Source organism: Athalia rosae, chromosome 1 (genome assembly GCF_917208135.1).
Source record: "Athalia rosae chromosome 1, iyAthRosa1.1, whole genome shotgun sequence".
Lineage (NCBI taxonomy): Eukaryota > Metazoa > Arthropoda > Insecta > Hymenoptera > Athaliidae > Athalia > Athalia rosae.
The window spans coordinates 26,021,410-26,072,782 of record NC_064026.1 but is presented as its reverse complement, the minus strand read 5'-3'; the positions used below and the strand labels follow the sequence as shown (position 1 = coordinate 26,072,782).

General features: G+C 43.9%; 2 protein-coding genes across 8 annotated transcripts; one reads left to right on the top strand and one right to left on the bottom strand.

Annotated features, from left to right (window-relative positions):
- Positions 1–339: 339 nt before the first annotated feature.
- On the bottom strand, positions 340–50,358 carry LOC105685275 (protein groucho-like). 6 transcript variants are annotated; one of them, XM_048660176.1, is made up of 11 exons: positions 49,494–50,358; positions 34,905–35,002; positions 31,909–31,972; positions 28,353–28,397; positions 16,736–16,873; positions 12,264–12,546; positions 8,898–8,923; positions 3,166–3,309; positions 2,293–2,828; positions 1,272–2,127; positions 340–1,147 (listed from the first exon to the last, which is right to left on the bottom strand). In XM_048660176.1, the coding sequence occupies exons 1-11, from the start codon at positions 49,551–49,553 to the stop codon at positions 1,040–1,042; spliced, it is 2,358 nt and encodes a 785-aa protein (XP_048516133.1). In that variant the 5' UTR covers positions 49,554–50,358; the 3' UTR covers positions 340–1,039. The 6 variants fall into 6 exon arrangements, with proteins under 6 accessions (XP_048516133.1, XP_020707597.2, XP_012254667.2 ...); XM_020851938.2 differs by lacking the exon at positions 31,909–31,972 and adding an exon at positions 31,056–31,119 and having other exon boundaries at positions 1,272–2,151; positions 49,494–50,356; XM_012399244.3 differs by having other exon boundaries at positions 1,272–2,151; positions 49,494–50,355.
- On the top strand, positions 6,026–8,693 carry LOC105685277. 2 transcript variants are annotated; one of them, XM_012399248.3, is made up of 4 exons: positions 6,026–6,291; positions 6,546–6,782; positions 8,007–8,154; positions 8,295–8,693. In XM_012399248.3, the coding sequence occupies exons 1-4, from the start codon at positions 6,155–6,157 to the stop codon at positions 8,367–8,369; spliced, it is 597 nt and encodes a 198-aa protein (XP_012254671.2). In that variant the 5' UTR covers positions 6,026–6,154; the 3' UTR covers positions 8,370–8,693. The 2 variants fall into 2 exon arrangements, with proteins under 2 accessions (XP_012254671.2, XP_012254670.2); XM_012399247.3 differs by having other exon boundaries at positions 6,026–6,300.
- Positions 50,359–51,373: the final 1,015 nt, after the last annotated feature.

Below are 51,373 nucleotides of genomic sequence, written 5' to 3'. Positions count from 1 at the left end.
GTCCTTTCCTCGTCATTCCATTCTCCGCGTCTGTCCGCACCCATCGGTCACTTCGCTGTACACTGTTCTTTTCGACGCGATTGCACATGCGATTACAATATTGGTAGGAAAGACACGAGTTAAGACCGACAGGCGATACGGAGCGCGAAATAAAACTGCGGAGATAGACTACAGTGTCTCGATCGGAGACCTGTGGAATACTGACTGCGTACGTACGTACGATTGTATATACCTTTATCGAACAGTTTAGCTCGCCGTTAGGTCAAAGTTTGTTTACTTACCGTAGAACGACGAGTGTTGAGTCCGTCGAGAGGGTCGACAAAAGAAAATAGACTGATGTCCGATAAATTTCAGATGTCATTTATTAATAATGCATTCAACTGTGGGAAATGGGAGGTGAAATGGCAAGATATTAATAACGCGTCAAATTAATATTAATGTTATTATTACCGTTGTCGTTATTAGGGTTACTTTTTAATCGTATTATTTTTCTTAATCAATTATTATTTTTTTTTTTTGTCACTATTGTTATCATTATTGTTAATATTATTATTGTTATCGTGATTATTATCGTTATTATTTAACAGACGTATGGGGTTTATACATATACCTATAATATAATCAAATATTTACATTTCGAATTTTTCCTCAGCACGGTAGAAAAATATGATAGGATGTATGAAGTAATTTATATACAAAATGTACATATGTAACGTCAAGTTGTATCAATAATAATATGTATAATCCTTTTATATATATATATATGTATTTATAAGTGCTGTATCGTTATCATCATTCATATCATCATCATTATCATTTTTATCGTTATTGTTATTATCATTTTATCGTGGTAAATAGTGTATTTACAATAGACTCGGACATCTTGAGATCTCGTTGGAAGGATTCATCTACACTTCTAATCGTTATTATTCATCATTATCATTACTGTATGACTAACATTATTTAATAATTTTATTTTTTTCTCTCACTTCGTCGTATCCTAAGTATGTATAACGCAGAGGGTGGTGAGAACGGGTGCTCAGTATATCACTTCGTAGACGGTAGCCTTTTTGTCGCCCGATCCGGTGACGATGTATTTGTCGTCTGCGGAAATGTCGCAACTCAACACCGACGAGGATTCTTTGGACTGTAACAGACATCGAAACCGACGTCGCTCATTACATCGGTATACAAGAAGAACAAATAACGATGTCAACGACACCGGATTCGGCTGATATCGATACTTGACCGCGGTAGCGTCGTCGACTTACCTGGAAAATCGAGGCTCCGTAAGGCGTGCGCCAGGCGTTGAGAAGGTTGTCCTTCCCGGTGGAGACAAACCACTTCCCGCAGGACGCGAACCTCAGCGACAGAACGCATGACTCGTGAAGGTGAAGTTGGTACTTGTCTGGTTTGGTAGCGTGCAGGACCTCGACGTTGGAGTTCTCCATACCAACGGCGAGCCATTCACCGGCGGGACAGTAGCCCAGTGAAAATATCTGGGATGTGAAATCGTGCTGTTGCAGCTGCCGACCTTCGCGGAGGTCCCAAGATCTCACCGTGTTGTCGAGTCCTCCCGTCCAGAGTTTCGACCCGTCGGCGGATATGTCGATGCAAGAAGCACCGTCCGTGTGCCCTTGGAACTGTCGGACGAGCGTCTGGTTCTGCAGGTCCCAGACCGCGATGTTCCCGTCGCTGCAGCAGCTGAAGCAGACCTTAGAATCCGGGGATATCGCGAGGGCGTAGCAGGCCGGCGCCGAGGACGTGAGTTCCGCTTTTATTCGGGGCGTGGGACTCGCCAAGTCCCAGATACTCAGCTGACTGGCTTCTCCGCCGACGATCAACGTTCTCCCGTCCGGTAGGAGCTTCACCGATCGTATGTAATTGTCCCTCTGGAGACAGTCGAGCTGGGAAACCGGCTTCACGTTTCCGTTGCCACCCTGGCCGATGTCCCAGACTTTGACGCACCCTTTACCGCCGGTGTACACGTACTTCGTGGGGTTCGATATGGTTACCGCGCAGACAACTTCCCCGTGTGTCAGTGTATTTATTTGCCGCGCGTGCCTAGGTATGCCAGGACCTATCAAGGCATCTGGGGGAAAAGGGACCGGCTGCATCTGACCCTCGCTGGAAACGTGGAAACTGTACGCCCTAGAACAATTCCCATTCTTCTGATGAAGATTCGAACCCCCATAGTCTGATTTAACGGGGTTCTCGAGAGAGAAACCGCTCGACTCTGTACCGGTCAACACCCGATCGTCGTCGCGTGAAAGATAAAAATACAATACTCACGGCTTTCCACCAGGTACTCCCAAGGACCCCATCGGAGCTCTCATGGCCGCGTGGGGATCGTAAAGTTGTTGCGGAGGTGGTCTGGGTGCGGCGTAGCCGTTAAAACCTAGCATATCGACGTGCGGATGTTGTCCCGCGGGTGTCAAATGATGCGGCGGTGGACCCGGTGGATAATGCGGTGGATAGGCGCTCGGTACCGCCGACGGTGGTCCCTGAATCATTTTTCCGGATCCCGACGGTTTCGATGTACCGGATACCGAGGTGGGCGTCATAGGTTTGGAAATTGGCGTGGTCGTCTTCTCCCTATCGTCCATCTTCTTCGCCGACGGTGTGCTAGCGTTACTGCTGGTCCCGCTTCTCGGCGAATGAGGAGGCACTTCTTTTTTCACCTGACTGTTCATGGGTACCGACGACGAACCGAGCTTGTCGAGTCCATTTTCCCTAGGCGATGAGGTACCGTTTACCGCGGGACTCGGTGGCCCCTCGCTCGCGTCATCCACCACCAAATCCTGGTCGCTTTTCTCCCCGTCGCTCTGCTGAACGGAAATACGGAGAAACCGGATATGAGGATGCGCCAGTGCCGCGGAGACGTCGGTTATATCGTTACGTGTACAGGTATGTACATAAAGAGATCGGTATACCGTATTCATCTGGGATGAAGGAACGAATGCTATCCGTACGCGGGAATGGGCGACCACGTTAAACGCGATATCTGGGTATATAGCTGCCGATCGAACAATGAAGTCGGTCGACGGGAACGTCAACTAGGTACAATAGGTTTCCCCGAGGTGGTATAGAAACGCGATTCTGGATCGCGGTGGTGAAACAAAACGGAGTTTCGTCGCGGCGACAGAATAACGACAATATACGTACGTGGGCCATGTCTTTGTCCTGTTCCTTCTTCATTTTTTTCACATGCATCTGGTGGTCGTGGTGGTTCTGGGAGTGGTGAGAATGATGCTGATCCGGAGGACTCCTGGGGCGGCTGTACTTGTCCCCTGGCGATATGGAACTCCTCTGTAACACGAAGACGAATCGACCCCTCTGTAACGGGCATTTTCAACCGCGCGTCGAACCGCGTTATACGTATACCTATACCGACCCCAACGAATAAGAAGAGAGAGGCGGCGTTACGCCCGTAGTCCGATGGCTTTTGCCGCTGCCGCTATGCGTATCCGGAGACTTTTGATTTGTTTCGAACGACCGCGAGCCACGGGGACTCGTGCCGGCGCCGGATTTTGCGTGGGTGCAACACCGGTTTATATACATGGGTACGTACGTAGCGTATGATTTAACGCGAGTGCGGAGGTGACACAAAATATTACAACAACAACGCGTTTCAAATCTATCGTAAAAGTATTCTCGACAGTCGATTCCCTCCCGTGTACACGAATTCCACAGGATTCTACCGACTCGTCTCATCAAAATTCATTCACAAGCCGAACGCATGTGAGGTGAGTTAAAAAGTGAACGCCCATACTACCGGGTAACGTTTATAAACCGATCGAAAGTTTAATTGGTAAGCGTATGTATATATATATATATGCTATACCCGGGGGTACGAGGAACGGATATCGTATACCATACGTCCGCATACCGATGTTATCTGTATCTATCTATATTCTTGAAAATACCAACATCGGATCGATAGCGGATCGATATTGTTGCGGTTGTGTATCACAGGCGAGACTCAGCACCGATAGTCGCATGGTTACCTACTCCGGGGCGAGTGCCAATTACGATTTAATTGCTTAGCCGTAAGATTTATCGTGCGACGGCACCGCCGTGAAAAATACCAATGGTATAATACGTAAGTAAGTGTACGGGTATTGTGCCAACTTACACTCTTCCCACACGATGCGGTAGTAGAGACAGGGTAACCCTATACATCCTCTATATGCACTCGTACAGGACAAACGTACAGGTATTATATCCAACCGTGAAATGTACGCGCAAGTAAACGTTCGCTCACGTCCGCCGATCCGATGGCATCGGACACCCGAGATAATATTGACTCAGGAGTTCCGCGAACCGCGTTCAAGACGCGCGGCGATGTACCGAAGATTTCGCCGGGTTATTACAGTACTGCACGGTGCACGGTGACTTCGAGTCGTTTAATGGGAATCGGTCGTTCTACCGGCTACCGGTAATTTCCGACGTTACTTCTGTTCCTCCGCACACGTGGGGGTGTTACAAGGCTACAAAAGTCACCGCTCGTACGTTTCCCGTACGAATTTTCAACGCGTCGGTGTAACTCGACCTGTTCCTAAACGCAACCGCGTATAGAGCGTATAATTTACACGTATAATATGTATATCACCGGCGACACCGGACGTCGACGGAGTGCAAAGAATTGGAAATATGAAGATCATTTTTTTGCCTGTAATTGAAGCTATCCGCGCGCCCGCATACGACCCTATTGTACGCGTACGACGAGTCGCGGAAAAGAAGCAGCGAGGAGATTCGCGCGAGTCGGAAACCCGGTTGCCGGAATAAATAGAGTTGTAGCTCAGAGGTTATCGTGACTCACGGCGGCGGATCGGAGTGCGGAGGGTGAGAGAGCGGCCGCGGGTTCAAAGGCCATCCGACGTACGCGTTCGCGCTTTTTTCAATTAGCCGTACGACCCGACCCGAGGACGACCCGGCTCGTCCGAACCCCGAAGCGTAACCCGAGCCTCGACCATGTAACGGAGGACGATAATGGACTTCGGAATGTCTACATACCGTACGGACGTGCACACGGCCGAAACGCGTGTAGTGGTCGTGTAACGCGCACACCCAGCGCCGTACGCGTCATCCCGTAGGTGTACGTCGCTCCGTCCGATGACGGTGTGCGTGGGTGTTGATAGCGATAAAAATACGGAATACCTATGTGCACCGGCTAAAATGGGCGCTGAGAGAAGCAATGATTACAGAGTGGAGGCCTGCGCTATACCCGGGCAGAGATGGTCCCGGGATGAGTAGAGTCGAGACGGTGGAACGCGGCTTGACGAGGGCAGCGAAGATGAGGAAAGGGAGGAGAGGAGAGGGGGGGGGGGGAGGGGGCACGCAATGGACCAGAGGACAGAATGAGAAGGCGGTAGGAGGCGGGACGCGGTCTCGAGGTGATCACAGGCGAGGACGCTAACCCGTAATACCTACGTATCTGCACTCCCCATCTCTATACGTTTCTCACTACCTCATTTATACCGTTCCTCTCCTTCTATCCGAAGCCCCGAGACCCTCCGGTTTACCTCCTCGCAGTCCGCAGCCACTCTCTGTAGAAGCATCGGCTCCGGGATTTTTTTCTTTATTCTCCCCTCGCCGCTCGTCCCTCTCAAAGTCCCTCTTTTTACCGCAACCTCTATTTGTTCTCGTTCGATTATAGAGATTGGAACTGTAGGCCACGTAATGGATAGATCAGAAGACTATAGAGATTCCATACCATTTGTAACCAAGTCGTGACTGGACCAAATCGAATGAACCAACTCGATTATTTTTACCGAGACCGAACGACCGACCGATCGGACCGCCGCCGCGGCAAAAGGCCCCCTATATATGTATACCCGCTCCACGATATAAATCCACTAGTTCGGTCAAATCGCACGCAGCATCGAATCTATACGGTTAATTTGGTACGTTACAGGCGTAACTAACATAAAACTTGATATTGTACCCTCGGAGTTGCGGGGGAAAGCAGAATCTCGTATCACCGCGACGATCGGCAAATGTTAACCACGGCCGCATCGCTGCACATGGCCCCCGCAACGCGATCGACGTCAAACGCCAAGCTTCGCATAGTTTTCAAAATTCTCAATCGATCAAACGAGAAGGAAAAGTTTAAAAATCGTGATGATCGGATTCGGGAATCGAGACTCGAAGTATGGCTACCGAAGTGGATAAAGATTTCGCGTCGCAGCGGCGGCACCGGACTGCAAATTTCCGGAAACTGACGCCCGAAGCCCTTCGCAAGGAAGCCCTAGCCGCAAAATGCTGCACCGCGACGTCCACCGCACCAGCGTATGACCCGTAATTATACGTATATATTACCCAACTCGTCCGTCACGTGTTACATAAACCGAAAATTTATCAAGCCGAAAGCCTTTTCTGTGCAGAGGTGGCTCTCTTCCGTTCGTTTTTAACCCTCTGATTGATTTCGGCTCGATGACTGGCCACTATTATATATACTCCCTTCAGATTTTTTACCAGAATTACTTTCTTCCCTCTTTTATTTTTTTTTTCGTTTTTTTTTTTCTTTCCTCTAAATTATACAGCAACAAAGTGGTTCTCGGAGTTCCCAGTCACGTGATAAAATGCAAGTCAAAAAACTCCACGATGAAAACGGTCGTCCGACCCGGTACAAACGGGGGATCGGATACCGCCGGTCAAGTGAGCGTCGAATCTCCGATTCCACCTCGTGACGAAAACGTCCGTTCGATCAGGAAGATCAAACACTTGAAGAGGAGCGCGTTTTCCAACAAGTTCAAGAAAATTCTACGCAAAGTTCCGGCGTAAGTTCGAAAAACTAAAAAGGTATAAGTCCCGTATCCCGACATGATTCGAACAAGATCGATTTTTTTTTTTGGTTTTCTAATTGCACTTATGACCAGAGAGGTATGAATCTCTCGTTTTATCTTGGCGAATTAAAAAGATCTAAACGCGTACATTTTGAATAGAGCCAATCGTTCGAAGGTCACCCTGTATATACGTGCACCCTCATACTACACGTGCTTTTAATAAGCTCACACAATTATCCTGGCTTCCCGTAAGTAGGAAAAAAAAAACATACAAGGAGCTTAAAAAAAAAGGGGCTTATTATTAGACGCTGTGGGTTTGAGAGGGTTGAAACGATCTTTTTGTACGGTTTCCTCCTCCTCCGGATATTATGTCTTTACTGCACAGGTTCACATATGTAAAATGCAAATTGCAGACCGCTGCTATCTAATTTATCTAACGTACTATGTATTTATCGTCAGTGAGCTACGCGAGGTAATTTTCAAAGAAAAAAAAAAAAAAAAAAAATTCACGTCTCGTAAAACCTGATTTCACGATAATTCAACAATCCTGTTATGAAAATGATCTTTCGAAAAGGTAGATGAAAAAAAAAATCAAAACTTGAGAAATTCTTCATTTCTCAAGTTCGAGTCTCGTATCCTGCGGGAGAGACTCGATTCCCGGCGCATAAAATAAATGAAAATTTTTCAAACCCCGTATCCAATTTAAACTAACGTGATTTCCATGGGTTTTAATTCTCCTCACTTCTGAAGGTAACGCCCTTACGCAACGGCACAACGGACCGCAATCGAAAAAGTGTATCGGTTACGCCTTTTCGCTTTTTACCCCTCGATATATATTAACGCTTTGTAACGCCCTTTTGTGCCCTCTGTGGTTTTTTTTTTTTTTTTTTTTTTTCATCGACAACAATTAACGCTCTTCGAGACGTGTAATCGAGGGTGCGCGTTAACTGATATGTATATATAATACATGAAAACTGATGTTGAAAATGAGGGAAAAAAAAAAATGGAAAATTATAAAGAGAAGCGCCCCTCTATTAATAGCATACCGCAGTCTCACGATCAGCTGCCCGCGGGTATACACGAGGCTTCGGGCGCCTACGTATAACTGGGTGTACAGGGGAATACACGTGTGATAAATATTAATTCCTGTTAAATCGAAACGAATTTTCTCCCCCGATAAATAAAGAATCCGCAGTGGCGGTCGTACTGTGATTACAGGGGAATGGGAATGGGCGCTGAACCGCCGGTGGCCGTAGCGGAAAGACCTGGTAAAATCCCTGAGAAAAGAGGTGCAATATTTTCGTACGCAGCCAGGGATTTGCGATCCCAGAGGAATAACGCGATGGCCATAACGAAGAACGCCAAGGTGCGCGCCTCCGGCATTCCGCCCCTTTGTCTGCCCTCCCTCCCTCCCTCCCTCCCGCCCTCCTTAATTTTCGTTCTTTCTATTCCCTCCCTCTATTTCTCCTCTCTTTTGATTCATTATTTCTTATTTCGCGTGTTCAGCCAGAAAAGTGGTACACGGCAGCCGAGGATTACCTGTCCGCCGCTACCAACGGATCGACGCCAAACTGGAAGTAACCTTCGCACGCGGGCTAACCCCGAACTCACCTAGCGCGAAATAATTGGATTTTGCCAAATAAAGGAGACTCCGATATCGCGAAGAAAAACGAAATATTAAGTGCTTTCGAAAAACTATACCATCTACATTTTCACCCTGTTTTATTAGGGCGGTGATCGATACGATCGGAAAATAAAACCGTATAATATAGTCTAACGAAATGTAGCTACATATCGAACAAGTTTCGCGCTCCTTGAATATTGACGGTGGAATGAATTATCTACTTTGTACACCTCCGCTATACTGGCGATCGTGGGCGTTCAAGAAAACGATGTAGTACAGGGTAGTACGTACATGTGGAAACAATACGTGTATATATGTATATATTTCCCTTTTCATGCATCAGCAGCAGCAGCAGCCGTTATATCCCAACCCCGCTATAAGTATAACGCCCGCTCAAGCTATATACGTATACGTATACATATATGTACATATTTATTATTTATATAGGTTGTAATTCAAACAATTAACAAGAGCGGTTTACTCACGTGTCTCTCCTCCGCAGAACTCATTCCTGAAACAAGGATAAAAAAAATGGTACGATATTAAATCACATCGAACATCGCACGCCACGTGCTACTCTCGTTAATACGCGAACACGTACGCGCTGGTCACGCGATTGTGTGGGTGATATACATGGCTCGTTCGCGTCCGTGTTATCCTGCGTGAACCGCGGGATGAAAGGGTGGGGGACGACAATATTTTAGCGGAAATACATTTTGGAAGGCTTTAGTGGCTCGGCAGAATGTCAATAACATTGAGCATACACCCCCCAGCAATTGCATTTATGAATATTTACGTTTCGTGTATACATATATATATATACATATGTATATATGTATACGTGCATCGTAGGTACCACGGCCGACATATTTCTATACCCGGTGTACGTTATGCATACATGAAAGGTAAATAACTAAATACACTGTGAAACGCGATATTGTTTGAAAATTTTGCAAACAAAACGACTCGTTTGACGCGTATCTCGAATATAAAATAAAAGGGGTGCGCATTGGGAGTCGAAAATGATCGTCGTTGAACCGCGGGCGGGGCTAAAGGTAGAAAACCGTCATACATTTTGCAACGTGCCTACCTATACATATGTATATTCATGCGGAGGAACCTACGCGTTGCGTGGAGCGTAGTTACCTGCTATGTTTTATACACGTGTGGAATAAATTTGGTATATTTTATACCCCGCGGGTATGATCGTTCGCCAATTTATAAAATTGACAATTATAAAAATGGCGATTCGCCCGATCCAGCGAAACAGCTCGCAGGTTATCGATGGAAAAATTATTAATTTTACAGATTTTCGAACACCGACCGAGAAATACTCAGCGAATGCAAATACATACGCCGAAAATAAAACCATGATTCGATCACACATAAGTCGAACGTTCATCGGCAAAGGTAACCTGCAGTAATAATAATGATAAATAACAACGATTCATTGTACTGCATAAAAAACCGTCGAACAAAGAGATGAGAATTTGCGCTCAGTCATTCTTCCGAGAGCAAAGCCGATAGCCTCTGACTACGCGATCTGTACTCCATACCGAAGGTTGACATACCGTTCCGATTTTTCGGCTTCATTTTTCGATGGTCACGATTACTGCGGCAAAAAACGAACGAGTAAAAAAGCGGCCGGTAACTATTGGCTAAAATGAATTTTCGCGATGAGATTGAAAAAACTAGACCCGCGATGATCTTTCCGCCACATCGGGATGTGGCGAGTGTACAGGAAAACTGACTGAGGAATTTCTGTTGCACGCGAGGGACAAAAGTATCGCTGTATCTTCGGTTTTTAATTTCGCATGGAACTCGAGACTCTTCGGTAATTGCCAGCAGAAACACATCGGCAGACACCGGATCGCTCGGGATTCACTCGAATACGTATAGAGACGATTCGAATCTACGGTATCGGTGACATTCCTCGGATTCAAGCCAACGTAACCCAACGTCCTCGAATTATAGCCCGAAGTGTTCCATTCCCTTCGTTGTATAAAATAAAAGCTACGTTCATTAAGGTGGGTTGGAGGAAAATTTTTTTTTTTTTTATTCTCTTCGCATGGGGGCAGAATTTGTACCTTATAAAAAAAAAAAAATTGTTTCCACCCAATAATTTCTCGATCGATTGCATGAGTAGATGATTTTGGCTTTCAGATTTGGATTCCTGAGCTGATTATACGTGAGATTAATCTTGAAGAACCAAAAAAAAATTCGATTTTTGAGCAAAATATAAATCATTTTTTTAATCGGGTTTAAAATGCTTTTCTTACGTATTTTGACCTCAGGAATCCGAATCTGAAAGAAAAATTGATCTATCTCTAAAATTGACCGAGTTATCGTCAATTTTCATCTTTTTGGGGTCAAAAATAAAAAATTGATTTTACAGTCTATCTTGATGTATTTTGAGCTCAGGAATCCGAATCCAGGAGAAAAATTGATCTATCTGCAAAAATGACCGAGTTATCCCCATTTTTTCGCATTTTTTGGTACAAATTTGAGGATATCTCGAAGGGAAAAAATCGTAGCTCAATTTGGACGACGGATTCGTATTCCTGGGGTCAAAATACATAAGAAAAGTGCCATACGATCGATTTTAAAAAATCAAAATTTTTGGCCAAAATTTGAGATTTTTCCAAGGGGTACCCCTTACGATTTTTTCAGATTTTGGCCAAAAATTTTTGTTTTTTAAAATCGATCGTATGACACTTTTCTTATGTATTTTGACCCCAGGAACACGAATCCGTCGTCCGAATTGGGCTACGATTTTTTCCCTTCGAGATATTTCCATTTTTATGGTAAAAAATGCGAAAAAATAGGGATAACTCGGTCATTTTTGCAGATAGATCGATTTTTCTTCCAGATTCAAATTCCTGAGCTCAATTTACATTAATATAGACTAAAAAATCAATTTTTTATTTTTGACCCCAAAAAGATGAAAATTGACGATAACTCGGTCAATTTTAGAGATAGATCAATTTTTCTTTCAGATTCGGATTCCTGAGGTCAAAATACGTCAAAAAAGCATATTAAACCCATTCGAAAAAATGATTTATTTTTTGCTCAAAAATCGAATTTTTTTTTGGTCTTCAAGAGTAATCTCACGTATAATCAGCTCAGGAATTCAAATCTGAGAGCCAAAATCATCTACTCATGCAATCGATCGAGTAATCATTAGGTGGAAACAATTTTTTTTCAATCCACCCTAACGTTCATACGCTTGCAAGAATACGAGGTGTTACGTTTCGCGTTACCGCTATAAAATTCCATCCACACTTTTTCTCTTTCTCGCTTCTATCGTTCCTCTCTAAAATCTCTGTCCCCTTTTCTCGCTCTCACCCGATCTCGTTCTTCCGGCCGGTCAACCGTTCGCGTATCCCCTTACAGGATCGAAGGTCAATTCTTTCGAACGTCTCATCGAACCTGGGTGGGCATCGAATCGGTAGAAAAGCCGATGCAAACACGATAGAAAGAAAAAAAAAAAAGAAGGATAATGGGAAGTTGTTCGAACTGTATAGAATTGCATCAAAAATGGTCGGCGTTGAATCGCACGAGATTCTCTGCGCGTAAAAACGTCCGTACCGTCGAGGGTCGTACCGCGATGCTTACTTTCGCAATTTCCCTCGGGTCTACGCGTATAATAAGAACGTTTCACAATATTCAGCTGCCTCATTAGTCCGCGGGTATCCGAACCGAGCTCGACCTATACGTATTCGACGGTGTATAGTATTTCCGAAGGGTGGGGGGAGGGGGAGGGGGAAGTATAGCACGAGGAATGCACGTAACGCGATACACGCCTGCACGTAAAGTTAGGAAAAAAGTTCCGAAAACAAACGGCGACGCACCTCCGTTACTCTTGAGGTCATCCGGCTGCCCTCTGTGATGATCGGGTTTCCCGAGTATCGCTAAGGGGTGACCAGCGCTCCCCCCTGGCGCCGCTCCAGCGACCGTTGGAAGACCGAGACCCTGAAGAAGTGCCGCGGACGCGGAGGTTGGAACCGGTAGTGCCGATCCCGGTCCGAGTCCGGGAAGTCCCGGCAATCCGGGATGTGGTCCCATCGACGCTCCGGGTGGTAACTGCTGGGCGTGCATTTGCTGCATCAATCGCGGTAGGTCGGGCCTCTGTTGCTGGAATGGTCGGAACGAAAGAAAAACTATAATTAAAACAAATCTCATGAACAGCAGATTTACAGGTGCATCGAAACCAGAGGGAAAATTTTCCATCACGGCGTATGGCCAAAGTGGGATCGAATGAAAGGACGTAACCGACAAAAAAGTAGAGCCTGGCGAAGCGCCGTTTAGTTTTTTTAGTTTAAAATTTCAGTTTCGTAATCTTGAAAAATACGTCCTCGCCTAGATTATTCGAAAAAAAATTGTAGAAGCCAGAAGGGCGCGATTATTCTCGTAAACGGAAATGTATAGGCGGTTTCGCATATTCAGTTGTTATTCCTTCGTTCAGGATTCATTTCCAATTGAATTTTTTTATTTTTTTTTTGTTGATTTTTCGATTTATTCCTTTTTGTAAGCTCTTCGTTAAAAATGAACAACGCGTGTGCCAATCTATAGCTGCGCGGTGCGGTATTATATTCGACAAATTTTATAATCGATTTCGACCGTTTATATCCCGATATTTCCCTCGCAATTAATCAAAACTCGGATTGACAACACTTCCACATCTATACGTACGATCCACGCAATAGCATAGTTACCCGGAGGAGTAAAAACTAGCAAATTTTACGCTCGAACGAGCCGGATAATGCCATCGCCGAGTGATTTATTCGCCACTGACGAGTAGAGTGAGCCGCTGCCGCAGCTGTATATATGTACCGCCGTCGATGGCTATATAGTTACGCTTTTATATAGCAAACAATTTCAAAATTTATTGATACAGATTCGAATAGGTATACGAGCGCGCGGCCTATGCGTTATTTTATATCATTAGCACTCCGTCCACCGCGATAACCACCTTGCGGAATCTTTGCGCTCCGTTCTCGTTACTTTATTTTTATTTTTATGCGTATCGCGCCTGTGGTACCGCGTGTATACGCCAGACCGATAATTTAATAGACTCGATCTCTAATTAACATATTCGCAAATTCGATCCGCTGTAATTAAAATTGAAAGCTCGCGTGTATATATATTCGCGCCTACGCAAGAGAACCCCGCCGGTTACATAAAGTTACAAGAGTTTGTGCGCGCGTGACACTATACCTATGTACATATTATTTGTACATAAATTGAGCGTATCGTATATTAAATTATACGTATAAACGTGGCAACGTATAAGTTTTCATATTTGTCGTATGTAGGTATTACAAATTGTGTAAGTACCGTATTACACAAGACCGTGCTATGGAATTAACGGCCGCTGAACGTTCAGCATATAAACGCCGAGGCGTCGGCTTTTAACGCGCGTGCGAAGAAACTATATACGTATAAATTGAACGAGAAATAACAAGTAGAAGAAAAACTACTAGACTTTTGCGTATACGAGGTGTTTTTCTTTTTTCATTTCAACTGATTCTTTCGAATGAAACGGAGTGTGCGATAAAATCGATTGATTTTGGAAGGAGCTTTTGGTTACCCGGAGAGAAAAAAATCCCCCAACTTTCCCTCCAGTCACGCCCTTCGGTTTCTCAAGTTTCGCCACGGTACGGTACACTGTATATCTATAGACCCGTAAAATACGTTTAGATAGGATAATATCCCGCAGAGCGTATAACGTTTCCTCCACCTCCGGGGTCGTTGTTTAATATCGCCTTGCGTTTTGCTTGACGCGGCGACGAAGCGTAATTGCCGCTTCATTAGCCAAGTTTTATTAACGTTATCCGAGGCTCACGTCGTACGTACGTACGTACCCAACCTATATACTATACTATACGTGCGTATACGTATACGTATAACGAGAACGCCGTTGTACGCCGGCAAAAGTAAAAGCAGGAAGCCGCGAGCGAAGCGGAGCAGCGTGTGGCGGCGCCGTCGGAAGCTTCGAGGCAGGGTGAACGAGAATAGGTATATTCCGCGATCGTCGCCGTTGGATCTCCGCGGAGGCGGAGGCGGGCGGGGTGTGTTATTATACACACCACGTTCTATAGCCGGGATTCCTCTCGCTCCAGTTTCCTCTCTCAATCCGGCGATCCCTCAAACCGCCGAGGTTCGCAAACCACCACCGCGACTCCACCACTCTCTCTCTCCCACGTATCTGTTTACGGCCGTGTTATTAAACGAAATATTGATTCAACCCCTGTTCACCGAGCGATACGTATTCATCGCCGTCCGACCGCCGACCGCCTCCCCTGCACCCCCCCTTCACCCCCCTTCACCCCCCTTTTCAACCGCTACACTCTCGTCTGCGGAGAGCCGGGCATTTCCGATCGCGTCTAAATCGCGTTCGATATAGATGGTATATATCTGTACGCCGCGCGTATACTAGGTAATACGTACGTGAGCGTTATACGTGCATGTGCACCGATTGGTCATGTTAATATAATACGTTATTGCTTCGCCGGAGGTATAGGGGTGTGAGTGTGCGGTGCGAATGCATATAAGTGCGACACACGGGCCGCCAGTGTATCTAAATTAGCGGTACAAAAGAGGAGTGGCGTTGTTATTGACCTGCGAGCAATTTCCAGATGTATATTCGATAGTGACGTGTACCCCGATCGCGATGATTGGAGATGATTAGTCGTAAATGTATACCCGAAACTCGTGACGTGTAATGCGCGCCGCAGGATATATTGTCGCTTCGATTGAAAAATCTTCGAGAGAATTTGGTATATCATTTGGAAAAGAAGACTCTATACTTATGTCAAAAGTATGAAAAGTAATTTTGCAGACCCTACAAGCGACGCATTTTTCACTCGAAATCACCGGTAAGTTTTTGAAAAATTCGCCTCTTTCCTCCGCAGATGAATTTTCTTAAAGTTTTTTTTTTGGTTTAGAGAAAGTAAATTTAGTAAGTAAATGCGTGTCTAGTGTTCAAGTAGCGGCTAAGAATTTGAATATTTGATTTCAGGCGACTGGAATTATCTCGGTTTGACGAATATGCGGGAATCGATTATTTTAGAATTTTGATGGGATAAAAATCTAGGCGTTTGTAACAAATGGGTAAGTTACACCATCCACTTAATTTGATCTTTTTGAACGTCATTTGAAATTTCAGAAGGCTGACGCCATCGAAACCCGATATCTGAAATCGGGATTCGCATTTCGGTATAAACGTTGAAAAAAAGAAGTATGCATGCTAATTTATGGAAATTCGAAAGAATTTCAGAGCGATTTACACGCAAGTCGTATAAGTAACGGGGTAATTATTAAAAATCCACTGCAGATTCGACATCACCGAAATGAAAACTACCTTTTTTTTAATCCACCTTCTGATCGAACACCGATAATCCGAATAAAATCCGAATACAAAATCTGTTTATATCAGAGGAATTTCAAGATCGATTTGTGCCTTAGTTTTCTGATCTTTTCATTTTCTGTACGGTGCAAATAATTTTCCCAATTTCATGACGTAGCCGCACACGGCTCTTGACGATCTAAAAGTTGGAGGAATTCGAATCCGCGTCACCGAAGAGAAATCAGGTAATACGGAAATTTTCATTCGATCCAGGTGCTCGGACTAATCGATTCTCAATAGCAGTTTTAATTTCAATTGCGACTTTAGATTGATCGCGAGATTATTTATCTATACGTATTAGAACATAAGTACCTAACGCGCGTCACCGAATAGAAATAAAACATAAGGAGAGGAGAATATGGAAATATAATTCAGCTTCTTATCGCGCACTACGCATAGCTGACCAGATCAGAATCTGTAAAATTACACAGGGATCCCTCGACGGGTTCTCTCAACACGGAATTATTATAATAACGATGTAGCGGATATACAAGAGATGCGCACGGCGGCTGATCCGTGACCGATCGTTAAACTAGACGAGAAGCTGCGAATGATGTTTTATCATTAATCACACGATCGAAAGATATGAGAAATTCGAGGGAATGATCCATGGCGATTTTACATGCGGCGTATTATACGTGGTCATTATCGATCACGATGCGCGGCTATAATCGTAATTACGTGAAAAAATATTCCGTCGGAGCGAGTTTCGAGTTGATTTGAAAAATTAATCTGCTGCAGAGTGGCGCGTTATCGAGGCACGTGATTTTCCAAATCGAGCGCATGCAGCGGCACGGTGCTTTGGTATTATACGTATACCGCGACTGGAAACGTCGGATTACCAACTGGACCAGCTCGCTTTTTGGATATTCTTACAGTCTAGTAAATAAGACGACTGCGATTAATCTGGCTTACCCCAACGATCGCGTTCAGCTCCGTCATCGTGACCTGCTTCGCCCTTTCCACCGCTGTAGCGACCTGCTGCTGATGTTCTTGCGAGAGGAAAGGAAGAATTTGGGCGATTATCGCGTTCAATCGCTTCGCGATCTCCGTCTGAAATAAACAACGCACATAACGTTAATTTTCATGCCGTGGACAGTGAATGGAGGAAAATAATATTTCTTAAAATCGTATAGGTATAATATGTATAGAATAACAGTAGATACCGCGACCACTCGAACTTTCTCTCTCGATCGAGAACTATAATCGCGATCTCCGACACGAGGAGTGTGTCTTTTTTTTTTTTTTTTTTTTTTTTTTTTTTTCATTTTTATTCCATTATTTCGTAAGAGTTTTAGGCTCGTATCTTAATGGGAATCTGTTTATTATCTTCAAACGATTTCCCAACTACAAGAGGCGCATTATCTCGATCGTGATTATTCCCGTCGGTTCCATTATAATTTTAGATTCTCGATATAGTATTTCAAAAGTTAGTCATATATATATATATACACGTATACGGTAACGTACGAGTGTTCAAACATCCTCATTAACCGTTTGAGCGCTGCTTATGTCGTATCATGCCAAGAATGCGGAGAAGCGCTTCGCCGCGCTCAAACGGTTAAATATAATTAACCAAATTCTAACTAGCTCCGTCATTTTCGAGACCCGAATTCGGGACATCAAAGAAAGGCGTTAAACGTTCCTACATTGGTTTCCGTTGATCTTGAGGAGAACAAAAAAAAGATCTCACACGAAGATTTAATCGACCAACAATACTAACGAAACAATTACATTAAAATATCGTACGAGTATAACGATTAACCGCGAATGATCGACGATTCGTTGCGCGAATGAAACCCACCAGTCGGAGCCCGGGATCGGCAGTATAGGGATAATAATCCCCGGTATCCTCGAAGGTCGCTAAAACTGACAACCCTCGTCTCCCGATCATCGCCGGATAAATCCCCCGCGTAAACATTGAAATTAGTCGAGGGAGGGAGGACGGGACGGGACGAGTAAAATGAAGGGTTCGCGACGGTAGCGAATACGTGGGCCGAGGGGTAGGAGCCGGGATTGCATCGACCAAGGGGGAATAAATTGCACGTTTCACCGCGTAAGCACGGAGTACCCACGGTGTACCGGGTGACCCCCCTCCCCCCCCTCCCCCGAATGGTATAGACACGGAGCTGTAATTACACGCACTTTGCATATCTACTTATCTCCGCCGTGCCCGCGCTACGTTTTTATCCTCTGCTCTATCCTCCAACCCTTTTATCTCTTCTCCTCGCTCCGCTCGAAAGTCACCCCGCAGAAGGAGGGGAGCGAGGGAAGCTAGTTTATTTGAGGAGACGTCGCCAACCGTTGCGGGAGACGTTGAAAATGCATCGCGTGAGGTTAAACGTTCATTTGACACGTACGATGTATACGTATATACATATATGCATGTTTCGAAGAGAGACGCCGATGTGCTTTTGGCTCTATGGTAAAACTGATCGCGCGAATACGAAATTCGGTGATAGAACTGACGTTAGTCGTCTCATAGCGAAGGGATCGCAAAGTAGTGAATCCAAATTTGTATATTTGCATTTTATTTCCATAGATTTTTCGAAATGATTTGTCCTTTTTTACAGAGGTGTGCAGCCGTAAAAAGAAAATAGCGATACATGGAAAAACCGGCGAAAGAAGTGTAATTGAATAGATGATGGAACAAATGGATAAATGAATAAAATTGAGTAAAAATGTAAAAGGGTGAATAAAAGTTGAATCGAAAATACAGGGTGCGGGAGGAGGAGGGAGGCGATGTTATATAACATTCACGTATCCGTGTTTGCACTTTTTATAAATTTCCACATTTTAACCTATTGAAACACGTTTTCGTTTAATTGCGAGCACCGTATACAGTAACGGCCACAAGTTCGCGGACACTTTCGAACATTTCGCTGGCAAAAAAAAAAGGAAAAAAACGAACGAAGGAGCGTTTTGGAGCGAAGAAGGATGTTTTGAAAACCTTTTTTTTTTTTTTACAACGTGCCCGGAGATTTTCCGAACCAATTATTCCATTCGTCTCACTTTTGATGGATCGAGAGGAGACAGTCGCTGTACCGAATTTTTGTCGCTTGCAAAAAATTCGGAAGTGTACGCGAACTTGTAGCCGGTACTGTACGTGCACCACGCAGATGATACACATATGAACACACGTACGTATTACGTATTCAAGTCATACTACAGGCGGCGAGTTTCAGCTTCCAATTTGTGTGTATACGACGTTATGTATATACGTATGAGGTAGGCACCTATTTACTTGGAAAAATGGCGCTTCGTTAACCTCGAATATAAACGCGTAAATGTTGCTTTCCGTTTCCCCGACCTCGGCGGCCTGCCTCGTTTTCAAAACTTCTCCCTTAACGCAGAGATATACATTAACCGGTGCGTGCGTGGTTACGCCCCCTTTTTGCGAGTCCGTCCAATTTTTGCCAAAGTATTATTTTTCATTTTCTGATCTTATTCCTTTCATATATATATTCGTTCGTTCATTCATGTGCTGATGTTCTTGTTTGATTTTGTTTTTTGATCTCTGTTTTTCACCGTTTAAATTTTAATCAATTCCAAATATCATTATATTTTTTCACCTCACCGTATATCGTTGTTATTTTTTTAATTTTTTACAAACTGGGTTTTTTTTTTCTTTTTTCATTTCCTTATTATTTTTTGGATCGCCTGTTTTTGCCGTCCTGCAGCGAAATATACGCGCGCCCGCTATAATTATTCATTCTATTTTTCACGTCGGCTGCGCGGGGTTCGTGAGATTTTTAACATCGGACGGTATAATGTAGTCGCACACGTACGCGAATAATCGTACACGTGTGCAGCCGTATACAGGATGAACCTAGGTAGGTATGCACGTATCCAGTTGAAAAATAGGGTGAAAATATAGAGGGTACGCGGAGAGTTTATACCTATATGGAGGAATTGCCAGTAATTATGTCCTCGGGGCCGTCAGCACTCGGCTCGGGCGCTAATAAAAATCGGAAGTGGAATTATGAAGTGATGCAGGTCCCGCTCGTTGCACGCCATTATTCCTATACGCGTACCTACATCGGTGTGTATTTTCGCTGTTATGTTCGTTATTATTATTGCACCGACACCGCGCTAAATGGAGGACAATCGGACACGCTCAAAATTCGCGCGTATTCCATCCGTTACGTAGAGTAGACTTTTCTACCTTTTTTTTCCCCCCTTCTTTTCGTCGCAAAAGCCGAAAAACCGAACTGCTAATTGAGACTGTCACGCAGTCATTTTTATGTCAGCGCACCCATGTAACGACCACCGTCTATTATTGTTAGCGATGGTTTTTTTTTCCAGACCGCATTCGGTTATCATTGGCGTTCTTCGAGATCGATTTTTATAGTCCGAATCAATTTATGGACGTGAGTCGGCTGAGATCGGGTGCGATTTTAGAAATTTTTAATTGTTCGTGAAAATTGGATGGAAGAAAAATTTCTGACAAAAAATATGTCCAGATATTATCCTCGTCTATTACGTATTACGACTGCGGCAGCAAGGAGGGGAAAAATCCGTCGGAAAAAGAGCAAAAGGAAAAAATAGACGAGAGAATAAGGAGGAAAGCTTCTGTCAAGTTAATCGAATTCGCGCCGGTTTGCCAATACGGGAAATTGTCGGAGAAATCGCAAGGATACAGAATTACGGACTACCTGTACGTACGGGAGGGGCAAAATACACGTACAAAGATGCATCGGCAGGGTCGTACGTGTATCGAATTTGCCGGACAATTCTTGACCGAAAGTAGAACGACATCGGAAAACCATGAAATAAATTCAACGGGGTACCGTCGATAAAATAGAACGGAAATATCCCGGAACGTCTGGGAAATAAAAATACGCGAGCACGAAACCCGAGCGTATAACGCGCGGGGTGAAAAAGGATAAGCCCAGGAAAAAAAAGGGGTAAATGGAAGAGAGGCAGCTCTTTATATTATACATCGCGCATTTTTCTTTTTTTCCGTCTGTTTTTTTTTTTTTGCTTCAGTTTCAAAGGTTTTCGAGGCTCCGTCGACACGTTTGCGTTTGTCTATTTCCGACCGTCGCGTAGGCTGAATAAACTTCGTGATTTTACGGAGTGTCACCCAACGTCACCGTACAACCGTTTCGCAACTTCATGCAAAATTAGATCATATACCGCTGTACTCGGAAATATTATCAAAATCTACGCGGTATCTGGATGACGCGTATTATTAAAAAAAAAACTTCAGACGTAAGCGATTTTCGTTCACAATTGGTCGGAACTTTTAAACGTAAATGGGACAATTTTTTTTTTTTTCCAAAAATACTGCTCTAGATTACCGCTATTCATTTTTAAGACGTTTACCGTGTTACACACGTGGTTGAATCGAGTAACGGTATATTTGTTTGACTCGGTGTGACGCTGTTGGAAAAATTCAACTCGCGTAGATTGCTACTATAGGGCGAGAATACGATGTTAGGTAAGATACGCGCTGCTCATACGTTCGCCGAAGGTTGAGAATATATACAGACGCGGGTATTGACATACTCGTATACGTGCAGCTAATCAACAATCGATTCATCTAATTAGCTCCGACGACGGCGTTACCTAATTTGCAATGTCACTCCCCACGCGATAATTAGAAGCATGACTGTGCAAAGGGAGCGAGAGAGCGGGTTTAGGTGCCAAGAGGTTCCCCATCCGGGGCGCGTTGAGTAAATAGACGAAAACGCTCAAACGCACGTCTAACGAGACGAGGTGCAGAGTTCCGTAGACTATAAATACAGCTTATCGATAATTCGTGCAATTCAAACATCTCGATCTCGAGGTCGCACCTTTTTTTTGTATCCACCGGTCGATTAGCGGAGGGGAGAATAGAGAAAAAAACAAAAAAAAACAGAAGGAAATGTGTGTGCAGGGGACACGTGAGTACGCACATGTTATATATATATGTAAAGCTTGGGAAGATTTTATCGGAGCGTTACCAAAGAGAGGAGAATTGAAGCAATTTCGAAATACGCCGGGGATCTACGAGAAATCGTATAGAGATGGGCCGCGTCGAGAGTACCACTAGGGTTTTTTTATACGCGGTGGTACAGATATAGGTACCCGCACGACGTCCGTGTGTCTAACCTACCCGAGGGGCGATCGACGTCGACTACGCGAAGTTGACAAAGTTTCCGTCGTCACTCGATCCCATTCCAGACACCGTTTCGCGACGTGTATGAAAAAAAAAAAGAAAAATAACGGCGGTAGACTCGGGGGAGAAGCTCGATAAGGGAGGAAGAAGGAAAGGAAGGAAGGAAGGCAGGAAGGAAGGAAGGAAGGAAGGAAGGAGCAAACCCGAAAATGAAATCTACCGAAAAGTAAAAAGCCCCAACGTTCGGTTCGCCGCAAAGCTACGACGTAACACACATACTTAAATATATGGTACAGGAGCGCCGTGTACACGCCCCAGGGTTCGCGAAACAAGAAATAAGAGAAATAAAGAAATCCGAGGTTCGATAAAAAAAAAGAAGATTCGTTCAATCTACACCGTGTTCCGCGATCAGATCGTCATCGCAATATAAAATAAAGGAAAGTCAATTCGAAAGCGAAAAAAATAAATCACCTACTCGCGTTTTTCATTTCAAAGCACCGCGCGCGCACAACACGTACGATTTGATTTGAAATACCTAATTGAAAAAGCGTTGAATTTTCCCAGTTCGATTCTTTCTTTCTTTCTGTTTTTTTTTTTTTCTATTTCGCAAATCAAAAGAACGATTATTCGCGACGTAGGTGGGTACGTTCAGGTATACGCTGCCTGTCCACAATTAGGTATTGTACGCGTCTGATTGAAAAAAAAAATTTTTTTAAACGAATAATTTCAAAAAAAAAAAAAAAAGCTTCGGATCGTTAACTGCAAGGACTAACGAGGTATGCGTACGAATAGCTTTAAATATGAAGCGTACGTATAAAATCTACATACACCCACGGAGGTATGTATAGATATATACACCAACGTACATATGTGTAACGCTGTACACATACCACGTCCGATCATTTCGCAGCACGTGTAAACAAACCCCGTGATTCGGGCGATGGTTACATACGTTCCATATAGGTGTACGGTGCGGCCGTATACATATGGGCCATTCCACGTGAACCGGATCAGTCACCTCTCAGATATTTTTTTAATTTGGCATGTCGATTGTCCATGGGGAGTTAGATTTTTGTGCCAAAGGATTTTTGAATTAGTGCAAATTTCGATTTATTATGAACAATCGAAAAATGGAGAGGCGGTTTCTTTAAAAAATCATAACTTCGTCAAAAATGATGTAAGATTTAATTTTTTTTTTTAAATTTACGCGGATGAGGCTATAGATTTATGAAAAAAATAAATCGTGACGAAAAAGTTTATTTATCATTTGTTTATTTGACAATGAATTTTTAAATGATTTTTAAAACACTGATGGATAGCACCGAAAAATTTTAAAAAAATGCTGACATATACTTTGAACTATACTACAGCCTGTGAATTAATTTCAGAGATGCGTTCGGCTTTGTTTTCGAGTAAAAAATCATCGAAGTTGGCGGCGCGCATAAATTCGAGCTCGTCGACGCCTATGCGCGTGATGACGCGCGTCGAGCGACAGAGACCCTATCTACTCTCTACGGACGCTACTTGGTGTACGCTCGACCGCGGTATTCACGAGTCATTTTCGCGATGATAGACACCGTTAAAAAATCTGGAAAAAATTCCATAGCTTCCCCATAATACGGCAAAGCCATAGAGTGAGTTTCAGAGATGTGTTATTTCTCGTTTTCGAGATATCCGGACGCATTGGGACTCCGCGCTCGCTACTTGGTAGACACTCGGCGGCGGAATTCACGAGTCATTTTTGCGATGATCGACACCGTTTAAAAATCTGAAAAAAATTCCATAGCTTCCCCATAACACGGCAAAGCCATAGAGTAAGTTTCAGAGATGTGTTATTTCTCGTTTTCGAGATATAGGGACGCATATGGCACTCCGCGCTTGCTACTTGGACATATTAAGCCACAATAATATCTCGAAAACGAGAAATAACACATCTCTGAAACTTACTCTATGGCTTTGCCGTGTTATGGGGAAGCTATGGAATTTTTTTCAGATTTTTAAACGGTGTCGATCATCGCGAAAATGACTCGTGAATTCCGCCGCCGAGTGTCTACCAAGTAGCGAGCATGGAAAGTCCCAATGCGTCCGGATATCTCGAAAACGAGAAATAACACATCTCTGAAACTCACTCTATGGCTTTGCCGTATTATGGGGAAGCTATGGAATTTTTTTCAGATTTTTTAACGGTGTCTATCATCGCGAAAACGACTCGTGAATACCGCGGTCGAGCGTACACCAAGTAGCGTCCGTAGAGAGTAGATAGGGTCTCTGTCGCTCGACGCGCGTCATCACGCGCATAGGCGTCGACGAGCTCGAATTTATGCGCGCCGCCAACTTCGATGATTTTTTACTCGAAAACAAAGCCGAACGCATCTCTGAAATTAATTCACAGGCTGTAGTATAGTTCAAAGTATATGTCAGCATTTTTTTTAAATTTTTCGGTGCTATCCATCAGTGTTTTAAAAATCATTTAAAAATTCATTGTCAAATAAACAAATGATAAATAAACTTTTTCGGCACGATTTATTTTTTTCATAAATCTATAGCCTCATCCGCGTAAATTTAAAAAAAAAAATTAAATCTAACATCATTTTTGACGAAGTTATGATTTTTTAAAGAAACCGACTCTCAATTTTTCGATTGTTCATAATAAATCGAAATTTGCACTAATTCAAAAATCCTTTGGCACAAAAATCTAACTCCCCATGGACAATCGACATGCCAAATTAAAAAAATATCTGAGAGGTGACTGATCCGGTTCACGTGGAATGGCCCATATATGGAACGTACGTTTTCCATCCCTTCCGACAAACTCCAATCAGCTAACTACCCCTATAATTCTCTCGACGAGATGAGCTGTGTAATACGGAATCGCTGGCATATATATACGTATACATCGATCCTAGCGCTGGGACAAACAAACGTACGAATCGATTCTATACCGACGCGTTGGGAATACGCGTAATACACGTGTATACTACACAACGTAAGTTTCACGTCTTTTTCCGCTATAATAAGTCTCGCTGTATATCAGTTTTATATTTCGGGGGCATAGCTGAACACGCACGTGGTGGTCGGGTAGACTCGGTTATATCGGTGGATCCTTTTGAATGGCGGGTTCGGATTCCATCCACCGTACGCTCGCTCGCCACCCTTTACCGCTGCGGATGTGTATCGCCAATATTGACCGAAGAAGCCGTCGCCATCTCGACTCGACAAACCTTGTCTCCGCACCCCTGCGGTCCCTCCGGCTCTTCGTCCCCACAGAGCGCGTGTATAGGCACGTACTCGTACACGCCGCCCGGTATATATCTCTTCGGGGTTTCATCCGTCCTCGGGATAAGGACTATTTGACTTCGCCTCTCCAAACAGAGTCCGCACACATGTCTGCTTACCTCGTTCCCTCCCTCGCGCCCCTCCGACCCGCAAAACCGCCACCAGACGCCTCCTTATTCTCGCGCGTTGCGACACTCCTTCACGCGTATTCTCATCGACGTTCTCTAATTTTTCGCTTTGAAATATTTCCCCCTTTTTTGCATCCCTCTGCTATCGAGCATTTATTCCGTCCCGCCCGATTCCTTAGGTATCTCGAGGATGATTCGGGGAAGGAAATGGGAACGGAAAATAAACTCGTCCCCCGGACACATTCGCGCAGCTGGTGAAAAGCTGGTGTCCGACGTTTTACGACTCTGTATAGTATACAGAGAACGATTTCCCAGCTCCACGTATAACGCGCGCGCACGTTATTCAACGTTTCGCACGCGACGCCCGATATCGCGTGCACCTTATCCCTTCGACCGATCGCCGGTGCCGCTATCCTATTTGCTCGCAAATAAGTTGGGACGGAGCTACGGACTATCTGAATCTGTTTGAAATTTTTACAACTCCACGAAGAGATAATATACATGCACGCGTACGTGTATAGAAATAAATAAATACGTTTCATGTGCGAGCGCATGGATCGGTGCCAGAAATAAATTCGTCGTTCACCGTGTAGTGTAACTTTTCCGAATAGCCTATAGGTAGGGATGTGTAATACATGAAATGTGATATTATACGGAGTGAAAAAAAAAAAGAAAGAAAAACAACTAGGTACGAGCAAACAAGGGTTAGAAATTTGAAAGTCCTCAGGAAAATCCGGGGTGATGTACAATATTTTTCCCTATTCATTTTTCTATGTACTTTTTTGATTCAAAGGAAGAGGAGAGGAGAGTAGAGGAGATATGAAACGACGACGACGACGACGACGACGACGACGACGCTCGCGGAGGACTCGCGGGGGGTAAATATTTGTCCAGATATCACTTCTCCGGGTTCATCTCTTCAATGCTCTCTGCAAACAAGCCACTAGTGAGTCTCTAGTGGAGCGACACCCGACGGGGCCGGTGTATCGATCAAAATAATAATGATGATTTTCTCGTCGTTGATAACTCTAACGGCTGGAGAGAAAATATAAAATAAAAAAAAAAAGTGAGAGAAAGAAAAAATCTTCTCACAACGGGGGTACAGGTATTCGTGCGGAAGAGAGCACCGTGTGTATAACGTAAGCGTTGCTGCAGGTGCAACCGTTGCGGATTAAAAGCTTCGAGTATACAACGAACGGAAGTTTGGAAAATGGATGGAATTATTTCGTTCCCATTTTTTCTCTCTTTTTTTTTTCCCCATTGCGTCGTGTCAGACGATCAGAGCGTATATCTTTGAAAAATGTGTTCGACGGAGGTGGAAAAAAAAAGAGTTAAATTTTCTTCCACTATTTTTTTCGTTTTTGTTTTTGCCCCCCCGTAAAGCGAACTCGATGCGTACGCGATACCCGTATACATATACGCGTCGCACGATAGAAAATGGAACGCACTCGAGATTTTGCTTCGATATAAAAAAAAAATGAAATGTAGGCCCATTTTTCGAGCAGATCGTATCGACGCACGTATATTCGAGAGCGTTGGCTGTACGATCGATCGGATATCGTCGTCGCTAGATTAAAAAGGTTGCAACAGTTTAGGTGGTAACATCGCGAAGCCCCTATCGTTTTTTACTGCTCAAAACCGATGAGAATTTCTAGATATAGCATCGGTGCGATATGATCGAAATTGATCGAAATAAACGGAATTAGACGGTGCAGGGTACTCGAGCGATAATCGCTCGAATCATTCGTCGATAAATTGGAGGTAATTACTTTATTTCGTCATCGAACGATCGGCTTCATCTCTGTTTTTTAATCTATTTGATTTTTTCGATCATCATTTTCGGCAACTGCGAGCGCTATGATTTGGGAAAACGAACTCTACGCCTACCCCCGAATTCTATGCTACCTAATTGATCGCTTCGTTCCAATTTCGGAGTCTATGAAATTCTCTTTCTTCGTTCCCCCCCGTTGTATATGCCGCAGAATCAGTCGGTACACACGACGACGACCCTTTTTCCCCCGATAATCGCGCACGTCGCACACCTACCCTTAAATCCCTATAATACGTACAACGTATGCACGTACAAATTCTCTCCATGCGAGTCGAGCGCGCGTTGGTTCTTCGCACCGCAGCGGGGGACAATTTTTTTCCATCATCGAACGAAATTCGCCCTCGGCTGCCGGGACCGCCGCGCGGTCCCGTTCGCACTCATATTAGCAGCGTACAGTTACGTCATCGGAGGGGTTGGTTGCGTGGGTTGTTTGAGAATACAGTGCGCGTGTACACAAAGAGGTGCCCCGGCACCCTAGCGCTCTTTCCGGCCACTTGGTCTCGTTAGGGAGAAGCCAATCAACGACGGGGTCCCACCTCGTGTGCGGTATACACGTACACATACGTATACAGTGCAGCGGCGACGTAGAGCGAAGTGGGTGCAGGGGGGAAGACGGGGGGTGTCCCTTCGCACTCCGTAGGTATAAGTCTCGGGGGGGGGGGGGGGGGGGGGGTGGTGTGTCTGGCGCAAGGATAATTGGCGCGGGGGCGAACGAAGCATCCCTCAACGATCGATGAGAAATCGCGACTTTTGACTGCTACGTTGTACACCAAACTGCGATAGGGCGAATTATATATACGGAAGGATTATGTACACGCGTCAAATTCAGAGCCGCTCGTTCGTCCCCCCCCCCCGGTGGAAGGGTCGGATGTAATTAAAGGCTTAAATCCGCGATGGATACTCGGCTCGTTCACTCTTTCATCAATTTTCAATCGCTTTTTTCTCCCTCTCGTTTATTTTCATTTTATTTTTCCATCCGCATTTCTCGCGACACTTTCGCACATTGATTTCATTGACGTAATTCGATTGACGCGCATCGAATTTAACCCCGAAATTACCCGTTGCCGCGCCATAATTTTTCTCCAACCTTTCCAACATTTTATTTCGACCGATTGATCGATCCGCGGTAAATTCTAATATAAATAATAACGATAATGATAATAATAGGTGGATCGAATCAATGTCCGTATTTACCTGTTTGTGCATTTCGACGTTGAGCCCATAAGACATCTCGTAGTACTGAAACACAAATTGTTATTAACATCGAATTCGCTGCGGTCAGCCAAAGTCTCCGCATTCGATGCACCGCGTATGATCTACGTGTGTGTAATTAATATACAAGTATAGGTATACACACGTGTATACACGGTTCGAGCCGCATTTATAGGGTAAATATATGGTCAATACGTCGCGCTAAGTGCGCCCACGTGGATATCGCGTAGGTCGCAGTTATGTACACATATGTATACGTGTACATATGGGGGGGGGTACAATAGCGACGGAATCAGACAGGTGCACGAACGGGAGACTTGGGCTAATGTACGATAACTAAATTACTCTTAAGTTTATGCATTATATATGGGTACGTACAGTGTTGCGTCGGCATAACTCGCACAGTGTCCCCCGTACAGATATATATATATATATATCACGTAAAAGCCCATTCGTTTCAACTGTACGATGAAAAATTTAACCCGGTTCCAACGGTGCAACGAATAAATGAAGAAATAAATGAACGATCGAATCAATTCCGGTCTCGATATAATTGATAGTATAATTTTTTTCTCTTTTTTTATTTCCTTCACATCCTTCGGTCTCGGTATAAACTATACAGGACGTATGTATTGACTAATTCGAACGAGGTGAGAACACCTCGTTTTATTTGCTAAAGATCGAACAAACACCATTAATTGCACAACATTAATTTAGAACGTTGAATCGGCAGGTGTATTAATTTTTTTCATTACATATATATAAACACGTAGATTGCGTTTCGTTAGAAACGACGGAAGTGAACGGATCTCGCGTTACGAGGACGAGGGATGATCAGTAACCGGTGGAGAGTCGGAGTCAATCCGCAAATGTTGGGTACGCCGAAGGCAGCAGTTATGCCGATACAAAACCGATCGATTCCCATTCGAACTCGACGGTGATTAACGATAATAATTATTATCATTATTAATTATCGGTTGCCAACAGCATCGTGCAGGATCTACGCCCACCGCAACCCGACGCAACACCATTACACGCGTACATTATTGTATACGATACATGTATGCAAAGGTATGTGGATTCATGACCAACGATTCAACTCCGGGTTTCCGTGTATGGGTACCTATACTGTACGCGTAGGTGCGATGTGTAAATGCCGCCGGTAACAAGTAACGAACTCGACGACGCATTTAATTGTCGGAAAATCGAGCTGATATTTTTAAAGAGAAAAAAAAAAATAGAGGGAAAAACAAAAGTCTATTTTTCGATTAAAATTTTACGAGCGATGCTGGATGCACTTACGTACGTATACGTGTACGTGTACCTATGCAATATCAGTGCGCGATAGGGCGCGAGGTGATCGAACTTTCGAGGTGATACGAGCGTTAATATCGAGAGCGATATTATCTGTAACGGAATTACGTAGGGGCTAATTAGAGTCTTGCACCAGAAGAGCGGTCGGGGCAAAGACATTACACCGAGCGTAATAAATATCGAGCGGTTGAATTTATTGGTGGTTCACCCCGATGGCGTTGGCGATATGAATAAACGAGTAGTACCCGGCTACGTACGTATATATGTATGTATACGTGTATACGTGTACGACGTGATACAGAAATTTAGACGCCCGATGTGTGAGTACGTGTGTATAGGATATTTACGATAGAATACGCGCACACGCGCGCGTCTCTGTCTGGGAATCGCGCTTTGATCCAGTCGTAATTGATAATCACCGACGGAGTTGAATTTGCCATTTTCCACAATAGGATATGCCGTGACTCGCGATATAAATCATGATAACGATAATCAAGATGTAGACTATCGGACTCTCGACACATTTGATTAATTTGATTTGAGCAATATAATCAAACGTGTCCCGGGTACAACGAACACCTACGTACGTACGTTGCCCGATGCACATCTACGATATCGTAAATTTTCAAACTAACAATAAAACTATTACATTGTACCCGGTGCCCGATATACATATCGTATAAAATAGAAATACGATATCATATTTATACCGCAGTCACGAATGAAAGATAAATATCAAATATAAACCACATATTATTATCCTGCAAACATCCATAAGCCATGCGGTGTAGGTATATATGAGTATATAAATTATAAGCAAAAAAAACAAAGTAACTCAAAAACGAAAGGTATGTACATCATTTTCAACACGTCACGCGCATGCAGAGGTAATATGTGTAATATATCGAGGTACGTCCGCAGTCCTCCGTTGAGTAGAGTCCGTCCAAAACCAACGATCGATACATCGCAATGAATCCAAAATCCATAATTTTCGTATTTTCGATAAAAAAAAAAAAAAAATTAAAAAAATAAGAGAAGTGACGTGAGAATTTCCCCCTCTGATATGAAACAGGTGTGTATACCGTGATGAGAAACGAATAGAAATATTTGACAGAGATACGTTTAAACGAGAGCAACGAAATAAAGAGAAAACTCGAAATAAATTTGAGAAAAAAAAAAAAACAAAGGTTTAGAGAGTGAAATTTGAAAAACGGAAATAAATAAAATAAAAGAATAAAATTACGCTAATGTTTCCGACCCCTCGTCGCAACCACCCTCAAGTTAAACCGACCGCATCATAAAATAAGAGCAATCCCTCTCCCGAAACCCCAAACTGAGAGGTATGTAATTTATTGATTGTCAGAGTCTCACCATAACGTAGTGCCTCTGCATTTCGGTCTTCTCCTGAGCCAATTTCTCCAACTCCATTTTAATGCTGGACAGAACGAAAAAATGCGGGAAAACGTGCGTATTAGTATACACGATAGTTGAAGGGTTAAGCGTCGTGAAAAATTATCATTCGCATCACAAATATCGGGGTAGGTAGTTTGCTTAAAATTCGTCTATTCGCCTAACTCCGAGGAGGTTGATGGGGAGGGTTTCGATCCGGGGGGGGGGGGGGGGGGGGGGGGGGGGAAATAATGAAGAAAGAAAAGAACAAAAATTAAACAAAATATTCAGGTGGTGAGAAATGGAAAGGCGAATTCATCGTAGACGTGTTACCAAACCTCACATTGTATATATGTGTTAACAAACGGACATGAGGAAATGACGGTGCCAAAGCAAAGGTCGACGGCAGATACATATATATATATATATATACATACATACATTTACATATGGTACACAGTGCACACATAATGAGTAAATGGAACTGGAAGGGTGACGTTTGAAAAGCACATTTGTTGCAAACACGGGTGTACAAAGTTGAAGGAATTTTCATATCATATGCCACCCATCCATATGCGTGCGTATGTATATACAGATATATGTATATTCGTATACATGAGTGAATATACCTATACATATGTAAATTTATATTTATTTGAATAATTGCGAGCGTTAGTTGGACGATGTTAGACACATGGATAAATTGCGTGTATATATCTATGTATAATGTACGATATTATGTACACGGATGTTACATATATATGTGTAAGGTATACATAGATAGAAAAGTACGAAGCTCGCTTGCAGCTGAGATTCAAATTCTCTTTCTCCTCACCATAACGTAGTGACGTTGAATCTCGATTTTCTCCGACGCCAGCTTGTCGCATTCAAGCTTTAAGCTACATGGGGGGAAAAAAACTACGATTAATAATTGTTGCGTGATTCATGAATTACACGATCTCCTGTGACGAAAAAAAAAAAATGTTGAAAAAAGAAAAAGAAAAAGAAATCCTTTACGACGTGCCCATACCTATAATAAAAACGTACGTGACTAAGCTTCTTTTTATCTCCTCGTAATAAGTATATATCAGCTGCCTTTGCAATTAACATTCTTTACATTGGCGAAAGAAAGAGACTGAAATAAATCGGCTTTTAATATCGCCATTTTTGAAATTTATAATACTAAATTATATGTGTATGATGAAAACAACATTTATCGCAGCTAAGAATCTGTATAATTATTTATCGGATTTCATTTACGATCGGTGTAGATAAATTCATGAAATACCGAGCGTCGCGGTATACGGTGAAATTCTGAGGAGTAAAAAAAAAAACACCAAACGGATAAATGAATAAGTAAAATGAATCGTAAATCTGAAATGAAAATTATACACATTTGATCAGGTATTCGTGATCGATCGATCGTCGGGACACCTACATCCGGTCCTCTCATATCGAAGACCAGTCGGGTCCCCCCCACCTGTACCTACTCTGCGAATGCAACGAGAATTTACAATGATAATATAATGCGTAATCGTCGTCCGTTTCACGGGTCACTCCGTAAGGTGTATATCGATACAACAATGGACTGAGGTACAACACCGGTGGTAGTAGTAATGGTAGGTGGGTAGTACGAATGTGTTTACACATCGAACATTAAGAGGAGCGGAGGCCGCGACGCCGGCACCGCCCCTCCGCACCACCCGCTGTTCTAGGCACGTGTCCAATATTTTGTCTATGAATCACGACGGAGCAGGAACAAGCTTATAAACTTTCCTCTCCTACTCGCTGTGCGAGGGAGCAACGTTTCTCGTTAATGCCGTATATGTGTATATGCCGTATAATTCTATTAAATTCCACACGTACGACGTATGTATCTCATACCATTCTATTCTATTGCATTCTATTCTATTCTATTCTATTCTATTATATTATATTCTATTCTGTTCTATTCTATTCCATTCTTACACGTACGTTACATTCTGGTGTTATAGTACAAGAGTCCACGTGTCCACGAGAAACCTGTTTTACGCTCGAGTTTACGTCTCTGTATGAATCGCAACCCTAGGAGACGAGTCTACGTGTCATATTGTCATATTGTCGTCGCCCGAATTCTTTCGCGACTTCTTTTCATCGCCGTTTCGTCCCATTTCGTCACCGCCTCTCAGCATTACGCTCGAGCTCCGAATGGCGCGTAAAAGAATAAAAAAAATAAAACGAATTGAAATAAAATCGGAATAGAAAAATTAATACGTACAGTAAGATGGAAACAGAATTGAAACAAGAAATAATAAAAATTCTTCGGTTAGGAATCTAGGCAGACACAGGAGTTGTTTAATATACATTTAGATTGTCTGGTCCCAACGCCCACGTTTTTTTCTTTCATCTAACGATTAATCCGTATTATAATGTCGCCAAGAACTTATACGATATTAATAGTGCTGAAACGAAGAACAGGAAAAAAAAATCTAAACTAGAATAAAATAAAACATCGTTTCTTTGTGACCTAATCAATAAAAATCCGATGAAAAAAATTAGATAACTATAATAAATTAGAATTTTTTATCGTCTATATGTATGTTCTGCAAAATCTATGTATGGGTGTTTTACTTGTATATATATGGTTATCCTTGTTCCGATATAAAATTCAATGTAAACTTCTCTTAATCTACTCAAATTAAACAATTTATACGGTTGTATGCCCGCGTTAAAATATGTATTTGTGGCGTAGAAATTTTCAGCAAAAAACTCTAAAAATATTTAATTATCATTAAAGTGGTAGAAAAAGAGGTTATAAAGCCAAGGTTTCGTTTAAGTTTACGCGTAAATGTCACGTGACGTTTCAATTACCGTATAAAAATTTATGCGTGTACGAAAAAAATTAAAATTAAAATAAAATAATGAAATAAAAAACATAGAGAAATAAATTTTCGATGAAAAGATTTGCACTTCAGTTGAGTCTCAAAAATATATAATTCAATATACACACCGTGTCGATTCAATCCAAAATAGATGTATAAGAATTCGAAAGAGAGAAGAGAAAAAATAATTTGCCCCCTGTACACGATTACGTTTTTAATTTTAAACACCTAGTGTATATCTACGTACTATATAATATATGAGTTTGTCGTGACTTTTGCATACCCTGCGTGGTTGTTAGCACAAATATAAAATAATATAGCTAATTCACGAAACACGCGAGAATTACCCACTTTTATTCGTCCAACTCTGTTACAAGTAGTTAGAACACATTAAAAGTAAAGAACTTCCGAATAAATTACTCGAGATAAAGTGAATGAAAAAAAAAATAATAAAAAATAAAGAAAAGAGATAGAGAGGAATACGAACAAATATTGAAAATTTATGTGAAGTCGATACACGAGTAATAAAAAAACATAAATAAAAAAATTCGATAATATTACTAATAATTTCGAGTCGAGTCGTATAAGTGTACAAACATTTTTATTCCTCGGTTTTTATCTTTTTTTCTTTTTTATTAACATATTATTAATAACACACGCGGTAATATGTTACTTTCGCATATTATACACATGTAACAACGGTCGGATGTATGTACATAAATAAGTGGGCATATCGTAACGCTAATTGACTACCTACTTTAAAATGTTACGAACGTAACATATGTGTGTTACAGGCACATACATAATATTCGATATTAGGTACCGCAGATTTTGATCGTTATATATATATTGTACGATTTAATTTTCTATTGCACGCTTATTCGTTTACTGTATATTCGCACGTAATTCTGCACAGGCACACGAGAGTAATATCAAAACTTTCCTCATGGACTTTTAACGAAGGACTTACTTGTGATATTGTGCTTGAAGGAAGTTGAATTCCTCTTTTATCCTGTCGCATGATTCGCCCACTGTGAATTTGAACGGTTGACCTGGCTGCGGCGGTCCCTGAAACGACAAGAATATCATTGAAAATCATTCATAAAATTATACATGCACATACAGATCCGATGCAAAGTATTGTTGTTCCGATTATATTCATACGTGGATATACGGTATACATATATACCAACAAGGTAAGGTATGAATTTGTTATTCACGTAGGTCGCGAATAAAGTTAACATGATAATTCGGTAATGACCCATCAAAGCTGTCAGGGTTGTCGAGCGCAGGGTCGCTGAGAACGTGCAACGTTCAAATGTTAATTCAGAACCACGGATCGTACGTACGTACGTGTAACGCGAGTCGGAACGTACGTACGTACGTTACGGGTACAATACCGATGCAAAAGTTGCCCAACTTTATAAATAAACTCGACTCGGAACGGTTAAACCGCCAAATTAACCGTCGTTTCGGCTTATCGAATTATATATACGTCGGTGAATGTACAATAATACGCCGATGTCACGATAAATCAGACGTTTTAACGTACATTTTCAACGCCGTAATCAACCGCAGAAGCGAATACATTATAACTTCTAATTAGTCGGACGCAACGCGTGATATAAATTTAATTTATTCGCAGTTTATCGCCATGCGTTGATATCGGATACAGTTGCTAACTAAAATTGTGCGCCGATAGTCAAAAAAAAAAAAAAAAAAAACTAATTCGACTCGCACCGTGTTCTCTACTTTCCTACGTTCTTTCACTCCGTCTCCCTCAGAGAATATCTCCTGGATGGAAAAAAAATCGTGGGAGATTCGAAATAAGCCGTATACGGAGATTGCACACGTGTGCGCAGGACACGTGTAGCGTAATTACACCTCCGAAGACGCAGCGAAGGGTGTGTAGAGCGGATAGAGTCGGATGTGGTATAGGTATATTAGACGTAGTTAGGTGTATCTATAGACACGAACTCGGTGTATCATTTGAAATGCAGGTCGAAAGGCACCGGGCGTAACGCGAAGGTGTAAATTGCGGTTCGAAACTAGAACGTCGCGTCTCCGGGGTGTAATTGTAGTCGGTATATAATAAGAAGGGAATGAGTGAGTGAGCGAGCGAGGGAGCGAAAGCCGGCAAGTTGGTCGGTGGTGCGGTTCCCGACTATAGTAATTAATTCGGCAAAGTTTCGAGAGTGAAGCCGGCAGCAAGGGCGGTAGCGACGGTAGGAATACGGGTCGGTGGTATGCGGTGTAGAAAGTGGTCCACGGTTATATAGGAGGGGGGGGAAAGTGGACGATACGTTTGCGCATTTACATATATATATATATATATATATATCTGTACAACCACGCGTATATATACGTATAAAGCGGCGGCGACCGTCCAACAACCACCGAATTCGAACGGTATTATACGTATATGAAAGCGGGGGTTTCCATCCCCCCCGCGCGCCAATTGGAATCACCTGGTACGGCAACGTCACCCCCGCCAAAGTGGTACCAGGTGTTAATTACATGTTCGCGGTGGCCGCCCCGCGCGATTACAACCTACCGAAACCAAAACTATGGGTTTCAGAATTCGTGGTACAACACCCTTCGAACTCTCACCGAGTCACTACCGTATAATATCCCTGAACGGTATACGGCCGGGTGTACCTGTTACGCGCGAACAACGCGCTCTGTACGAAAATTAGCCAACGATACAACTCGCAATAGTTCACCGTAAGTGCTCTAATCGACGTACACCCCCGGATCTGTTCGATCGATGACTCGCTTCGGTTGGTCTTGACGTGGAAAAAAAAATGGGAGGAGATTCCGTCGGTTTATTTCCAGAGGATTGCGATTCGAAGGAACTTCCGCGAGTCACGGAAGTGTAGATTTCTGATATAATGAAAATGTGCCATTTCGTTCCGTTTCTCGTGGCTTTATTATATCTTCCGCTCCGCGACGACGATGACCTTGGAAGAATCAGGGAAGTAGATGAGAAAAAAGTAGAGTTCGTCTAGAAAAAAAACTGAAAATCTGGTTTGTTAGCCGCAGAACCGAAACTGTGAGTCATTTTTTTTTCCCATCAGAAGTCCGCGCATACTTGAAGTTTCTTCGGACCAGCGAATCGCATAAAAATCGGGGGAATTCGAGCGTTTGAAAATTTTGTTTTCCTAATTGGTTACAGCTACGTGGCGACGCTATCGACGATTGAGCTCGTTCGTTCAACCGCTGAAGATTTATCGTGGTCTCGAATCGTCCGCGTTGCTCCGAATTCGCGTCTCGGACGATCTGGATGGACGGCTGTTCGATAGTTTGTAACACTTGGCGTAATATTTCTCGAATAAATTTGTCACCCGTAGACGCCCCGCCGACGAATACACGCACGGTTCGTAATTTTGGCAACCGGCCGATTTCGTCCGTCTCGTGGAACACGTGAAAACGTTCGAATTTGCGACAGAGAGCTGAACCACTCGATGGAAGCTGAAATACGAATGACGAAATTCCCACCGACCTTTCATTTCTTCGCGTATCTAGAAATTATAGTTACAGGTACGAGCAATTTGCACGTGCGACGACGATACGATCTCTTTGAAAAATTCTCTGAGTTTCTGCGCGTAGCGTAACGATAATTCCTCGGTTACGATTTCCATCTCGAACTATCCAAAGGCTTTCCAAAACGCGTCTGTGTCTATTTACACCACGTGAGACGACAACAGACAGACGTATCTCTCGACCAATGGATATCGCCGTTCTCTCTGCGCCTGTCGTCGTACTGCCCCGATAATTGAACGTCAAACACCCGGCTAATACACTCGTGTTTAGCAGCCGTTAGAAAGACTTCGCTAATACATAAAATCTACAGGTATGAGACTGTTAAAAATACAAGGAACCTTATATTTTATTACAGCGTATTCTCGAAGAGGAGGTGTTCTTCGCTACTATACCGAGACATTGTTTGAATATACATTTCGCGTCTTGGAAAAAAATATTTAATCTCGCCATCCGTCGATGTCCTCCCCCCCCCTCCCCCGCCGCCGCTTACTCTCGCGACGAATGAGCAAAGCTACCGAGCAACCGTGTGATAAAACGTTGAATAGATGAGACGAAGAAAGGAGCTGAGAAGAAACGAAACGGGAGCCGATACCTTTTACGATTAAGAAGAAGCCGGGTATCGAGTGCGAAGTGCAGTTGGAGCGTGTAAAAACCCGGCTAGAATCCGTGTAAAGTTTATCGAGTAACGTGCGGTGTGCGTGGAGAGGGGTGGGGTCCGGTAACCCGAACAACCGCGTGTCCCCTTCGACTGCATAAATCGGAGCTCGCGTCGTTGTTGGAAAAGATTCTGCAACTACTTGGCGAGTTAAGTTTTCCGATTCGTCGTAATTCGGTGGGGGAAGGTAGACCGGTGCACCGTAGGTACGCCGTCGCGAAGGGTATGTAATGGAGGAGGGAACGTTGAAGTGAAAAGAAAAAAGATAAAGTGAGAATAAAAATTTGAAAATAAAAAAAGAGAGAAAAAAAGGCCGAGCGAGTCGAGCTAACGAATCGTTGAGAGCGTTCGCGGTAGCGCGGTCTTTTGAAAACTTTTTATTTGTTTTTTTTCCATTCTCCGAGTCATTTATTCAGTCGGTGCCGTCCTATCGCGTGAGCGGTTCCAGGGTCCGTCGTCTCGAGTGTACGAGTCATTAGTGGACTCTGAATCATAGCTCATCAGCTGCCACAATCCAGCCTCGTGTATCGTTGATCTCAAGAGTGCGGTTAACCGCGTTGATATTCTAGATTTAAAAATTGTCGCTCCGAGATGTACGTACAAAAGGGGAGAAGAAAAGTAAAAGATAACCGGATTCTGAGATTGCAGCGAGGAGGATCGAATAATAAAGTGGGCAGAAAAAAAACGGACGAACTTTGCGAAACGGACGAACGAATCGAGTCGACGATTACGCAACGATCGAAACAGCGTATTTACTGACGACAAATCGTAATAAGGACCAGAAAAAGAAAAAAAGAATCCATATTGTCAGTTTCAACTGTAGGTACAGGATGCAAATGAAATTTGCGATAAATGAAATGAAAGGTCACGGCGTGTATCGCCTAATTACCGAAATTAATAATCACCCCCTAAATACCGAATATTTCGGAAGCACGATTTCTGCGCTTGGATCTTATTGGGAGAAAAATAATCGAAGTAATTCGCTACTGTTACAGGTCAGATTTCTATAACCACCGAATACGGCAAGAGAACCTGTCATGTGAATTAAACTCTCAATGAACGATAGAAATAAGTAAGTAATAGGCGAGCTGAAAAAAAAAAAAAAAAGTATCCGTCCGAGCAACACTAGAAAAGTAATAGGAGCCGCGATAGGTATAGAAACTAGAGAGAGAGAGAGAGATGACGGTCATCGAGCGAAACGGTAACTATTGTTACGTTAGGTACACTATCGGTAATCAGTCGTGATGGACAAGTAGCCACTAGAGTTTACGGCGGAGACAGAGGCGGACGGGAGGACAGAAATAGCTACGGAGGGACGGGAGCAGAGAGTAGAGGGAATCGAAGCGACCGATGCAACTTCGAGCGGACGACCGCGAACCACTGACCGCTGACCGCAAACCACATACACCGAGTACCCATACACAGGTATATAGTTGCACATCGGTACCACATGTTCGCCAAAGGTGACTATAGGCGGTAGCTCGAAACCGGGCGGGTGGGGGGGGCGGGGGAATGGGGAAAACGTCGTGTGGTCCGTTGCAAACCAGAAGCGACTGGAAGCTGCATCATCTACCGCACACCGACGGACGGGGAGGGGGAGTCGAAACGTGAACGCGCGATGTTGGCGCGGAACGTAAGCGTTGAATTTTTTTTTCTAAATTTGCGACACACGAAGAGCGTGTAACGGGCGGTGAAGGTTCGCGGTGAATCAATCACCGAAGTAGGCGAAATCTGTTCGGTGAGACGAGTACAGAGAAACGGTAAGGAAATTTTACGTTGTTTGTACATATCGATATGCAATTCGAATATGTATATGTAGACGTCGATTATGAAATACTGAAACATCGAGCGAACGAAGGATATAGTTTATTTCGTTCATCCGCACGGCGGTCTCTCTCTTTGGAGCGCATATATACGTGAGTTTGATGATAATCTAAAAATACCTTCGGAAGATTATAGAGAAGATATATATGGTATACATACGGCAGATACGATCGTCGTCGTCATCATGGTCATAGTTTGTTTGTTTGAAAAAGGCTTTCCACTGGATGAATATACTTATACCGCAGATGATAGGTATCTCGAGTCCGCCGGTGCGTTATCGCTGGTTTATTATAGCGCGAGCGCGATATAAAAGCGGATAACCGCACACATGCGTGCGAGTTACATACAAGCGGGGAACCCGATTTCTCGTATACTCAAGTTGCAAAACGTTGCGGTAGCAGTGATTAGTTTCAATGGAAGGGAAATAAAATACGCGAGGGAAGACGAAGAGGAGGCGGAGGCGGAGGAGGAGGAAAAAAAGAAAAAAGAAAAAAAGGTTTCTCATTTCAGATTTTCCGTGGATCGGCGCGGATCAAGCCGGCAGTTATCATCGCCGTCGTCGTCGTCGTTGTATATCGTCATTACCGTGTGAATAATATGCGCAATCCACGGCAGATAATATCGTTGCGATCGTCGTTGCAGGCGCGCCCCGATCGTATCTTCGGGCATCATCATCGTCGTCGTCGTAGTCGTCGTCGTAGTCGTAGTCGTCATCGCCATAATTATATCATCGTCATAATCAGCGGCGGTAGCCTCGCCCTCCTCCTCCTCCTCCTCCTTCTCGTAAGTTTAAACCGATGGCATTAGGAATATGTATACATATACACGCACACACATATATAGCGAGAAGCTTAAATATTTGAACGTACAAATCCTCCGCGGTTGAGAGGCAGACGCAGGAACAAACGAACGAAAATGTATAATTAGTAAAGTGACGCAATGTTTGGAAACTCTACAAACAATTAGTAGGTACTGATTAAACACATCGTATACACCCGTACCCTCCGAAACGCACACGTGTAACACGTTCGCGTACACGGTGCCGAATTATACGGATATACATACATACGTGTAATTATAACTCGCCGGGTGTATGCGCACCTACCCGCTCTACACAAAAAGCAAAACTCCGTAAACGCGGTGCACCAGTCTATAGTGTACCTCGCGCGTTCTCAAAGTATATGTATATAACCATAAAAATGAAATTCCGTAGGATTCCTTGCGACAGAGGCCGTTGTCCCCTCAAGGGCTCGTCGTCAACTCCTTTTAAATTCTGGACCTAGCCTGTCTCTCACGCGATGATATACGTTTCGCTTCGCTGTACATGTATACGCGATACGCGCTTTCGCGCGGTAAATTCTACGGTATATATATGGAAAAACTTCTTCCATCATTTCGCACACACCATGGAAGAAGAAATAATAAACACATGTCAGCGAAGCGTATTACGTACGTAGGTACGTACAATGTAGCGTAGATATATCTCGTCCAAGGAACCACGACCGTAATGGTAAGACTTGTGCTCAATTAGTGTGATTTCTGATACTCGAGTTGATAAGTTAACCGGCTGATAGGATCTCTCCGAGCTGCGCACGCTCATCTCTCTATCCCCGCGGTTCCACCGACGTAATTGGAGGTAGGAAAAATTCTCGTTAAGACCGCGGCTTATAAGGTTTTCATCCGTCTACGGTAAAGAAGTCCCGCGCTCGTGTGTACGAGCGGAGACTCTGGAATGATCGTCGCTCTCGACGTTAACGCGGGCCCACCGCAGGTCAAGCTCCGGAGCTCGACCGTACAACAGGAATTCCCACCGATTGTATACGCGAATCACGTAACGCGAGTTTTTCTTCTTCGTTCGATCCCCGTGGAGCGCGGTTCTCGCCCCCTCGACAATCCTCGTTATATACGCTCCGATCTTCGGATCGGCTGGAAATTAGCAACGTTCGCTTTAAACGTTAACGACGACGTTTGATATATATCGGTGTTCACGCGTTACAATCGCCGTATCGTTTCTCAGATTTCCCTCACCGCCTCGCGTATCGGAGCGATCGGATATTTATGGGTACACGGTGTAAGTGTACTCTGGTTTCGCCGACCGAATGTTGTGGGAACGGTACGACAACGGAGAAAGAGATAGAATTATAAGGAATAGGGTGTAATTGACTGTACAACGCAATCGTGTCGCGAAGTGTACGTAATCCAACACCGGAAGTTACATCGTCAGCATATCATATCATATCAGCAGGTGTCGGTATAACAGTGTCTGCCGTCTATCCGACGTCTACCCAGAACTCGGGGCCCGCACACCGTATGCCTGTGGTAGTATGTGCTTCACTCTTACGCGCACGTGTGACGCGTGTATCGAATTTGCGGCGTCGATCGATCCGACGCCGATGAAAACGTTAGATAACGCCGCGTATGACGGTGTAAATTCATTCGCCGGGGTAAAAAGAAGATGTGCGGGGCGGTGGTGGGGGGCAGGGAGACGACGTAATAAGAATAATTGCGTGCCAAGGTATCGAATCGAATCCAATGGCGATGTATCGAATTTCGGGTTGAGAACCCCCGGCTAGGAGTAAACAGAACTTTATTGTATTTGGAGGCTTAGTCTGGCAAATATTAGCCACCATATCGCTTATGGTGCTTGTTGAACGAGGCTGCGGAGGACGAGGACGAGGGCGAGGGTGACGCCGACCGTTGGACGTATACGCGGTACGGGGGAAAACCGGAGGGGTAAAACTTCATCGGTATAGAGGACAACGCGGAGGTAGACGCGTACCGCGGGTGCGTCGGAGGGAAAGAGACGGACGGAGAGAGGGACGCCGATATATACGAGAGAAATGGGCGCGCGAAGGGGGGGTGAAGCAGGGTGAATGTTTGTCCGTCCGTTCGTAGGTCTGTTTGCCCTCGCTCTCGGTGTTTGAAGAACGTCGGCGTTCGCTCTGTGCAAACCCCTCATTATTGCGAACAGTGTAGGTACATGTAATCTATAGAGATGCGTATACATATGTATATATATATATGTATACATAATACGACACATGGCGTGTTGCTCGTCTCCACGGGTATACGTAGGTACATGGTGTACGGTGTGCGTGGGGAAATATGTACATATATAGATACGGATTACGTAGCCCCGTGAGTGCGCATAACTCGCACCTTCGTCCACGTGTGCCGTACACGGGCACGCATACGTCTTGTGCTGAGACACAGACATCTACGGTGGAGACCGATAGCCGATACGACCGATAATGAGCGGACCCCTGCGGCAGCAAGTGCCTCGTATGCAGTTTTGCGCAAATAATATACAATATGTACACCTACTCGTTACAGCGAAAAAAGAAGAGGCGGTTCGGGTGTTACCAACCACCGATCTACCGGAATATGAGATCGGTTATTCGTTGTAGGAGAGAGAGCAAAAAAATTTGCGAAAATTAGACGCGCTCGAGTGTAGAAAGGTTCCCGGAATAATGTAACGCGTTCGTCGTACTTTCCTTCGTTGGCTAACGGGGGATACGAGGGTCGAAATTGCCGAGCGTACCAACGGAGGGACTGGGAGATTGGCTTTCGAGGACTGCTCCCCGTATAACGTTGGGAATAGCTGGGGTCTATTGTAGTATAGGTGTAACTTATGAATGCGCAGGCAGGGCATACACATCTGTACCCATGTAGCGCCAGAAGAATGAGATTTATACTCATTATGGTTAAATTGCTTAATGGTTCGCATCGTGGGCAGAAATATATATTACAGGCTTTCTTGCGCAGACCTCGCCGCACTCCCCAGGTAAACGTATTAAATATGTACATCGCGTACAAACCTCGCAATGTTAATACGTATATATATACATACCTGTCCATCAGTTTTGAAAAAGTACTCGGAATCGGATCACCGTTCGCAAATCTTCACCGTGTGCGTCGAGTATTTTTCATTCAGCACAAATGCTCAGAGTCCCTGTTTCCTGAAACCCTGAGACCGTCCCCTCCACGGACGATCGCAGGGTCGTTAAATTTTTTTAACGAGACATTTTTTTCAGCCAATTTTCAGTCGCTCCCCTGCGCCTATCATCGTTACATCGTTGTATACGCACATAGCGATCGGCAAGATCGCCTTTTCGAAAATCAAAGTTATGTGAAAAAAATATCGCACGATCCTCGCACGGTCTCTCCGCCCTCCGCGTATAAATACAAGTTTGGTAAATATTATGGGGTGGGTATTCACGGGTGTTATATGTGCGTGCGAGAGAAGAAGAGCTTTCGTTTATTGTCGGAGGAAGAAGAACGATTTAAAATGGGCGAACCGGGGGAGCAGGGTCTGTTCCCCCCCTCCCCCCCCCCATATAAAGCAGCGGCAGCGGTTCCCCCAATGCTGCAGCAGCAGCGACGTCCCGTAGTGTCTCTGAAAAGGGCTTCGCTCCCCTTCCGGCGGGGATTGCGGAAGGTACCTTATACAGTCCGTCCTGGGGGATGGTGTCATGATTATATTATCGGCTCGTAGCCCTCTTTTGGGCCCCCAGGGGCGTTTTCGCCTCCTCATTCCACCTATAGCTGTACGTATACATCGCTCTCTCTCTCTCTCTCTCTCTCTCCGTTCAATCGTACCTTCGAAAAGGGACGCGTAGGTGTGCGTGTAACGCGTACACACACACACACACATACACGGGCGTTGTAGAACTCGAACACGATACGGGTAGGTACCTGACCACCTCGTACCTACTCCGAGGGTCCGACCCTAGAATTTATAATAGTTGGGTCCCAACAGGACACAGAAGAGAAATGCCGAGGCCCAGACCTAGCGTTCGTTCGTTCGTTCGCCTTCTGCGCTCTACCTAGGGGCCCTTTGTTCCGTCTTCCTCGAAGGGCGCAGTGAATGCTAATGCACCACCGTCGGCAGCTGTTCGTTTCTTTCGCTTGGTATTCCTCGTACGGTAAGTGGATATGGATGTAGGTATATATACACAGCGGCATTATTTTGCGGTTCACAAAATTCTCTCGGACAGGTAATTTCGGGTAAACTTTTCTAGTATATATCGTTTAAAAACCTTTTTCTTCAAACGTCGTAGATTCGGCTATACAGATAAAATATAAAGGTATACCTGATACGAGACAACCTGTCGTCTCCCCCGAGATCGACCGATGGCGATCGCTCCCCGATACCCGACCACAAAACGGGCAAATTCCGTCTTTTCGAAGAGCCTAACGCTCGTATAGCTCCGCTCGCTTACCATCCATGTATACAATACACCATATGTTCGAGATTCCCGAAATTTAAGCGCGATATCCATATACCGAACCCTTTATCGGATTGACACGGATATTGGAGTCGAATTGCGATAATAATTTTTGTCCACCGTGAGAAAATGTGAAAATGATAACACCGCGAGCGTAAGCAGCAGCGGCAGATCGATGGTCACTTATCGGGGGGGAGGGTGAAATTGGTATAGGTACGCCTGCACTATAGGAAAATTCAACTCGACCATTACACCGCGGTCACGACGTTATAGAGTGGCAATTTCACCGCGCGCGCTTCAGACGTGGTCGCTTTTTTTCTCGTATCGGTAGATTTTATTGCGTATCTATGTCGTGTCACATACGTACGCACAGGTAACCCATACGCTTATATGCACGTACGTATATTGGGTGAAATTTGACAGAATGAATTCCCCTAATTATACCCTTGCGTATAATAACTGCTGCAACGGGAGGACAATACCGCAACGAAATTTCTTTCAATTAGTTTTCAACCCCTCGTTTCGCACCGAACTTCGAAACCCCCAACGGCACCCTCGACTTCTGACGATCTCGGCGCTAGAATATACACGGAGGGGTAGGGTAGACAGTTTTACAATACCTATGTACACACATAGTAGGCATACATATACGCGTACACCTATATACCGCACTAGTATTTACACATCCATTTCGTACGATATACATATATACACACCGTCAAAGTTGGCGTATAATATGTATAAGTGCGTGAATTCGAGTCATAATTCGTTTGTAGATATAATAACACCCTCCATATATATATACATATAGTGGGGTGCAGGAATGACGGGGTGGCTCGCATCCTCAGGGGTGTGTCCGGGGTAAGGGTGAGGCATTGTTCGCGAACGTTTGTTACAAAAGGAACATATAAGGGTAGAGAGACCCCTAATGGATATCAAGGTGCACCGCGCGAGAACCCGCTATATATATATATACGGAGAAAAAGATAGCAGCTCCCCTCAAATATATATATATATATATATATACGGACAATTTATCGAAAGCCATTGGCTCTCATAAAAGTGTCGTTTTGGGGTGTCGGGGTTGGCTCGCTTATTGTGTGTCTCTTACCCCGGTAGCGTCGTCGTCGTCGTCGTCGTCGTGTTACCTATACTCGAAAACTCCCGGTCTCGTCGCCTGCAGGAATCCCCACGGGCCAAAACCCATGACGGGTCGTCCGACCCCCCTTCGCGATTCGAGATGCTATCCGTCTCTCTCTCTCTCTCTCTCTACCCCTCTTTTCACTTCTAGTTCGTCGTTCGCTACGTACATCGCGGCAAACTGTATACATATACCGAGGTCCACATTCGCACACATTTGGGTGTACCTATATACTTGCGTACATACGTCGCGGCACCAATACTTCTACACCCTCGTTTACGGGGCTATTCTCCCGTTTATATTATACGCATTCCCTACGCTACGTCAAAACGCCTGCCGGGTATAGTCGAACACGGGAGTAGACTACGTAAGGGCACAAGTTAGGGCGTTGGCGGTTCTCTGGCACGGTGTGACGCTTACGTCGGTCGTCGGTGGTAGTTTTAATATAGGTACAGTGTATGGGTGGAACCGACTGCGACTAACTATCCGCACCAGGGTTTGAAGGATCGGAGTTTTAGAAGAGCGGTGTATACGTATACATATACGTATGTATTACGGGACTATACACCGACGGCGAAGCTACGGGCAAAAGGGTGTTTAGTTGCACCCTCTTTGTAGAATGACACCCTAACGCGGGGTGAACGACGAGGGCTGTTAACTGTTCAAATATCGTGGCGCGCAGCAGCACGTGCATCGTCGTACGCTTTTTAGAGACTTCGTGCCTCCGGGCTTTCGCTCCTCACAATTTTTCCGACGTTATACCTGTTGTACACCGATACGTGTGTATCACCCAATCTTATACCCACTCGTACAGACTATGCAAATACGTAGGACTTTACGCGCGCGTCAGAATCATATACGTATCGACGGTTTTTTATTTTTTTCTTTTTTTTTTCTTTACATTATCTCATTGCCCAGCTCCCCGTCCGCGTTGCAATTCATTTTCTTTTCAATATCGTTTTTTACAAACGAACGTAAATGAGTCAAGTGTTCGATCTTTAGACTTCGTTTATAAATTTCTTGTCTGTTTTTTTTTTGTCTATTTCTTCTTTTTTCATCGCGCACTGTTGCGTAGAATAGTTATCGCAACGAATGAGGGAAACGAAAAAAAAAAAAATCGAATTGATAAATAAAGTGACGATGAAACGAGAGAAAAAAAAAATGAAATAAAAGTGGTGACAAATTATTAACGCGTACACGGTGCAACGTACTTTCCAAGAATCCTGGCGAGACTCAAGGTGGTTGTTATAACATACCTGTACGAAGTACCTACACTTGTACGCAGAGGAAATTGGCCAATTGAACTGTACCTCGTACTCTCTTTGCTTATTACGTGTTTTTTTGTGCAGCACGCAAGAAATTGCAACGCGAGTGAATTTTTTTTTCTCAATTCGTCTCTATTTTTTTTTTTTTTTTCGTCAAGATTATTATACACAGCCGCGTCGAGAAGCGTTGAACAAATTCAACACTGCGGAGACTCGTGTTTAACTCTATAAACTCGGAAATGGCGAGAGCATTTTTTCTTCCCAATCAACCGCCGATGACCGCATGTGCGAACGTGTGTCGTATGCACGTATACGTTCTGAAAAACGTGAAATCTTTTTTTTTTCAGAAACGTTCGAGTGTGAGAAACCGGGAGCTCATGTGTACAACGATTACGGTTCGGTCAGTCGCACTCGATCACTTTTTCTTATTTCTGTATTTCGAATTTTATTTCCTCTTTATCTTCGAGTAGGGAGTTCTTCGTATATATACGTATACATAGAGTGGGGCGTGTACGGCGGCGGCTGTACAGTGATTGACGGATGATATAATTTTTACCGCACGTTGCACAGGTAATAAATTAAATGTATAATTTAAAATTACTCGCGCCCCGCCCACTTCGCTACGAGAAAAGAGCAAAGCCGCGTTGTCATCGTCGTAGTCATAGTCCTAGTCGTGGTCGTGGTCGTGGTCGTAGTCGTATAGTGGTGCCAGGCAGCGTGTTATGTTTATACAGCTTATACAAACTTAAAACAGTAAACCCGAACGAAATCTACCGTAGATAGGGGGGATATAAACGCCGCTGTAGTCGGTGAGTGTGCGGCGTATCAACTATAGTCCAACACACGCGTTGTTACAATAGCGGATAGCCGTTTGAAGCGTATATGTATAACTTCTTCTCCCGCCGTGGCAACGCCAGTTGTGTCAACTCCATAATGCGTGATATATATACATATACGTTTATATACGTATAGTTAGTGAAACATAACGAGGGCGTCAGAGAAACTCCAAACAGTTTGATCGTCGATCGACGATATTCTTAATGAATTCTAGGCGCCCGCTGAAGCCACAAGGTGGATTTCGTGGGCTCCTGCCGGTTGCCGGGTTATTATTAGTAACTACAAATTAATGCCTAAATTTATACATTCGGCATTCGATTCTCAAACTCGTTATACATATCTTATCCCAGCGAGTTCTTGTATGTTTTTGTTTTTTGTTCTTCTCCACCTCGATCGCGGTTAAAGTTCCCAAGTTTATCGTCTAAGGTCGAAGCAACGATATTTATCCAACGAGTATAAAATCTTTCAATTCACATTTCAATTATTACAAGAGGAAGAACGATGTGCCGTTATACTACACGTGATTACGCAACATTCGAAACTGAAGGTTTTACGCTCTTATTCCCAAAAAATGTAATAAATCTTCAACTTTGGGTAAATCGTGTTTAAATTTTCTCCAGCTGTTCAAAAAAAAGGTTCGGAATCTTTCGCAATGGAACGAACAATTTTCCTATTTCTATGCAAACCTAATTTTTGCTGAAAAGAATTGAAAGACGAAAAAAAAAAAAGCAAAACTGATAGTGATCCTGGAAAAAACTATAGGCTCTTTTTTCGGTCCATCCTTAGGATAAGAAAAAATCAATTCCCCCATGTGTTCGAAACAACGACCGCGGTCGTATAATTCTGACAGGTGGAATGGTCGGTAAAATAATGGTGATATACGAGTGTTTTTATTTCAAGGATCAGGATAGGTCGGATCGTTAGACAGGTTCTCCTTGGAGTACGATAGTCGTCGTCGTTTATCTATCGTAAAATAAATACCCAATTCGGATAAGGATACGGCGGACGGGATAGGTGAAACGTGTAGTATAGTATGTACGTATGTATAAAGGATAAAAATTCTCACCGGGTGACGAGCAGCTGCAGCTGCGGCAGCTGCCGCGTTGATCCCGGCGCTCGGATACATCCTTCGGGGGTCACTGCGTTGCGATTACTTCGTCCGCGTCGCGGTTTCGGACTCCGTTCACCTTGCGTGTTTCGATCGCAAGATGCGACGCACGTGTCTCACCGATGTATCCAGGAGGTACGAAATAATGCCACACGGTATTCGGTAAAACGCACGTAAATCGTGTACCTCTCCTCTCGTCACAGCATCGTCGCGCTTTGTACACTTGTTTTCATAAACTGATAATGGCCAACTTCATCACTCACTCCACCGTCACAATAGGGGCATTTAAGGGGGGGTCGGGGGCGGGTGGGGATTCGAAATTTTAAATACGGTTAAAAACCATCCAGAGGAAGCACAAACTGATCCTCCGTTAAATCGTCGAAAATTGCGACGTGCACACCATCGTTGCAGTATTATCACTCGCACGACAGAAAGAAAAAAAAAAAAACCCACACCACACTCGAAACACTGCGACAATAATTATTTATCCTTTCGTTTTCACGCCTTTATTCCGCGTAACGACCGACTGCTCGAAGAATGGGAAAACGAGAAAAAAAACCTGAGCTTCTTCACCGTTTCAAAAATTAAAACTGCACAATTTTCCCTACAGCTCGATCGGAGAGCACGGACTGCCGCAAAAACCGGAGAGGAAAAAAACTCGACCGGCATACACGCGGGTCGCGTATCAACCATCAACTGCCGGCCGGAGCGAAGGGGAGCGTGCGATCCCCCACTACTCGGTGTTCGACACCACGTGGCCTCCCAACTTCTCCTCTTTTCCTATCCCCTCCCCATTTGCGTTGGAACCGCTTTTACCCACCTAACCTACCACCCGTCTACCTTACCTACGTACCCCCCCCCCCCCCCCCCCCCTGTTATTCCGACACCAGAGAAGAGCTTGGACAAATTCCACCCCCGCGGCTAATCCCCCCCTCTCCTCGACGTCTCCTCCCACTATCGTTACATTCTGCGAATGTCTATATACTTCGCGCGGAAGCGGCAGTGACACTTGGTGTCGCGCCGATGCACGTTCCGTCTGCCGTGCGGCGGTAGGTTTTAGGGATCGGTTGCAGGGGTGGTTGGGCATGTTGCAGTTTTGCAGATTTAGTTGGTATCGCGGAGAATTTCAATATTGGCTAAACTCACGAATTACCGATAATTCGTTCGATTCGCACGAGTGTAGGAACCCAGTTGCGGATCGAGTCGCGGCTATAACTATTTAACGAATGCTTTTGATAAAGCTGCGATATTTGGTTCACCTCAACGGTATCAATAAAACTCTCGTATACCTTGGTAGCGAAATATTAATTAAAATTTTCGCCTACCGTTTCACCGTGTTCTCATTTTGTTTCCATTGCTTTTTTCAATTAGTTCGGATACTCATTAAAACTCGTTGAAAGAAAAAAGGAAAAATGAAAATAATAATAGCGGCAAAAGCGCGATAATTTCCGCAGGTAATTTACGTCGGCCCGCAGCTGTACGTACGCTTCTGCGTGTAATTTGTGTATTACGATAAATATATAAGACGTGTGGATAAAATTGGTCGAAAATTATGTAAGCGCAGACTACCTATATACGTATATACATACAAACGGTTTATGCAACTCTCTTGCAACAATACAATATAATTGCCCCGTGTCGAATAATGGACATAAATTATCACTGGTATATAAATAATCTATTACAATACGCATAACATGCATGTAATACCCATTCGCTTACATATACGTATATACGTATATATATATGTATAGAAAATTGTACGACCGGGGAGTGTGCAAAGAATTAGCGATACGAATTGTAGCTATTTTATGTGTTACATACACGCGTACTTAAAA

Bases quoted from the DNA above. Each gene is read 5' to 3' on its own strand.
- LOC105685277 (XM_012399247.3), top strand. From the start codon at position 6,155: ATGGCTACCGAAGTGGATAAAGATTTCGCGTCGCAGCGGCGGCACCGG. The intron at 6,301-6,545 runs GTAATTATACGT...TAAATTATACAG, and splicing joins ACCGCACCAGCGTATGACCC to CAACAAAGTGGTTCTCGGAG. The intron at 8,155-8,294 runs GTGCGCGCCTCC...TCGCGTGTTCAG, and splicing joins CCATAACGAAGAACGCCAAG to CCAGAAAAGTGGTACACGGC.
- LOC105685275 (XM_020851938.2), bottom strand. From the start codon at position 49,553: ATGTATCCGAGCGCCGGGATCAACGCGGCAGCTGCCGCAGCTGCAGCT. The intron at 31,120-34,904 runs GTAAGTCCTTCG...CGTTCTGTCCAG, and splicing joins CTTCAAGCACAATATCACAA to CATTAAAATGGAGTTGGAGA. The intron at 2,152-2,292 runs GTGAGTATTGTA...GAATTGTTCTAG, and splicing joins GGAGTACCTGGTGGAAAGCC to GGCGTACAGTTTCCACGTTT.